The sequence below is a fragment of the Myodes glareolus genome, chromosome 2 (genome assembly GCF_982192425.1).
Source record: "Myodes glareolus chromosome 2, mMyoGla1.1, whole genome shotgun sequence".
In the NCBI taxonomy this organism is placed as follows: domain Eukaryota; kingdom Metazoa; phylum Chordata; class Mammalia; order Rodentia; family Cricetidae; genus Myodes; species Myodes glareolus.
Window position 1 is genome coordinate 11,703,731 of NC_142027.1, and position 72,089 is coordinate 11,775,819.

A 72,089-nucleotide genomic window follows, 5' to 3' on the forward strand; every position below is an offset into this window, starting at 1 on the left:
GTGAAATCAAATAGAAGACATGGATTTTAATCCACACACCTATGAACACCTGATTTTTGACAAATGAGCTAAAATTACACAATGAAAAAAAGAAAGCATCTTCAACAAAATCTTATACAATAAAGGAACTTCTGGAGGCATTACCATCCCTGACTTCAAACTCTATTATAGAGCAACAGTATTGAAAACAGCTTGGTATTGGCATAAGAACAGAGAAGTCGACCTATGGAATCGAATAGAAGACCTGGATACTAAACCACAAATCTATGAACACCTGATTTTCAACAAAGGAGCTAAAACTATACAATGGAAGAAACAAATGATGCTGGCATAGCTGGATGTCAACCTATAGTATAGAACAATATCTATCTCCATGCATGAAACTCAAGTCCAAATAGATTAAAGATCTCAATATAAATCTGACCACACTGAACCTGATAGAAGAGAAAGTGGGAAGTAGTCTTCAATGCATGAGCTCAGGAGACCACTTCTTAAATATAACCCCAGTAGCACAGACACTGAAAGCAACAATAAATCATGGAAACTGAGAAGCTTCTGTAGAGCAAAGGACACAGTCAATATGACAAAAAGGCAGCCTACTGAATGAGAAAAGATCTTCACCAACCGCATATCAGACAAAGGATTAATCTCCATAATATATAAAGATCTCAAGAAATCAGACATTAAAATTCTAAATAATCCAATTAAAAAATGGGGCACTGAACTAAGCAGAGAATTCTCAACAGAAGAATCTCAAATAGCCAAAAGATACTTAAGGAAATGTTTAATATCCTTAGCCATCAGGGAAATGCAAATCAATACAACTCTCAGATACCATCTTACACCTGTCAGAATGCTAAAATCAAAAACACCAATGATAGTTTATACTGGAGAGAATGTGGAGTAAGGGGGAATACTCCTCCATTGTTGGTGGGAATGCATACTTGTACAACCACTATGGAAAATAGTATGGTGGTTTCTCAGAAAATTGGAAATGAACCTACTGAAGGATCCAACAATACCACTCTTAGGCATATATCCAAATGATGCTCAATCATGCTACAAATGCAGGGATGATCTTTAAATTAAGGAAAATCATTCATGCTTCTTGAAGGGACCATATGTTAGTGAAGACATCTGTCATTAAAGCATCTGTCTGGTGAACTCAGTTTGAGTGGCTATGGCTGTAGTGTTACTACTATGATGGCTATCCTCCTAATTCTCACTGATATTGGTTTTATTGATATTACCTATGAGTTCTGAGTTCTTGTATCCTTGTAGAGATGCTTCCTATAATATTCTAGTAGTCTTCATTGTTTATAAACAAAATGAATTATCAAAGGTGGACACTTTAGTTTATAGATTATCTTATAACACAATGTAGAGACTCAAGATTAAGCAAAATGTCTCAATATTTTTATTATTCATGTGAAATTGTATTATTCTTTTAAGTCTGAAGTTTCAAATTAAAGTTATTTGTATGGGTGTCTTTGGTATAATTCCGTTGGTAGACATGGAGGGTAGCCTGTGGATTGATTTGTATATTCAGTAAGACTGGTTATTGGTTATTTATTGGAGACAGCTTTGGGTTAGGACTAGGGGTTTGTTTCCACTTCCCCTATTGGTGCTTGGACATCATCTGACTCAGACACATGCTAGAACTGTACATGCTGCCACAGTCTTCATGACTTTTTATGTATGTCCATCCTGCTTTGTTTAAAAACCCTTGTTTTTTTCCTTGGTTTTCTCCATCCCCTCATATAATCTTCTGAAAGGTTCTGAGCATTGCAAAAGAGGAACTGATGGAGACATTCTATTCAGGACTGAGTGTTTCAAAGTCTCTCACTCTGGCTGTTGGTCTCTGTATATATTCCCATGTACTGCTAGCGGAGGCTTCTCTGATGATGGCTTGGCAAGATACTGATCTCTGAGTACAGCAGAATGTCCTTGGAATCATTTTATTCTTATATTCCTTTAAAAGTATAGTAGGTTTTGGGTTTCCCATAGTTTCCTGGCCTATCTAGTCTCAGGTTCTTAGTCACCGAAGCAGTGTTGGAAATGGGTTCCATTACTTGGAATGGGCCTCAAATCCAATCAGATGTTGGTTGATTATTCTCACACACTATGCAACACTACTGCACACTAGCACATCTTACAGGCAGTTCACTATTGTAGAATGAAGCATTTGTAGTTGTGTTAGTATTTGTTTCCCCTTTGGTAAAGTGCAGAGTACCTTCCAGTATCATGAACACTCGTCAGCAGGGGTGAAGGCTCTAAGCAGGCACCAGCTAGACCTCACCATGTCCAATGAGTTGTGTAGCTGTTGTCTTCAGTAATTATGGACTTACCTTCAGTTTTTAAAGAAGAACCAATAGATTGGTTGGTCTCTTAATTTCTACAATGGAACACACACTTTTCTTGAGTAAGAGTCTGAAAAATTGCTCTAATTAACGAGACAGATTAACACAAACACATATTAATCTTGTCACTTTCCGTGGCTCTCCAGCTTTAACATGATCATCAAGTTATTCTCATTCATGCTTCAACACACAATTTTTTGTGGTTATGTAACTAATTCCAGATAAATATGGAAAACATGCCATTGGAAACATAGTTATTACTAGAGGTCATTTTATTGCTTGCTTTAAATTTTGATGAGATTAAAGCTTGGGATTTACTCAATATTTTTAACTAGTAAAAAAAGTCTTGGCTAGATTCTTGGACATACAGTGTAAGCAGTTATCTTAAAAAGATAAAATATTCACTAACTGTCTATTTCATATCCTTCTTAAGGTCTGGGGTAGTTGACCTTGAATTAATGGATGCATGTTTTTTAGGACAAAAGTGCCCTTAACCTGAGGAGTCAAGCCTTTCTTATCAGGTTAGCCAGGATGCTCTGATATATTCTGTAATGCTGGAAGTAAGTTGTCATGATCTGCTGTCCTAAAACAATGAGTTTTAAAAGCAAAAATTTTATGTAAATTCCTGTGTTTTGGTTCTTGCCTTGAACACAGCTAATTAAGAATCTCAAGTTCCATACAGAAACAGAGTAAGTTGATTGCAATGAGTTCCAGTCTTTTGATCACTCTGCGAAGTGATTTCTCAGGGTAAATTGACAAACTAGTCTCTGATTATTATTTCATTTTCCATATCAAAAGAGATGATACACTGACAAAGTAGACTGAATATTTCCATTTTCCCACTGAAGTAATTTGTCTGTGCAAATTGATACAATAATCTAATTATAATTTAAATTATCCTGGAAGTTAAACATAGTAATAGTTCATGAATCATGCAAATACAAGTGATGTTACCCCTACACCAATGATTTTTATATATCAGCATATTGGTACTGTGTTTTATGGATGAACAACTATTACAAAAATACGTATTTCTAAAGTTACCTTCAGTTTTTTATTTAAACATTAAAAAGTTGAAATGAAAAGACAAATATGTATTCAAGCCCCTTCCATACATTGATATAATTCGCAAATAAAACTCTATAAAAAAGTCATATAATCAGGCACCATATTTTAATAACCTGTTATTTTTAGCAATTGTTTTACTGCACTAATTCATATCATTATATATTGATAGCTCATGTAATGAACTGCTTCTCGTAAAAAGTTGCTGATATTTAAAAATGTGTATAAATTCTTATTGTAATATTGATTGTGATCTTTGAGTAAAATCATGAAGAATTAGTATCATTTTATATTTTATTATCTTTTTCAATAAAATAGGATGTCATTGTTCATTAAATTATTCAAAATTTTATTGTTTGTCATTCACATCTGTTATATCTAGTTCGATCTGATAAGAGTTTGAAATTGAAATAAACAACTATTCACTTAGACTTCTAAAGTACTGTTGACATTACAGGAATAAAGCATTTAGCCAGGGACTGTTCACTTCACACCTGTCTGTATATTTATAAACATTTTTTATACTTTCAGGCAGGGAAACTTATATTTTTGTGATTTCTATTGTTGTTTAATTCAATTTCATCTTGTATACATTTTTTTCTCTTCTTTCTTATCTGACAAGCTCTCACTGCGTAGACTGACCTTAAACTCCTAATTCTGCAGGCTCAGCCACCTTATTGCTGAGGTTGTGCCGGCTGTCCGCTGAAGTTCAGCCTACAATTCCCACTATTTAAACTACCAATCTTCTGTCATTTCTATGTGCAGTGAAGATTATCAGTTGCAGTCAATTGTCAAGACTTTTGCCTTGTTTCAATGTTCATTGATAAAGCATACACATGATTTATACATTCATGAAAAGACCTGTTAAAGAAATAATATAAATGCTTAAAAGGTTTCTTAAGTTAAAATCATTATCTTGGATAACATAGAAATAATGACCTGCTTTCCCCACAACAATAGACCTGTAAAGTTATTAATTAGTATAAAGCTATTTTATAGTTTATTAATATTATCAATGAAAGTATGCAAAAATTTATCTATATATTTAATAGAAGATAGTTTCATAGTCTCCATCCATAGAAAATTAATGTTTCTTGCTTTTAATGTTTGCATTTTATTAATACTCAAACCCATTGTTAGTTATGAGAGTTCTTACCTGATGCAACAGAATCAGAAAAGATTAAAAAGAAACAAAATATATTTTGTTAATGAAATTATCGTTGAAATTGGATGTTCTGTTGGTCATGGAGAAACAGAATGTGATACTGTAAAAAGCACTTTTTGGACTGTTTTGTCCCATGGAATCTCTATAACAATGCAACAATGTTTATTATTTGCATACGCATCCAGTATTTGATGTGTCATTGACTATTTACCTTGTACTTTTGGTATGTTCCATGTTCACCACAGAATTAGATGAATTTCTTTTTCAGGCCCATTCCGTGAACATAGACTATTTTGAACATCTAGCTAGAAAGTCAGTTAATCAATGCTTGAAGAGCAATTATCTAATACAAGATCAGTATATTTTACATGTTAGTATATTGATATAAATCAGTATGTTTTTCTTATACACATTGAATATATACATTATATTAGACCAAATAGAACTGTGCAGTATTGAACATAAACAGTAATTGTGTACATAGGTCTTAATATTGCAATAAACCCTCAACTACTGCTTATTAGAAGCTATAACCTATGTGCTTTACATATTTAGATGTGTTGGACTGTTAGTTTAAGGCAAGCTTAAGTAATATGAAACTAATATTAAATTAATGTAATGTTCTGTGTGCTATTCATACTCTTGAAGTTTGATTATGAACATATAACACAGCAGTACATATAGTTGAAGTGTTGCTAAAGGCATAAGACATAGCTAAAAGAATTTTAGAAGTACTTATAAGAAGGGGTCACAATTAATAGATGGAGAGACTGTCCTCCAATGGACAATGGACAATGTATGTATGAGATGTTTTCATATACATTAGTGGATGAAATGGAAGGCTTGTAGGTTGCCACACAACTGGGGAGGGTGTGCAGAAAGCCCCATGGAAGCAAAGGAGCTCATATTCACATCAAACACTTTGGTCTCAAACAAGTCCTTAATCTTGACACCTTGAGCTATTACCATGGAAACTACTTTCAGCTAATTTCCCTGTTGCTCATTCTTCACCTTTCTACCAATCTGCGGCACCTGTGATAGATCTTCAGATTTGAACATGCCAGAGCTGACTTCAGAAAAAACCACCTGCTCTTGCAATTTCAAGTTGAGAGGATTTATAGTTTGTGAAGCCATTTTCCTTTGGGATACATATTTCAAACTGCTCATGTGGTAAGTGTGACGCCCCTTTGGATTTAACTTAATTCGCTTGACTTAATTATCTTTTACAGTCTCGTAGGCTTTTCCCATATGCAGGCATTGTGTGAATGCATGCCTTTGCCTGCAGTGTGTCTGAGGGCTTTGTGCAACTCTTCTGAGGATGATCTTCTTTCTCCAAACCTGGGAGACCATGAGGGGAGGAACGACGAGGAGCAATTCGTTTCACACTAAGCTAGGATTTCATTGATGCAGCTGCAGCAACTCTTGCCCGTTTCAGATCATCACAAGGGAACCATTATGCCCGGGTGCTGCACCATTTCCCACTGTATACTCAAGCTCTGCTGTACCTTGCCATTTCTAAGTAGGAAACCACACTTCTGTGTTGTTGGGAGTCTTGTTCTTAACGGATATCTTCCTCCGTGACTGCCCTTTTCACCTCACATAAATGGTCATTGAAGGAGCAGAGGCTGACTTCAGAAAATCTGCCGTTTCCAGATGACAGAGTTCTACTTCAGCATTTAGGAAGGCAGCTAGCTCCCAGCGTCCACACACACAGTGGTTGCTCATAGTTAAGCCCGTTTTAAAAATGCCTAAAAGTCTTTCTGTTCCTATGACTGTTTTAATCTCAATGATCATGCTAACTATGTTTATTTGACTCAGTTTATGAGTCGTTTAGAGAGCACAGTACCTTGGCTTTGGTATAGATGTGTTTGGCTGTTATTTCTTTTCTAAACCCCCAAATGACTGTGTTATTCATCATTTCACTACTATTTGTACCTGTTTGTATAATCTTTACATTCTTTTTATTTTACTCGACGTTTATTCATAATTGCTTGCCTCACTGATAAATTTTGCATACATGAAGGTTTATAGAACTCTATTGTAGTCCCTGAGGACTTGATTTTCTGGTTGTTTGAAGCAGTGTTCTTATAATCCTCTTAAGATGTATGATGACTTTAAAAAGACAATTCCATTCAGATTTTCATCCAATTAGGCTAGCATTTGACCCACTACATATTAATTCATGACAGTGCTATCCTGAATATTGAATTCTGTAAGAAAAATCAACCAATACAGAAACCTGCAGAATCTGTACAAATAGGAGTCCTTGAAAGAAAGCATGCTTACTTTCCACCAAGAGAATAGGATTTTCATGACAAAATAAGAAAAATTTCTATGGCAATACTGAAAACATTAGTAATATGTACCGACAATTACTGACCAACAAAATGTTAAAGGAAAAATCAATAAGTTATTGGTTATGAGATAAAGAGAAATTATACTGTATAAATTAAAGAAATCAATATCAAGATATTTTATAAACTTACAAAATAAATATATATATATTGGTTCACAATGCACAAAAGTAAGCATTGCTAGAAAATTTGACTTGGGCCGTGATTTAAGATGTCTATCCTCACTGTGTCTATAAGAGGATGAGTTTGCTCAGCTTTGCTTTTTTTCCACAGGGTGCTTCCTGCTGCATCCCTTGAATCATTCAGTCCTACATTTATTCATTCATCCACACAGCAATTGTGTGTCAGCACATGGTGTCCAACCTGTAATAAGTACCAGAAGTAGCAAACAAAACTCAGTTTCTTGGAATCTTGATGAGCCTACAAACAAGATATGAACTCTGATAAGTAAGGTGCATACATCGGGCACAAGGCTATCCTACTGGAGGGAGATCTAATTACTCTTAATGAGATCAGTGGAACCTGGTGACAAAGAGAAAGTAAATATGGATCAGGGCTGCTTTGTGGTGTTAGCTCAAGTGGTCTAGGCATCCCATTCACCCTCATGTAAAACCAGATGCACATTTATCAGCTGGATATGTAGTTACATCTTCCGAGATATATTAGGAACCTGGAGACTGGGAAGTTCAGTGGGATGATTGAGAAACATCCTCCAACATCCTAGGTTATAATAATCCTCAAACTAATGGTAACTGATATAAAGGGATTATTGGAAGCGAGGGGATAACATTAAAGGGAGAGAATCTTGAGAAATCAGGACCCCATTTGTGACTTCTAAATAGAAAAATATTAAATTTACAGATATAATTGTGTACAGAAATAAACTTTTTGGTGATTGTTGAAATACATTGTTGACTAGGTTAGAGGCGACGCTCTGCCATAGCCTGGCAGCTTTTTCTGAGCTTCGCAATATGGAAATCCCTCCCTCCCCAGCAAGGCTTCCTGTTCTCTATCTAACTTTATCAGGAGGATGTCCCTAGGCCTGAAGGACTGACCTTATCTTACCTTAGCTGTCTCTAAACTAGATGCCCGATTCATCGTTGACTTGACCTTTGGCACGGATTGATGTTAGAAGACTCGTGCTAGGGGCTCTGCTATGGGAACCTACTGCCACATAGCAAGCCTTGTGATAGGAGTGCACTACTTAACCCAAAATAGGTTTTGTCTCTAGGTTCCCCAGTATTATATATTCCTTTTACTCTGGAATAAAGTTGAGATGATTCACTCTTTCCCCTCTAAAACTGATGTTCTGCAGGCCAAAAAGGAAAAGTGAACACCCTTAGATGATTTTATGTTTTAATTGGAAATATATTACAAGAGTTTTTTTTAGTAAATTTTTCTAATGCACAACATTTTACTTATTAAAATAATTCACATAATCTTACAACTTTCAAAATATCTATATGTACACCGGGCTTAGAATTATACAGTCAGTTTTAATTTTGATTTTCAAAATGAGGTTAGACTTAATGGTCCCCCAATGTCACATTGAAACAGTCAGAAACAGATGAATTCACTGCACTAATCAGGTCTGGATAGAGAAAGAACATTGTTGAGATAAGAACAACATGTCCCTTTGAGTTTGACAAGCAAGGTAAGGCATGGTATCAGAGTAGTGTCAAACCCACATCAATGCTAGATTCACAAAGCCATCTTTAGCACTTCAACTTCTTTTAAGTTTTATCTTTGAGATGGAAGCACAGCCTGAGTTCTGTACTAACACTAATACTGGTTTTCAGCTCCCCTGAGACCCTCTAAATTGTAATTGTGTGGAAAATTTGCCTGATGTTTAGTTGTCTCACTGGTGGTTTACTTGTAGTATTTTGAGTGGAAGTATGAGAACATTAAATTTTTCTATTTGTTCTCTATTATTATATAAAAGAGACACCACATTTATCAATGCAAAATAGCAACCACCTCTTAGCTCACACAAGTGTGAGACCCATACAAGTATAGGTCTGTGGTTCTGATCAGGGTACTCTGCAATTGAAAGGATGGTTTCAGACAGGCTGAGGTCATGTCTTCAGGCTCTGGGAAGAATCTACTACAAACTACATTTTGGTGGTTGGCAGAATTAAACACTTGTGGTTGCAAACCAAATCTTCTTCTTACAGTGGGTGTCAGGTGGGAGCCAGTCTCATCAACTAGGGTCTACTATCATTCACTGCTGTACAACCAGAGACCCATTCAATCCTGCAGACATATTGCAAATCCTCCTCATACCCCAATCTGTGATTTCTCCTGCTACTAGCTAGAGATGTCTCTTAATGGGATCATATAACTAGTTCAGACCCATCCCAATAGTCCCTCTTTCTTTTTCAAAAATTCTTATTGTATATTCACGTACAGTTAAAGATTTCTGTGATGGCTATTTTTAGTTGTCAATTTGACCAGCTCTGGCATTAACTAAGAAGCTTCTCTCTTTATCTCATTGCTTTCCTGTCTCCTTGGATAGTTAATTATACTGTTTGTGATTCAGTTATTCTACTCACAGACTCATTTACCCTTTTTGTCAATTCATCTTTGCCATTGTAGCCTCTTTGGCTGCTACATTTCTTCATAGATAGTAGAGCCCAAGTTCTTCTGGCTTCCAAATTGGAATAAAGACCAACAGCTCTCTAAGAATCATCTAGCCTTTCAGCAACCGACTTGGACCACTGAAGCACGCAAGTGTCGCAGGGAGCCTCATGGTCATTTCCAGCCACTTAGCCCTGAAATAATCACACATGAACTGTATTAATTAAATCACTGTTTGACCCATTAGCTCTAGCTTCTTATTGGCTAACTCTTATATTAATTTAACCCATTTCTATTAATCTGTGTATCGCCACATGGCAGTGGCTTACAGGGTAAAATTCCCAGCATCTGTCTCTGGTGGATCCATGACATCTGTCCCCATGCCTTCCTTCTCACAGCATTCAGTTCCATCTACCCCTCTTACCTAAGTTCTGCCCTATCAACTGGCCAAGGCAGTTTCTTTATTCATTAATGGTAATTACAGCACACTGAGGGGACTCACACATCACATAGGCCCAGAGACTGGTTAGCTACTAAGTTCTGAACTTCTTCAATATGAAGGAGCCACTGATGAACTCCCCATGGCATATTGCATATACCTCTGTAATAAATCTCTGTCTCTCTGTGTGTCTACCTGACACTCCTTGTAAATATCTCTCTTTGTATTTATCTCTTGCTCCCTGCCTTCCTGTCTACTGTAGGTTCCACATATGAGAAAAACTTATTTGTCTTTCTGAGTCTCACTTACGTGTCTTAGTATGATGATCTTCATACCTCTCATCCATTTTCCTGCATGGGAGAACAAAACTTCACTCTACATATTTACCATATTTTCTTTACCCATTCACCTGCTAAAATTAAAATGCTTCTTTACAATAAAGGAAACAATTGATAGTGTGAGAAAACTGTACAGAATGGTGATGTGGGATTCCCTTCTGTATGCTGTGAATGCCATTGGTTAATAAAGAATCTGCTTTGGGCCTATGGAAAAGCAGAATAGGGCAAGATGAAAATTCCAAGCAGAGATAGAGGAGAAAGTAGGTAGAGTCAAAGTGATGCCATTTAGTCGCACCAAAGGAGATAGACGCCTGGGAACTTTACCTGTAAGCCACGAGCCTTGTGCTAAAATGTAAAATAATAGAAATGGGTTAATTTAAGATATAAGAGCTAACTAGCAATATGGATAAGTGTAGACCCATATTTCTACATGGTATGTCAGCCAGGCTATCAAGCCATAGGGCCTACCTGAGATGGTCACGTGACCTTTCAGACAGGCTTTCACTACCTAACAAATGGTCAGGATGTTGTTTTGCACCCTTTTTTGTAATTTGGAGGATGCCTAATAGAGAAGTTAATTCAGCCTATGTGACAGGTAGCATACAGAGCACACAGGTGGTTGTGGACTTTACTAAAAGCCATTCACCTGGTTACCTAGGAGACAGTACGCTAATGTGTTTACCCCTCAGTTTATGTTTTGGTATAAAAGCTGTTTGGAGAATAAAGCGAGAGGAATTCTTCAGGATGTGAACCCAGGATTACCAGAGGGATCTCTGAGAATCTACCTCCTGATAAAGCCTGTGGGTTGTGTCTGTATTCCCATACCTTCACATAGGGCAAGAAAAATAGTTTATGTTGGGGTCTGGTCAAGAGAAATAATTTATGGTCTGGCTAGCACTGGGCCCCGACAGGTAAGTGATTGACCAAGCAGTGTTTTAATTAATACAGTTCCTGTGTGGTTATTTTGAGTCTGTGTGGCTGAGCACAAATCAGCAGTCTTAAACAACAGAATGGGAGAAACCTCCCCCTTTAAGTCACCTCTGCCTTATGACATTACTTAGTCATGAAAAAGGTGTTACCATCTCTACAGTACAAGTGAAAACCAGAGTGTGTTCACTAACAAGTTTCAGAATCTTGGGAAAATCACTCAAAATTTCTTGGGACTTTCTATATAACAGATGAGGTGAATTTTGCTAAGGCCACCAAAGAATTTTTCCCCTTGATACATAGTCAACTCATACCTTGGCGCTGATACTGCTCTATATACTGTGAATTTGTGTGCACAATGCAACTGACGGTATAGGATTTCCCTACAGAATACATGATTTTATGTCTGATGTCTTCCCTCTATCTCCCCCTAGTTAATTTCATGATAGTTATGTAGCGAGTTGACTATTGCCCTTTAGCTCTTTCCTCAATGTGGCATTCTCTTATGTAAGAAAGCTATCAATTTATAGGTTCCTGTAAGTCCATACTCAAAGCCGCACTTGTAAGATACCTTCCTATCACAGTTCATCATCCATCTCAATAACTTCCATGGACTATTGCATATTTTTCTTCTATAATCTCTTTATTATCTTAAAACTTATCACTATTCAAAATATTTTGGTTGGTTACATCATCCACTTCTTCACATTAGAATATGCTCTTTGGAAGTCTGGGGTATTTTCCTTACTTCTTTTCTACCTTGAGTTAGTTTTCTCAATATTCAGAGGATGTCTTGGACCTTATTAGCCATTCAATGAATGTTTGGTTGAGAGGATAAATGAAGTCTATATTTTTTATGATCTGTCTCACGCACTAAAATGTTAGTTCTAGAATCTTGGGGAATTGGTTTTTCTTTTCACTACTTTATCTCCAAGTAAAGAAGATAAATATCATCTATTATTTATTGAATTTGTAGGTCAGAATTAACTTGATTAAGGCAAATGAAGAAAAGACTGACAGATGAGTTCATAGGTTCTCTCTTGAACAATGTGAGTATGCATTACACACACAAAAATACAATAAAATGTAATGTTTAAATCATGGAAAAGTTAAGACATGGGCAAGACTTAGCATAGCACTCAGGCAATGTGAGGCCAGGAAGTAACTGTGGGAGAAATATTTGTTAATGGACAAGCCAAAACTGAAGCAATACATTTGTATTGTGTTTAGTTTGTATGGTTTTGGGACATTTAATATTTTTAGATACATAGAGTAGACATAGTACAATTTGTTGACATATCTCACTTTTTTATCATTCTGATATTAAGTGTGAAGTACATGCATATTTTAGTCATTGATGAAACACAAAAATCCCACTAGTACTAAAAGTGTTGTTGGTTTAGTTGCATAATTTAGTGTTGTGTAGTTAGGAAGGAAATCATGTAATTTAATAGAGTACATTTGGGAAGTTTACCCTGGGTGTCTGTGGTGATTTGACAGATGATTATTCCCCATAGGCTCAGGTATTTGAATACTTTGTCCCCTGTTTGTGGAGTCATTTGTAGTAGCTGTAGAACTCGGAGGAGGTGTTGCCTTGTTGGAGGAAATAAATCCCTGAGGGGTTGGATTTAAGAGTTTGTCACATCTTCCACTTTAAGTTTGTTTTCTTTGCTTCATGGTTGCTAAAGGTGTAATCTCTCAGCTTCCTTCTTCTGCTTCCATGCTTGCCTGTTGCTATGCCTCTTCTAAATGATGGACTTTAGTTACATGAACCATATGCCTAAATAAATGCTCTCTTCCTTAAGTCACTTTTAGTCATGGTGCTTTGTTATAGCAATAGAAAAGTCACTTATCCACTGCCCCTTAGAATAGGACAGGGGAGAATTTTGTTCACTGGTAAAGTCCTAGTACATTCCAATGTCTTGATGCTGTCACAATCACAGAAGATGTTTCTAGAGTGAAAATATATAAACTGACTAGATATGAAACAATCCTAAAGATGTATGTTTTCCCTCTTGATCTCAACTAGCATAATAGCTCATATTGATATTTTGAGAGGAATGTTCAATAAAGACGGCTAAAGACCAAAAACTTTCAAAAATAGAATAAAGACAAAAGAAAAAGTTTCCAAGAGAAACATTCAAAGCATCAAGACATGCATATGATTAAAGGAAGAAATCATTAAAGATAGCAAGCAACAGCAATGGAAAAGCAATGCATGCCCAAGAGAAGGGAAAAGAAAGCACAATGTTCTATAGAAGCCCAATGATAGAGCAACCATGTTAGTCCACAGGTCACTATACCGTGGTTATTTCATGCATTATATTGCAGGTGAGACCACTACCAAAACCTCCAAATGCAGTTCTGATTTATCCTGTTTTCAATGAACTCTTCTTGAATATTTCTTAGTTATGTATTACTCATATGATGTGGGATACTCCTCTGTATTGTGATTACCATTAATGAATAAAGAAAACTGACTTGGCTAGATAGGACAAAACAGAGTTAGGTGGGGAAAACTAAACTGAATGCTGGGAGAAAGAAGGGTGGAGTCAGAGAGAAGCCATGGAGGAACAACCAGAGACAGACACGCTGAAACTTTGCTGGTAGGCCATGATCTCATGGTGACTGATGCACAGATTGGTGGAGATGGGATAAATTAAGATGTAAGAGTTAGCCAATAAGAAGCCAGGACTAATGGGCCAAGCAGTGATTTAATTAATATAGTTTCCGTGTGATTATTTCAAGGTTGAACAGCTGGGAACCAACAGCAGGCTCCTCCAACAAATTAACGTGCCAATGTGGCCAACTAAAATTCACTTAAAAACCTGAGAAAGCTTGAAAAGGAATTCTAGACACAAAAATACAGAGTTAAACATCAGCCTTTTGCTGTTTGCTGGCAGCGTGCTGAAGCTCCATTAAGAGAGGTTCTTCTGACCCAGCGGTAGCAGAAAAAAGCCACTGCATATTGAAATGCTAGCTTTCTGGGCCATGCTGCCAGCACAAACTCTGGCTCTTTTAGGTTTAGGAGGCCAAGCATTTAAGAGGGTTTTTTAAGCAGTGTTTTACAAACTGCTCAATGGCGCAGCATAGACCCACTGCATATCTGGATTACATATATTACTGTGATTTCTTTGAATTTTTTGACTGTGAAGGAGTTAAGTAACCATATATACTTTAAAGGTATCTTGATTTCAAAATATGGATCTAAGGATATGTTGCTTTGGAAAAGAGGTTTTTCTTTTGTTTCCACAGAGGATGAGAACCTGTGGATTCATTCCAGGCTAATGTGGTTTGATGAACCAAGATCCCCTGAAAGATAGCTTTCAACACATTACTTTCAAAAACCTACTTTGCTCAATAAACAGCCAGAAGTAGTTTAGAGATAATGACACCCATATTCTCAAATATCATTTATAAATGTTTCTTTACATTTAAAGTGGGATATGCTATAAAGATTTGAATTAATATGGATCTTGATTCATTGATACAAATTTAAAGTCAATTTTGTTATACTGTGTAAATGTATATTTCTGCCTTGATTAAGATATTGTGTATGTGCAGCTCATTAAAAATGTATAATTAAGAAATGTAGATTAATAGATAATCATCTATAATAGTGAAAGGCTCATAGCCATGTTAGTTAGATTTTCTAGATGTACAGAGATGCATTTCAGATGGATAGGCATTTTTCTAACCTTTTAAAGACTACAGAATATCGCATTTAAAATATTTTAAGAACTTAGGACTTTTTATGACACATCTGTTCCTGGTATCACCAATAACTTCAAGAGGAAGATGGACATGAAAGAGGCTCCTTATGGAGTTTGTTAGCCATTTGGGTATAAACTGCTCTTGCCTGGATGGCTTGATGAACTGGACATGCAGGACATGAAGAGTAATGATTGCTGAACTTGCCTAAAGATGAGATGATCCTTCCGGGTTCCTGCTTCATGACAGAGTCTGCTAGACATTCTGTAGGACACAGAAGAAAGTGACTGACAAATTGACAATATAGGCAGAATGTTCTTTAAAATTTCCTGCTTCATGGAAGTATCTGTTGGATACTATGGGCCAGTAGGCTGAAGATGGATTCCCCAATGGTACAGTAGAACTTTGGGTGACTGTTCAGACAGTGAGATGTCTCTATCAATTCTAGAGTTTTGGAAGTTGTTTACAATGCTCCTCTTGTTAATGTAGGTAATATAATATCCTTCTGGAGTCTTTGATGGAGTTAAAGAATTTATAGTTATAGTTTCCCTTAGTTATGGTAAAATATAAAGTAGATATAAATATTGTAACTGTAATTCTTGCTTGTTACCTGTTTTGTCATATGTAATTTTACTATGTTAAAGTTAAAACCTTCTTTTTCATTTAAATAGAAAAGAGGAAGTGATATGAGATTTCCCTCTGTATGCTGTGATTACTATTAATGAATAAAAAACCTGTCTTTGGTATGTGCAGGGATTAGAGGTAGGTGGGAAAAACTAAACTGAATGCTGGGAGAAAGGAAGCAGAGTCAGGGAGAAGCCATGTAGCCCTGCCAGAGACAGATGCCAAAACTTCACCCAGTAAGCCACAGCTTCGTGACAATACACAGATTAATAAAAATGGGTTAAATTAACTTGTAATATTTAGCCAATAAGAAGCTACAGCCAATAGACCAAGCAGTGTTTTAAATATTATAGTTTCTGTGAGGTTATTTTGGGTCTGAGTGGATGGGAAATGAACAAGCAACCTCCTCCAACATCATAATGTAGCTTTCATCAAACTCATTGACTAGTTTTTTAATCAATTGATTTATGACATATAGAAGCAATCAGCAAACATCTGGTGAATAATAAATGAATTGATTCTACACTGGATATTCTAGGCATTGTCTGTGGATGAATAGCTCACATGAATTTTTATAAGTAACACCTAATAAATTCATCAATACTTATAATGAGTTACTTAAAAAAAGACAGGTTTAATTTGGAGGGCATTTCTTTGCTTAATTAAAATTACCGATACAATTACACAACCAAGGTCAAGAACAGTTAAAACTCTGTCTAATTTCATGTTTAGGTAATTATATATTTTCTTAAATATTTTGTGCTGATCAAGAGAATTGAAAATAATCATTTTAAAGGAGTTATCCCCACAGAGCAAATCATACAGATTTTCTTTTCATGGGCAAGCTAGAGGAAGGTTCATGGAAGCAAAAGCAGCATTGGGTTGCTGGAAATTGTGGTTAGGAAAAGGAAAAGGGAAGAGGGAGAAGATCTGATAAAGAGTAGTTGAGCTGTTACTAGGGTCACAGTACAGTGTATGCTTGGGTGGAGTGTAACAACGAAGCCGTATGTGTACATTAACAATGATGATAAATGTTGCAACACATACCCAGGTGCAAGTGTGTATTCTTCTGTGAAGTCCTCCTCATCATCAAGAGAAATCTACTTATAGGCTTCCTGATATTGAAGCAGTGTTATCCAAGTTCTGGGACATAAAAAACTACTTAAAGTCTCATCTTTGCTACTAGTTAGTTCGGGGACTTTGACCAAACAATTAAGAAGAATAGTGATCATACAAAAAGGGATTGTTGAGAGTTTGAGTTTAATACCCCAAATGGTGGCAAAGAATGCAAGCTCCCCAGAGAGATGTTGCTTTCATTTACTTATAACATCAAGTTGTGTCATTCTATGCAACACTCTGGCAGTTGGTACATACCTTCTATGTATCCTGCCACCAGAGACACATCTCCTGATGACTTTTCTGTCCATTTCTAATTTCCAGAGTGTTTAACATTGACGTACCCATCCCAGTTATTTGAAATCTAGTAATTAAGTCAGTAAAGTATACCTACTTTTCCTTTATCAGAATGAATGACTCCCAGCCTATTTACCTAAAAGATACTGCGAGTGAATTGGATCTTTTCTGCTCAAATTTTTAACTTATTACTAAGGCATGTTATTTTCATTTTTGTGGATATACACTGCTCATATGTACAATGATTAAATAAGGTTAATTAGCATTTTTATCTTCTTAATCATTAATCAGTTTACATTTTATGAACTTTTGTGTTCTTATTTTTAACTCATTCCATATATCTATCTCTCTATTCAGGGTCCTTCATCTGTTTTTTTTTTTTCATCTTCTCCTCACCTCGCCCTTTCCCATTGATGATGATTTCTGTCTCACCCTAGTCTTCTGTGAGATAACTTTCTGGTTGAGTGAGAAATGTGATATTTGTCTTTATGTATCTAACTTATTGCATTTAACATGGGGACCTTCAATTTTATCCAAGTTGGGACTTCAAAAATATCTTTGGAAAATGATTTCATGTCCTTCAAATTACCATCAGTTTATCACTAGATCATATAGTAGTTTAGGTTTTCATCTTTAAAGAAATATGTATACTACTTCCCCTAACACCTCCACCAACATTGTATATAGGTTCCCTCTCTGTACTTCATTGACAGCATGTATTATTTTATTGACTTTCAGATAATAGCCACCCTCCAAAATTGTTTTGTCACCACAGAGTAACTCTGACTTTTTAGAAAATATTTTTAAAGGTGAACTAATTGAATAGAAAACAATTAGAGAAATTTAAGATATTGGTCAAATAGAACTTCTATTTCTAAAAACTTGCAATGTAAATACACTGGTACCTCAGAAGATAAAAGAGTCTATGAAATTCCTTTTGAAACCTGAATGAGTCCTGCTATGACTAAGGCTGTGTGTCCTGCTCTGGTGAGGAAGCTGTGAAGGGAGGAGGCCTATGGAACATGTGCAGGCTAAGCTTAGAGCTGACAGAAAGCTGAGGAAGACATTCTTAGGCTAGTTCTTGGAAGACTCTTAATTACTGAAATATAATAGTTCCCTCTCAGGAAATATTTACTTGAATCATGACAAATATTAAACATGAGTTCTTTTCATCTTACATTAGGCTTAGCCAAAATTATTCTAATAGAAGTATAGGAAAAACAAAATAATTCACACCAAAGACTAAGTCTATTAAATTTGCAGACTGCAGAGGACCACTATTATAGACACGCATGTTCAAATAATTGCACTTTGATCTCAATTTCTTGTCACTAAAGCACATTTTTTTTTTGTAATCTTTGTGGAATTCAACTGTTCTAGCTACAACATAGACTTACCTGAGCATTCCTATCAATACATTTAATGACAAGTATGTTCTTATTATGTGATTATTAAAAATAGGCAGATTAATAAAATGGGAGAAAAATAGCTTAGATTCAAATTTAACTTTTGAATTATGTTCAAGAGATGAAACACTTAAATATATCTGACCTGCCTAGAAAGATGACAGCATGATTCTGCATTTTCCTGAATCACAACTTCTCCTTGATTTACACACAAATGAAGAGAGAGATAAACAGACACAGAAAGACAGAGACAGAGATAGATAGATGATAGATAGAGAACAGAACAATAAATCGTCTTAAATTTCCTTAAGTGTATGGCTGTAGAATTTTATGAATGCTTGAAATTTACAACCTAAATGAAAGCATCTATTTATAAACTTGGAGGTACCTATTTAAATGCAAATAGCAGGGTTTTCTCTGTTTAGTCATGTCTATCAAGCAGACTATATGGGAGACATGACACTTCAGAAGTCCCATTGACTTTCATCTATAATTATTTAGAAAACTTAGATATGATCATTGCACTACTCAATGTGATTCTCAGCTGACTGTAGAATGCATGGCATTAAGATACACATCATAGTTTATTGTCATCTTTTAATGGCAGCTAGCATTTCAACAGTTATGATTTAGTGCATGTGGATATTTGCCAAAAGAGTGATGGCACATCTACTTGGCTTAGGAAAAAAAATTCTTCAACAGTAGAATGTCAAAAAAAAAAAAAAAAGATGAAGTTGGAGTGTAAAGGCAACTTCATGAGATACCATTTCAATATTTGAAGCCAAGGAGTTTATTGTAGAGCTTGAAATTCAGCAACTCATGCATACACAGGGACGATAAATAGCACATTTTTTTTTTTAAAAAATTAGAGACAAAACATCTTTCTAGCCATCCAAAGAAAGCAGAACATCAAACATGTTGCATAGTATTTAAATCACCACTCATGCAAACAAGGGGTTGAGTCCTAAGAAACAACATTGTTCACATAGTTTTCAATTTTAATGAATAGTTTTAACGAATTGCATTTAGAGGTGTGGTTTCTCCAAGTATATATAAATGGCCTTGTGCAGCTGAACTGACAACATTGTTCTGCAGCTGCAAACCAAACCTACCACTCCAGACATTATGAGCTACTACAGCGGCTACTACGGAGGCCTGGGCTACGGCTATGGTGGCTTTGGGGGCCTGGGCTACGGCTATGGAGGCTATGGCTGTGGATGTAATGGCATCCGCAGACTGGGCTATGGCTGTGGTTGTGGAGGCTATGGGTATGGCTCTGGCTACGGTGGCTACGGGTACGGCTCTGGCTTTGGAGGCTATGGATATGGCTGCTGCCGCCCTTCATACTATGGAGGGTATGGATTTTCCAGCTTCTATTGAATAAATATTTGAATCTATAACCCATGGGTTACTGTTCTGTGATGCCTTATTTTTTTCTAAGCGTCTTTACTCTGTGACCTGCATTCTTTGCTTTTTCTCTATCCAGAACTTTACTTCCTTTTGTATTACTTTGTTTCTGTAAATAATGCAGAGCATAGTAGATGAAGCCTGAATCTTTGAGTGTTGATCTTCAGGGATCTATTTCTATATTACCTGGAAAGTTATTGTTTTCTCACAACTTTAATAAGAAACTTTTTCCTGACACAATTCATTTGCCTTAACCTCAGTTGTTTTTTAAATTTTTTCTTTATTTTTAATTTCATTTTGCATTCTAACCTCAGTTTTCCCTCCCACCCCTCCTCATACTCCACCACTTCCAACCCAGCCCACCTCCCATAGACTCCGACCAACAGGTAAAGACTCAAATGGGGGGTCAACAGTGTCTGACACGTTAAGTCAGGGCAGGACCAAGACCCTACCCCTGCATTAAAGCTGAGCTTGGCATTCCAACGTAGGGAATGGGCTCCCACAATCTAGCACATGCTAGGTGGGTGGTGGTCCCACTGCCAAGTGCCCTCAGAAGTCCAAGTTTTACCACTGTCCCTCACCAAAACATCAGTTCTGCAACAAAAATAATTTTGTTGGATTTGTGTGGCTATGTGTGTTTTTTCTTATCAGTAAGAAATTCAGCAAATGTTGATTTATTAACCCCATCCTCTACCTGTTTTTTTCTTTCCCATCTCTGTTTCCACTGACCCATCTTTCCTTGCTCCCTGTGGCTTAGCAGTTGTCTTTGTCCTCTTTATCACCCTTATACACAAATTCCTGTACTTCTAGTTCCTTCAAAATATAATAATTCTATGTCCAAGGATTCAAGAAGCATTTACCGAAATAGATCAATATAGTATTAAATTTTAAGTAGATTATAAGTTGGTAAGCTAGAAGATGAATGTATAAAGCTGTTTTCATGTATTCTTTTTACACATGCTTAAAATATTTTAGAGATAAAAAGCAAACATTTTAAAGAAATTTTTTTCTAAAATAAAAGTGGATACCATTCTATTCCAGCTTTAAATATGTATGATTCTATTCAGTGAAGTTTATTACATGATTGAAAAGTAAGTATTTTGAATAATTTACATCTCATATAGATATTGAGTCTACCACTAGAATTCTTCTAAAATATAATTTTAATTTAAAATTATTTCACTGGTCAATTCCAACAGTTTGGAGTTCTTGTTTTTTTCTTTTGACAACAAATAAGACATGGAATGCTCCATATATTTTAAGTTGAAAATGCCTTAATAAAATATGACAATATGTTGTTTTTGACTAAATCTCAATTGTTTGTCTTTATCAATGAAGAATCGGGAACCAAATGATGGAGTGAAGCCCAATTAGCTCAGAGAGGCAAAAAAAGCACCTAGCACCTTTGTCTTCCACCTCCACCTTCTGAATAAGCCTGCCTTCAACTGAAGGTTCCTCCTTTCTACTTCCTGTGCGCCTCTCTATGTGGACTTCCCCCCCTCTCTCTTTCTTTGTCGATTTTCCTCCCTCACTTCCTGTCAACCAGTTGGTTGCTCCACCTATGACCTGTGGTAGACTTTATTCTTCTTTACAATTAGCGGAAAACTCTTGGATTAAAGGTGTGTGGTAGGGCAGAGCCACACCACATCTAGAAACAGATTTTTTTTCAGTAAATAATGCAATCTTAAGGTTCAGAGTGTGACCAAATATCCTGTAATATTCCCCTTTTTGTCTAAAGAGAAATAAAAGGTTTTAGAGAGTCAAAGAAAAATCAAAACGTCATGAAATTAGTGGCAATAGAATAGTCACTTTTTTTTTTTTTTTTTTTTTTTTTTTGGTTTTCCTCTGTTCCATACCAGGTGACTCTTCTGGTCTGAGACAGAGATATTTTTTTTTGAGGTTTCTTTTAGCAAGCACATGCAGGTTTAGAGGAAAGAGTCATGCTTCTACTCCCAAACCAGCTTTAGTATTTTATTAAATTGGGGCCACATAAAGACCACTTGCCACTTAAGTCTGTAGAGGGCAGCAGAAACAAGTATTTGGGAATCTCCCATGGGAAGGACAGCCATGCCTCCTGTTCACACTGGGTGGTTGTCTGGCAGGTAGGGACAACCACTTAGGCAAGATGGTGGCATGGGTGCTGGTGCTAATCTGGGGTTTAGAGTCGGTCAGCTGGAGGGGCAATACCACTTGGCCAGCTTACTCTATTTGTTGGGTTATTTTCTCCAGATGATCTATCATTTTTCTTCAGATGTTTCACTTATCCAGTGGTCTCTGGATTTCTTGACTGGATCTTTTTATTCTCCTGGAAAGACAAGAGCAAAACACTGCCCCAAACCTAAACCTGGAAGTTTCCTGTTTTGCCAGGTTACATCTTTCCTAGGGTAAAATGCTTCTTTTCTTGGCAACAGAAAAAGCTTTATGTTTCAATTAAAATTATTTTGAAAATTTGAGACTAAATAAACCTCACTATGTGTAGATAAATATACCTATATTACCCTTTCTCTTTATATATAAATTCAAGGTTTAAATATATTTATTTTAAGGTCACAAAGGACATTCACTTTGAATTTCAGCCTGCCTTTTTCAAGCAGGTTTTAAATTTAACTCACTGTAATTCCTATTTCCCTGCCTCTACCTCCCAAACATTGGGATTAAAGGCATGTGCTTCCTAAATGCCCACATTTAATCCCGGCACTTGGGAAGCACAAACCTTTAATCCTTTGGTGAGCTCCCATTAGCTCAGGCACACTGTCTCAGTGGGTGGACCAACCTTTCGTGGTCCTGACTTCCTTGCTCATATTCTCCCTCCTTCTGCTCTTGAACCAGATCTTGGGAGCTCAGTCCAGTGTTCCGATGTGGGTCTCTGTCTCTATCTCCATCCTTTGCCGGATGAAGGTTCTATGGTGATATGCAAGATATTAATCAGTGTGGCTATGGGACATGATCATTCAGGCACCCTCTCCTCCACTGCCCAGGGTCCTAGCTGGGGACATCCCCGTGAACACCTGGAAACCCCTCTAGAGCCAAGGCTCTTGCCAACCCCAAAATGGCTCCCTTAATTAAGATATCTTCTTCCCTGCTCCCATATCCATCCTTCCTCCATCTCAACCTCCCAGTTTGCCAAAATACTTGTTTTCTGGTCTTCCCTGAATTTTTTTTTAATCTACTGAGCAAGGTGGTGGAAGGGAGTAGGGAGGACAGAAGGGAAAGATGAGGGGAGAAGGGAAGGGGGAAGAAAAATTGAGGGAATGGGATAGTTGAGATGGAGGAAAGACAGAGATAGAGAGGAAGGAAAGAGATATTTTGACTGAGGGAGCCATTATGAGGCTAGCAAAACAATCGGGCACTAGAAAAATTCCCAGGAATTCACAAGGATGACTTCAGCTAAAACCCTAAACAATATAGGAGAGGGTACCTCAAAATTGGCCTTGCCCTGTAGTCAGACGAATGAATATATTAAATATTACCATAGAACCTTCATCCAATAACTGATGGAAACAGAGGAAAAGACCTGCATTGCAGCATTGAATTGAACTCCCAAAGTCCAACTGAAGAGAGGGAGGAGTGAGAATATGAGCAAAGAGGACAAGGCCATTATGGGAACCCCCACTGAAGCAGTTTACCTGAGCTAATGGGAGATCACCAACTCCAGCTGGACAGGGAAGGAAACAGCATATGTCCAAACTATTCCTTCTGAATGTGGGTGATAGTTGTATGACTGGAGAAAACTGTGGGACCACTGACAGTGGCACCAGAACTACTGATTATACTGATGATTTTGCAACCTATTCTCTTTGGATGAATGCCTTTCTCAGTCTAGATATAGTAAAAAGGGCCTTGGAAGTTCCCCAAAGCAATGTGCCTTCTTACCCTCTCTGAGGAGTGGATGTGGGGAGGAGTGGCAGGGTTAGGTGGAGAGAATAGAAGAAAGGGAGGGAGTGGGAACTAAGATTATTATGTAAAATAAAAAAATGATAGTTTTTAAAAAAATAATAATAAAAAATACTTGGGAGCCAAATGCTGAACTGAAAATCTGATAGGTGAGAGAGGCTGTTGTAGGAGAGGCTGTTTGTTGGTTCTCAGTCACCTGGCTAGCTTAGATTCAAAATAATCACACAGAAACCATATTATTTAAACCATTGCTTGGCCCATTAGCTCTAACTTCCTATTGGCTAACTCTAACATTTTAATTTAACCCATCTCTATTGATCTGTGTATCACCATGTGGCAGTGGCTTACCGGGTAATATTTACAGCATCTGACTCCAGCCGTTCCAAGGTGTATCTCTGACTCTGTCTTCCTCCTCCCACTCTATACGCCAAGGCTGTTCTTCGTTCATGAACCACTAAAAACAACACACAGACAGAAGGACCTCCTACACCAAGATGCAAAGAAAGCACCTAGCTGACTGACTTTCCTTCTCTGCTGACTTCCCAGATATACCTCTTCTTCCCCACTGTCTCAAACAAGACTGCCTGAAACTTGAATGTCTGTCCCTTCCACTTCCTATGCTTCTCTCTAGCCATCATCCTGACTCCATCTTACTCTCTGTTTTTTATCTTGTTCATTTCCTGTCAAATTTTTGCTTGTTCTACCTCTTGATCTTTGATTGACTTTATTTAATCCTATCTATAATATTCAAGAAGAAGACTCTTGAATTTAAGGTGTGTATTATGGCTGAGTCACACCATAACTGGAAACAGTTTTCTTTCCTCCAGCAAATAATGCAATCTCGAGGTTCATAGTGTGATTAAATATCCTGCAACAACAATATTATCTAGGGAGAAAAGATATTCCTCATTAAGTACAATTCTTAGCATAATATACATTTTTTACTAGTAGTATATTAAAAGGGTAGTAGTTCATATCTGAATTTTATTTGAAGAATTCCAGGATATCTTATCATTTGATAATCTGAAGCATAATTTAATATAAGAGCAAATGAATTATATAAATTAAAATAACATTCCCACATCTGATCTTCAACTTTGAAGTTGTACATTTCATAATTGTGTTAAAATGAATCTAAGTCTGATCATTTCTTGTTCTTTAAAATAAAGTGGATTTCAGCCAGGTGGTAGTGGTGCATGCTTTTAATCACAGCACTAGAAAGGCAGAGGCAGGCAAATCTCTGTCAGTTGGAGGACAGCTCGGTCTATAAGAGCTAGTTCCAGGATAGGTTCCAAAGCTACAGAGAAACTCTGTCTCAAAAAAAATGTGAATTTCATTTTCCTTTTGATATGATTTGTATTTTGTTATCGTTAAACATCAGGTGTTTTCATTTATTATTTTAACAGGTAAGTGTATTGCTTAAACCTATTATGCAAAAATATGGGATAAGCAATTTAAATGTGTATTTAATCTAGCATTTATAATTTTGTATGACAAAACATTCAAATTCTTTTTTTCTAGTATTATACCATATATGGCCAATGTATTATATTTATTGTGCTTACTGCTGTCTAAATTCAGCTTAATGCCCATTGATAAGATTTACCTGTTCTCCTCTCAACTCTACCACCATTCTACCCTTAATTTCAGTTAGATTATTGTTTATATCTCAAATATTAATGAGTGCATCTAATAATAATTGAAAACTAAGTCCAATAGCACAAGACAATGGTCGTCCATGTGTCAATTGTGGGCTTTAATTCCAAGGCAAAGTAATCTTGCAGGTTACTCATCATGTGTGGTTTCTTCTGACATTTTCAGTGTTTCAGGTTTCACATTGCTATTTGTAAGTAGTTTTTGTGTAAAGTGGCAAGGATGGGTCTAATTTCAATGCTCTACTGTGGACATTCATCCAGTTTTTCTAGTATCACATTTTGAATATGCTGCCTTTTCTCCACTGTGTGTTTTCCATACCATTGTCAAGTATTAGACAGCTGTAGATGCACATACTCATGCCTGGTTTAAAATGGTTTAAAAGAGGATGGACAGTCTATGGGGTCACTAGAAGTGGGACCAGGATTTATCCCTACTGCTTGTACTAGATTTTTGGAGCTTGTTCTCTTTGGAGAGATACTTTGCTCAGCCTAGATATACCAGGGAGGGCCTTGACCTTGCCTCAAAGTGATGTGCTAGACTTTGTTGACTCCACATGGGAGACTTTACCCTCTCTGAGGAGTGGAGGGGGTTGGGGTGGGGGAAAGTGGAAAAAGCAGGAGGAGGGATGGGAGGGGTGGTATTGGGAATTGGAATTGGTATGCAAAATGAGAAAATAAAAAAAAGATCTTATTAGGCACTGTATGCAACCTATCCATATTGGTGTAAGACACTGTAAGAAATAAAATTTTTCAAATAAACAAAGAAACAAAAATTAAAAGATGTTTAAGTAGCCAATTACTCATATAAACATGTGAAGTCAATGGCACTAGCGGTCTGAGAAATGTGTGCTTAAGTCTGAGTTAGGGTTAGTACCACAGAGCCATTAAAACATCAAAATACTCAGCACTTGTGACTCTGCAAGACTGTAAATCTGAAGGGACTTTTGCACAGTGTCTCTTAAAATACACAATAATAAAAGCACTTTAGGAAACATGCCATGGCTATTAAAGCTGTGCATTCATATTTCCTGTGACAGTGATTTCACTCCTGGGAATGCATCCAACAAATATGAGTGCATATAATCATGAAAACAAATGTGTAAAGATATTCATAAGACTTTTATTTACAGTCAACCCAAACTTAAAAAAAAACAGATTTCAAGGATAGATATCACATAATTGATAGGTAAATCTTGTGGTATATTTCTCCATAGCTGTCATGAGGAGCTATGTATTACTATGTGGAAGAATAGGAGAAACCATGCCTGTCCTGAACAAATAACTACTGTGTGTTCTTGTGAATAAAAATTTCAAGAAGGAGCAAAAGGATGCATGCTAATCATAGTAACGCTTTAAATTCATCTCATTTATTCTGTCGGTACTCACCTCATTTTCACCCCTCCTTCTCTGAGTAAGCAGGATGACTGGTTCATGAAATTTGTTTCTGTTTTTCTTCTTCCATAAACAGCTTAGTGAGTGGATTTTTTCATCAAACTTCTTAAAGTTACATAGTATACATATTCTAATGTACTGTGTCTTCTTGAGATTTATTTATGTATATGTATGTATGTTTGTGTTTCTGTATAATTATGTTACATAGCCTTGCATACCCATGGAGGCCAGAAAATGGTGTCAGATTCCCCGAGACTGGAGTTCTGGTGGTCCTAAGCGACGTGTTGGAGGGCCTGAGAACTGAATGTGACTCTTTGCAGGAGCAGCAGCTGCTCCTAAGTGCTAAGCCACCTCTCCAGCCCCTTGTATTGTGCTTTAGAAGCAAGCAAACAGCAAGAACAATAATAAACAGAAATCTCAAAAGTGCTTTCTGAAAATTGTTTAATATATTTTCTAAGATATTTGCATATTTATCATTATTAAAAATGCTTAAATTTTGGTAATACTTCATTTTGAAACATACCATATTCAACTATCTTATTTCCTGTGCACATTTGCCTTGTCATTTCCTAATGAACTATATTTTAAATATCCCCAGAGGAAAGTAAATATGAGGATAATGTGATGGTTAATCCTATTGTTTGGTTAGATGGAATTTGGACTTCTGTAGGAGACAAGTCGCTGGCATGTTGTAAGGAATTTCTAGGATGGATTGAGGGAGTGTGTAATAGGCACTGAGACCTACACTAATTGTGGGCAGGACTGATCACTGAGCTGGAGTCATTGATTGAACATAAAGGAATAAGGAAAAACCAAGCTGAGCACTAAGATGCACCAATGACAGCTTTCTAAATGAAGACACAATGTGACCAGCCAACTCGTGTTCTTAACAGCATAACTTTCTGGCCTGGTACCCTCAATCATAAGTAGAAATAAACACAGTCTTCTTTTCTTGAGTGTGTTTTTTTCTGTGAAATACTTTGCTGCAATAGTGAAAAGCAACTGAAATAGGAAATTATCATCTAAGAGTATGGTGCTTACTTAGATAAACCTGGTTTTCTTGAAGTAAATCTCATTTTCTCTTGTGTTATATTTTAGCATAATATTAGATTTTATTTGAAAATCTTTCCTTTAGTACTTTTGTATATGAATTTATAAGTAATCATTTATCTATCTGTGCTATGATTACTGAGTTTAAATAAAAATACCATCTTATTTCAGAAAAAAAAATATTTGAGGGCTTACTGAATTTCAGTGTCCTGGAACAGTTCATGTTTAATAAAGATTATCTCTTTGAAATTATATCAGAAGACCTCTGAGACAAATAAATTGTGTAGTGCACTCACATTCACAAGTAAATTTATATGTGTATGTAGGAGTGTACATTACATCATGTAGCTTGTATGTTATGTGTGTGGGGGGGAGTGTACAGTGCATGATGTGGATTGTGTGTGTGGAAAAGTATACATTTCATCATGTTCCTAGTGAGGTAGAAGGAATATTCTATGCATCATGTACTTATGTGTGTGTCAGAATATAAATTGCTTCATGTAGTGCATGTGTTTGTGTAGAAGAGTGTACATTGCAACATTCAGTGTGTGTTTGTGTGTATAGAGGGGTATACATTGTATCATGTAGCTTATGTATGTGTGTAGAGGAGTATGCGTTGTATCGTGTACTTTGTGTGTGTGTGCAAAGGAGTTTACATTGCATCATGTAGCTTGTGCACATGTGTAGAAGAGTATAAGCTACATCATGTAGTTTGTGCATGTGTGTATGTGTGCAGAGGAGTATACATTGTATCGTGTAGTTTGTGTTTGTATGTAGAGGAGTATATGCTGCAACATGTAGCTTGTGTGTGTGTATTGTGCTGGGGAGTGTGTATTGTATCATGTAGTTTGTGTATGTATGCAATAGAGTATATGTTTCATCGTGTAGCTTTTGTATGTGTGTAGAGGATTGTACATTGCATTATGTAGCTTGTGTATGTGTATAGAGGAGTGTATGCTGCATTATGGAGCCTGCGTGTGTGTATGGTGTGTATGTGTGCAGAGGAGTGTACATTGTATCATGTAGCATATGTCTGTGTGTGTATATAAAAGACTACAAATGGTCTTATGTGTGCTTTTCTCGTTTTTTTCTATTCCTTCTAAAAAGAATTTCAAAATTATTAACTCATCTAGAATGTAAAACCTGTAAGTAAAACATATCAGACTCTGAAATACAAGTGCTGTCTAATCTCACCTTAATGTGGAGCTAAGAGTTTATACTAAAGGACAAAACAGAGAATGACGACTATAGTTGATGGTAATCAGCTTATTGTCTTTAATAGGAGAGAGGATTCCAAGTGCTTTCAAATGCAAAGAATTTAAAAATGCCCAACTTGATAGACCAGTCAATTGTCCTGATCTGTGTTAATATCTAGATTCTAGATTACAAAGATTATCTCAGAGATATTTACATCCCCATGTTTATTCATTATAGCAAAAAACTTAAAGAATTTGGGTCAACCTTGGAATGGATAGTGAAAGTGATATCTATCTAATGTACCTATCATTTATCTACATCTATCTATCTATCTATCTATCTATCTATCTATCTATCTATCTATCTATCTATCGTACCTATCACTTATATACATCTGTCTATCTATAGTACTATTTAGTAATACAATCAAAGAAATTACTGGACAAAGAATGGGCTTAAATATATTAAGCAAGGTCACAAACAAGAAATGTTCCCTTCATATATATAACCTACCCAAAACAAATGTACATGTGGGTAAAGGATTACATTTATAAAATATAATTTTATGTGAGTGTGTGTGTATGTGTGTGTGTGCGTGTGTAATCAAAAATTGTTTTATAAACTATTCTTATTCATACATATAGGATTTATATGATGTTTGATATCAGCTCTGAAAATTTTATGTGATAATTTTATGTATTATTAGATATACAATGTTTTTTCTCTTTAGATTTTTTGTTATTTTTCTGTTTTACAGTTTTTGAGATAAAAAAATTTTGGTAGATTATTAGTAACCCAATGCGCTTTCATTTTATATTTTGTTTCAAAAATGTCCTTGAATATCACTCAAGTTTTCAATATCTGCTTTGTTTATTTGCAGTAATAAAAACTACTTCAAGAAGAACTTCTGCTTCTTTTGCTTATCCTTAACTCCTTACTCCCTCTATGCATTATTGTTACATAATATTGCTTTATTCATTCTTGTTTTAAGGTTAGTCTAGAAGAGAAACACACAGTGACTTCTCATAGCTGCTAGTGGCTGAGGACTTCTTCGGTATCAGCTAAATACAGAGTTGATTAACCTAGCTAGGCTTATGACTGTGAATCTCCCTACACTTCTTTCTAGTGATATTTCATTTGTAATTTAATAAATAAAGCTTTCTTGGAGGGCAATGCAAAGCTTCCACACTAGTCAACCATATAGGCCTAACAGTGTTTGTACGCATCTTTAATCCCAGCAACCGCACTAGTGAGTCATAGAGGCCGGGCAGAGATGCTACAAGCCTTTAATCCCAGTACTAGAGAAGAATATAAATTGGGATGAGACAGGAACTCACTCTCTTTAAGTCTGAAAAGTCTTACCTATCATTGAGGCAAGAGTCTCTAGTATTTTGACTGCTTTGCTTTTTTGATATTCATGTTGAACCCCGATATATGTTTCAGGGTTTTTATTAATTATGATGCATTTGGCACCCAATATGGGGCTCAAACCCATGACCCTGAGATTAAGAGTGTCATGCTCTACTGATTGAGCTAGCCATGTATGGCTGTAGCCCCATGTGCAGCTCTGGTCTGTGTCAGTGGCTAAAAAGCCACAAATGGCCCCAATCTACTTTTAAAAAGCAACTACTGGTTTTAAATGCTTTACATTGGATCGAATTTTTGTATATTGTATATTTATTTTAGTATATTGATTCAAATTTGAGATTAATTTTTTAGAGCATGCTATATATACATTTCTACTTTTCTTCAAAGTATTGTACCTATACAAATCTTTAAAAATGCAATGCAAATTTCTTGTCCTTGAAAATTATTATTACCAACTGTTTAGGATAGTAAGGAATTGCAGGTTAGTATTTTTTATTAATCATGCCACAACTTTATTCATTTTTACTCTTATTCTTTGACTATTAAAATATTTGTTCTATTTTTAATTTGATTGTACATGTGTGTGTGTATGTATGTATATTTGAATATATAAATGTGTGTATAGGTACCAAAGAATCCAGAAGAGGTGATCAGGTCACCTAAAGATGGAACTAAATGTGATTGTGAGCTACGTGATTTGGATACTGGAAATTAAATCCTGGTCTCCTGGAAGAGCAGTGAGTGTTCTAAAGAGCTAAGTCATCTTACCTTTTCATCATCTCGTTTTGAGTTTTGTATTCTTGAAATGTTCTTCAACTCCCTTTGTCTCTTACTCTCTCTGGAATTACCAGCTAACTAAAGAGCTTTTCGACTTGTTTTAATATTATTATTTTGTGTAGATGGAGATTACTTGCATTTGTGGATTTGTGGAAGGAATGGGTTGCTAGACATTTATTTTGACACTCTTTGTAGATTATTTTTGCTTGATCTTTAGGAATTCAGTTTTTATATTCTGATGCAAATTAGTCCTTGTCCTTGCCTTACTCAGCTTTACACAATGCTAGGAACAGAACTCAAGAAAATTCACCACTAGAAACTTGTGGAGGGTTTTGTCTGACATTCTTTTAATTTAAAGTTAGCACCCTCCAGAATAGGATCGTAGAATTTGTGTGGTTCATTGGTTTGTACAACTCCTACTTAAGAACATTCCATTAAGAACAGAAACCAGTTTTCAGAATCATTCTTTGATTCCTCTCTTAGTTGTAAGACTATATAGTACTTTAACTATGCTTAATAAAGTGTAAATCTGTAAGTATATTATCATAAACACATCTTATTGGAATAAAGAGTGAGAAGAGCAGAAAAATGCATTTCCATGGCATACAAAGATCAGAGGTCATAGAATTTATACCTTTTATGAACTTCCATGTATTTTAATTAATCAAGCAGAAATTACTACTTAATCTATTTGAACAATTAATTATAAAACATGATGATAGGAACTGTCTCTACTTCAAATATAATAGATGTTTAATGAGTAAAGTATGAAAAGATTCAAATACCACTCTAAAATCTGATGAGAAAGGAGGATATGACTGTGTCCTGTGTATCCGGTAGCGCTCTATAGGTTGTGCTAAAGAGCCTAGAAGTTCCCAGATACATGATGGAGATATTTTGAGGAAGATAATGCTTTACCTTTGTTTGAAAGCCAGGTGTAGAATAAGATTCTGGTCAGCAGTGTCTGATATACAAAAGATGATTCCACATAAAGTCACAAGTCATATATTTGTGATGTCACAGAAGCTTGATGTCATGCAGTGTCAACAATTGCTTACATTTGAACTAAAGAGATTTATAATGTGGATTACAAATAAAAAGACAGAAGCATTTGACTGTTGAGGAACAAAACTTCTTGTGAATTTAAAGAGTTTAACCATTTTCACAATGACCCATACTTTTTTTTTTTTTTTTTTTTTTTTTTTTTTTTTTTTTTTTTTTACAATGTCAGTCATTTATAGCACAAATCAGAGGAGATGCCTCTCTTGGGGCAGAAAGATCTGGAGGAAGATTGTTCAACAATTTAAAAGTGATAGACAACAAATCATAAATAGCAGGCTTAAGGATGGGAACAATTGAGATTTCACTTAGGTTCACTTCACAAACTGAGTGCATATCAGTGAACAAAACAGTTGAAGCACTAAAATCTTATGGGGGATTTCAAGACCATAAAAAGCAAGTGCTTGATTGGCTGAGAGAGAAAAGATTTGGGAGGAAAGATGATTCTACCACTGCTATAAACAGAAATTAAGCATAGTTCAATGGATCTGAGTGAATAAGTAGCCAGGTAGGTGGTGTTAATATCCGTATACAATGTTTTAAGCTCAAAAATGTAATCATAGCCTCTCAAAAGAATATTAGTTGATATGGAAATGGTATTTGTAAAAGGAGGGTACATTGACAGAGGCAGAAAGGAGATAAGGAAGAGCAATAGAATCTGCTATATCCATGTGTAAAATTGTCAAATAATAGATTTAAAAAATAAGTAATGGTGTTTGATGAAATCCCATTTGACAAAACTATAGTGTGATCAAGAAGGAAAGGTTATACTTTCAAAGCTAATGAACGAATAAGAATTGGGGAAAGAATAAGAGAGGGAGCCTGGGGAGCTAACTGGATATATATTATAGAAATCAAGAGAAAGAAGCTTGGCAAAGAATAGATGGGGTGTTGTCAAAAAAATTCTAACAAGTCAATAAATGGTGTTTCCTTTATATTTGGCAATTTGGCATTCATTAAGGATTTTGTGGTGATGCCATAAGTATCTTGAGGCACAAACGCTGAGCAAAAGGAATGATGGTTGGCTAAAACAATGGAATGCAAATTAAAAAGAAAGGCACTCCAAAGTTGCATAATTACAAGGTTACTGGAAGCTATCAACCAGATTAGAAGATTTTAATTAGAACACTAGCATGGCCTTTGAAGAATGTAAAATCATTTTTCATCTTGGAAGCATTTCCTTTACTGGAATGCAAACTCATTAAAAAATAATGATCACTAACAATTCCTTAATAGAAGTGTGGACCTTTTGTTAAGTAACAAAGAAACTATTTAAATGAATTTATAGACTTGAAATTATTCTGTCGCATGGAGATGGGATCACATGTTCTTGTTTACTATGTTCAACCCAGGGTATAAAAGCATTCAGGAAAGCTAGGCAAATACACACCACACTCAGTTCATCTCCAGTGCAAATCAGTTTATCTCTCCCAAACCATGAGCTACTACAGCGGCTACTACGGAGGCCTGGGCTCTGGCTATGGTGGCTTTGGAGGCCTGGGCTACGGCTATGGAGGCTATGGCTGTGGATGTAATGGCATCCGCAGATTGGGCTATGGCTGTGGTTGTGGAGGTTACGGATATGGCTCTGGCTTTGGAGGCTATGGGTATGGCTCTGGCTTTGGAGGCTATGGATATGGCTCTGGCTTCGGAGGCTACGGCTATGGCTGCTGTCGCCCTTCATGCTGTGGTGGATATCGTTTCTCCAGATTCTACTGAGTGAGCTGCTGATCTTCAGTCTACCTTCCTTATACCGTTTATCTTCAGAAAGGAAAATGCTGTCTTTGTTAGAGAAGACATTTATGGTTTATTGACTTATTGCTCTGAAAGGAACTGGTTATCAATCACTCTGGAAGAATCCAGACTCTCCCCAATTGAATTTATAGATTCATCTATCATATGCAGTCACTAACATTTGTTGTGGCTCTTCATGGTCTATAATTTAAATTCATCATAATAAACATGATTAACTGACCTAACAAGCATGAATCTGTCATTTTTTCAATACATTATAATCCAGAATATGGACTTACAGTCAGGATATCAGTTCTTTGTATCAGTCAATGATTTGCTTCACTAATATTTTATTTAATAATAAATTCAATTCAAATTACACCTACTGTTTGACTTCCTGTGCTGTATATCATCCTAAACATAGAAGATATGAAGGTATGTGATAGGTTAAAACATGATTACCTTCATCTGTCTCTTCTTTTATTTTCAGTAGTTGTTTTAATTTCCTTTTTTTGTTGAAAGTAGATTTTTTTCATATAATATGATTATAGTGACCCTCTACCAACTCTTTCTAGATATTCCCCATTTCATTAACCATAAAAAATCACAGCAATTCTTTCTCCCCTCATTAGAAAACAGACATCTAAAACATAATAATACAAATAATAATGATAATAATAAATAGAATAAAATAAAAATAAAACAGGATAAAAACAAACAAACAAGCAAAAAATAGCCAAAGAAAAAAGTACAGACCAGTTTTATAATCTGATTCTGTTCACAATTTATGTCTAAGATTTGGTCTCATATAATTACTTATTCCAAAGTATTTGTTGGTTAAAAAATAATATTTGCTCTCAAAAAGTAACATTTCCCATGAACATCACAATGAAGTTTCAATCTCATGATATCTTTTACATATAATCAATTCAGTTTTGAATACTGAACAACTTACACCAGCTCTGCTGCTTAAGAAGTAAGGTTCACTTAATTCACTTTTTAGTTTTGTAAAGTGTGAAGCTTCTGCTGTCCTAAAGGTGCTGCTTGTCTAATCTAAGTTCCAGAAATCTCTGAATTAAAAATACCTGGAATGCATTTTCCAGTTTAGTTTTCTGGAGTGTATGGTGAGGCAATGTTTTTGTGAGGTATATAATTAGATCTACAGATTTTATATTATTCAATATCTCTTAGGGGAAAGACAGTCTGTGATTTAACTAATGTCTTAATGTTTTGAATTACAGTCTCTCTTCCTTCTTCTCTCTCCCTTTCTCTTTTATGGATGAGTTCTTGAGTCCAGGATATACCAGAACTTAAGGATGTGCTTGGACTTCTGATCTCTTTGCCACTACCTCCTGCATGCTGGAATATGTGAAAATACTGCCTTACCATGTACATAGAATGCAGAAGAACAAATCCGGGACTTCACGTTAGGCAATGAGTCTGACAAGTGAAAGACATTCCCACCTGAATTATAATTTTCTTAATATCCACTTCTCCTCTCATCCTCTTCTTTAGGAGTGAAATTTGAGTCCCAGTCAGGTAACTTTCACTCTCAACAGAATGCCACCTGAGAAAGCACAAAGGGTTTATAGACCTAAAAGATTTGCAAGAGAATAACATCAATTAACAAAACAATGGACAGCAACATCACTTTCTCTATTATATTATTATAATATATTATATATTGTTGTATTATTATATTTAAGATAATATTTATTTAATAATATTGAATAAATTTTCCTCCCATTTATTTATGCTGTTATGGTTTGTTTCTTGCTTAACTTCTTTTCAAATATGGCAATAATTATTTGATAATTTTTTTAAATGGCTGCTTAGTGTATTTTTTATGTTTATGCATTTATTTTTAATTTTCGGTAGTGTTGTACATTAGCACAATGCATTGTGATTACACTCAACCACAACACTCTCACATCTCCTCATTTCCCTTCAACTTCTGTCATCCCCATTGCTCTTCCTCTTCCTGCTCTCATGACTAGGCTTTTCCCGGCTCCCCTCTCCTTTCCCCCATTCCTTTGCAGGTTACATTCAGGAAGGCACAGCTACTGCATGCTCATAATTACAATGTCCGTGTCGTATTGAGCAGTCACACTCAACGTTATTCTTCCTTGCTCTTCAGTTCCCTCCATTCTTTCCACCCCTCTTCCACAATGCTTTCTCTGCCTTGAAATTGTACCATATATGTCCCATTTGGGGTTATTTTATTTTTAGTTGAAAGATAAATTTTTACATATTTATTAACAATGTGATTTTTGTATCTGACAAAGCATAGAATGACTGAATAAGATGATTAATAAATCCATCACTTATTATACTTAATATTTGGCATTCTTTGATACTTTAAGATTTACAGCTTTGTTGCTAATTTTGATGTTTTAGATAGGCTATTTTTTGGTACATATTATACCACTAATTTATATTATATATAAATGACTTAAAAACTATATTTAGAAATATACAATGTATCTACATATATATATATATATATATATATATATATATATATATATATATATATATACTTATACAACAATTAATGGAAAGGGGCCACGATCTGAAAAAGAGCACGGGGTGGTATATGGGATTATTGTGAGGGAGGAAAGAAGTGGACAAACAAAGTGATTATTTATATTGTTCTAATATTAAATAAAACAAGGGAGTCAGATATTGGGGTAAAATATAATTGATACAAAGAGTTATGAAGGAATGATTACATGAACCTGCCTCTCCACACTTTTCAGATTGAAGAGACTTGTGAATCTTTCTAAACCCTTACCATTTCTTCTTGTGTCTCGCTATCCTAATCTGGGTCAGCAAAAACTATGGTTAATTCTGGTCAGTTGATCTTAGCCATTTGGACAGGTGTAAGATGGTATCTCAGAGTTATTCTGATTTGCATTTCCTTGATGACTAAGGATGTTGAGCAATTTCTTAAATATCTTTCGGTCATTTGAGATTCTTCTGTTGAGAATTCTCTGTTTAGGTCTGAACCCCATTTTTTAATTGAATTATTTGGTATTTTGGTGTCTAGTTTCTTGAGTTCTTTCCATATTCTGGAGATCAGTCCTCTGACAGATGTGTGGTTGGTGAAGATCTTTTCCCATTTTTTAGGCTTCAATTTTGTCTTATTTACAATGTCTTTTTCCTTACAGAAGTTTTCAGTTTCAGGACCCATTTATTGATTATTGCTCTCAGTGTCTGTGCTACTGGTGTTATATTTAGGAAGTGGTCTCCTCTGCCCATGTGTTCAAGGTTACTTCCCACTTTCTCTTCAATGAGGTTTATTGTGGCTGGATTTATGTTGAGGTTTTTGATCCATTTGGACTTAAGTTTTATGCATGGGGATAGATATGGGTCTATTTAAATTCTTCTACATGTTGACATCCAGTTATGTCAGCATCATGTGTTGAAAATGCTTTCTCTTTTTTCTATTGTACAGTTTTGGCTTCTTTGTCAAAAATCAGGTGTTCATAAGTGTGTGGATTAATGTCAGCATCTTCAATTCAATTCCATTGGTCCACATGTCTGTTTTTATGCCAACGCCAAGTTGTTTTTTTATTACTATACCTCTATAGTAGAGCTTGAAGTCAGGCATGTTGAAGCCTCAAGAATTCCCTTATTGTACAGGATTGGTTTAGCTTTCCTTGTTTTTTTGTTTTTCCATATGAAATTGAGTATTGTTCTTTTGAGGTCTGTGAAGAATTGTGTTGAGATTTTGATGGAGATTCCATTGAATTTGTAGATTGCTTTTGATAAGATTGTATTTTAATTATGTTGACCCTACTACCTATCAAAGAACATGGAAGGTAATTTCATTTTCTGATATCTTCTTCAATTTCTTTTAGAGACTTGCTCTTTTCAGATATACCTTTCACTTGTTTGGTTAGAGTTACCCAAAGATATTTTATATTATTTGTGGCTATTGTAAAGGGTGATGTTTTGGAGAGGATGTGGAGTAAAGGAACACTCCTCCACTGCTGGTGAAAGTGCAATCTTATATAGCCACTTTGAAAATCAGTATGACAACTTATCAGAAAATTGGGAATCAATCAATCTCAAGACCCAGCATATACCCAAAGAATACTCAATCATACCACAAGGACACTTGCTCAACTATTTTCATAGCAGCATTATTCATAATATCCAGAACCTAGAAACAATCTAGATGCCTCTCAACTAGAGAATGGATAATGAAAATGTGGTACATTTACACAATGGAGTTTTACTCAGTTGTAAAAATTAATGACATCATGAAAATTTCAGGCAAATGGATAGAACTAGAAAAAAACCATCCAGACTGAGGTAACCGAGACTCAGAAAGACAAACATGGTACACATTCACTCATAAGTAGATACTAGGTGTAAATCAAAGGATAAACAGACTACAATTCATAACTCCAGAGAAGCTAGGTAACAAGGTGAACACTAAGAATGATGCTTGGATTGCTCTGGGAAGGGGAAATAGATGATATTCCCTGGGTAAAATAGGAGGAGAGGTGGCAGAAGGCAGGAGGGGATGGGGAATGGGAGGATGGGATAGTTGAGTTTGGGGGGGATGGAGTGGGAGAAGGGAGAACAATGAAAGAGATATCTTGATAGAGGGAGCCTTTATTGGATTAGGTAGGAACCTGGTGTTAGGGAAATTCCTAGGAATTCACAAGGATAACCAATCTTTGCCAGTAAGACTCCCAGCAATAGTGGAGAGAGTGCCTAAACTGTTTTTCCCCTGTAATCAGATTGGTAACTACCCTAATTGTCATCATAGAACCTTCATCCAGTAACGGATGGAAGCAGATGCAGAGATCAACAGTCAAACACTGGTTGAGCTCCAAGGGTCCTGTTGAAGAGATAGAGGAGGGATTATATGAGAATTGTGGGGCCAAGCCCACAGAGACAGCTGAACCAAGCTATGGAAGCTCATGAGCTCTAGATACACAGCTGGGGAGCCTGCCTGGGATTGAACTAGTCCCTCTGTTATGAGTGGCAGATGTGTGGCTTGGTCTGTTTGTGGGATCCCTTCAGTGGGACCAGGATCTATCCCTGGTGCATGAACTGGCTTTTTGGAGCCCATTCCCTATGGTGGAGTGTCTTTCTTAGCCTTTATGTAGGGAGAAGAGGCTTGGTACTACCTCAACTTAACATTTCAGGCTTTATTGACTCTCCATGTGAGGCCTTGTTCTTTCTGAGGAGTGGATGGGGGATGGGGTGAGGGTGAGGTGGAACTGTGGTTGGTATATAAAATAAAAAAGTAATTTTAAATAAAATTTAAAAAAAATATTCTGGCCTGCTGAATGTTGACTCTGACCTCTGATTCAAGGATGATGTACTTTCCATCTCCAGAGTGTAAGAGTTTGATGAAAACATTCCACAACAGAGGTAAAATGATATAATTTCATTGCACTCTCAAACATGAAAGGAACAATTGAAAACACTTTCATGGGGTGGGGATGTGGCTTGGTGGGTAGGGTGTTTGCCTAGCATCCACAAAACCCTGGGTAGGATCCCCAGGAGCAAATGAACTGGGTGTAGCATTGCAAGTCTGTAATTCCAGCAGCCAGGAGGTTAATATGACTATGTCTGGTCATAGGAATTCTCTTGTCTTGGTCTCCTAAGCAGTGCGATTAAAGGTGTGAACAACTGCATGCTGTTTACTACTTTATTTTTACTTAACACCTTCTTTCTTGAAAAAGCTGGACTGCAAGAAAACTTGTAATCATTTACTTTAAAAATTTTTAATTGTACACAATGAAAAATGGCAAATAAATTTCTCATTCATCAATCAAATCCCATTGCTATTACTGCTGATTATGCCCTACTATGCACAAAAGTAGATAAAGCATGTTGGATAAAATATGCTTTCTATGTCTTTAAGATGCAGGCCAATGCATGCTACTGAGAATAATAACAGGTATGCGTGACAAAATGTTTTGCCACTAAACTAAATGTCTTCCCGTGGAAAATAATTCCATTCTGAAATGAAATTATCTTTGATGGCCTGCTGGTTGAAGAAATACATAATGGATTTATTAGTACCCACAACAGGTTAGCAGAGGAGATGGGTTCTTTCTGTAGCAGATGGCACAGGCCTTGAATTTTAGCGTAAATCACAGATCCTTTAGATTCATGAAGTCCCTGTCACAGTCAAGATGTATTTTCCTGGATGTTGGTTAAGAAAAAAAAATGTGTACTTGATTTTTGTGATGTAAATGTTACTGGCTAGACCTGACTGCATCTTCAATAACAGTGTTCAATTATTAATTGAACAATGGACAGATTATTGTCAAAATCATTTCCAAACCCTTTATGGAGTTCAAGTGTGCTTGAAAGGTCATGTTTACAAGTCTGAAAGTCTATTTTTAATGGATTCTTCAGAAGACATGGATGAAAAAAGAATTAGTGATTCACAGAACATTATTGTTCATACAATCTTAAGAAAACATATCTTTCTGAGTATAGACCATGATTTTACTTCCTGTTGCTATCTATAATTATAGATATAATTATAATTCTACAAATGCAAAGTTGGTTGACAAAATGAAGAATACTGAGTTTCTTAGCAAATAATTAGGAGATTTTTGATAAGACCAGAAAGAGAAATGCATACAAAACATTTTTAAATTATTAATTTCATTGTGAAGAAATTATCGTGATTTATAATTTTGTGTTTACTTACTTGGAAAAAATTTATTTTAAGAGTAGACAGGCAGTGCAATTCAGTGTAGCTTAACACAAATAAATCTATCACTTCCATTCCTGGCAATAGACACTCAAAAACACACACAGTCACCCACACAGGATTTGGGTGGAATATGTCTTTCAAATTAAATTGCTACCATAAAAAGTGACCAGTGTGACCTTTTGTTGGATCTCTATTTCAGGGCACAGAGACTTAATTCAGTCACACACTTATTTGACGTGGGTTAATATGAGAATCCCTGCAGGAAGTAGCAGAATTGGTGGTTTAGACCATGTGATGCTAGAAGCAGAAAGGCCAGTGGCTTGAAGGTTTGTTTATGAATGTTTTAGACAGCTTAAGGCTTGTGAAACTGCCACTTCCACATGCCAAGCCATGAACAATGAACACTTACTGCATTTGTGAGCAAATTAATGCAAAAATCATTTTCGTAGTTAATGGTTTGAATGCAAAAAGAATATCTTTTGACTTTTCAGTAAAATAAATATAACTTAATATTATCTTTTTTAAAAAATAAAAAGTAATATCCACAGATAATTCAAGTCCTTTTATTTTTAATGCTTTTATAAAATCAATTTCAGAGCTAAAATCTCGTTTGCTGACAAGTAGAAGAATGGTATTACCTACCTTTACTGATGCTGAATAATTCTCATTTCACTTAATTAAAATGTACCCATCAGGTCCCAGCAAGCAGAACACAGTATAAATGGAAATATACAGATATTTTTGAAGATAATAGTTTTGTCCTGAAAAAAAATGTTTCATCCCTCTTGTCTGTTGATGATTTGGAAAATCATGAGTCGTGTTTCAAAGAGTAGTTATACAACTTTGTTCAAACACTTTTGGTTATTTTAGGGAAATATACCAGGATAATCAATGTTCAATTTAACGCCAATTATGTGGGAAGAATCTAATTTATGTGTTTTTTGAAAGAGAATATCACATCTTACAAAGGGTAGAATTACAATGAACTGAAAATTTTAAGCAAGTCTAAAGGAGAACATGAATAAAGTAATCTCACATTACTAACTCAGAATTGCATATAGTAAGGGGCTCTTTATTTAAAGGGGGAATTCACAGATCATAGTCCTCTGTGTGAATGGGGAACAGAAATGGAATCCAGCATCCTGGTATGAGAGCAGAGAGAGAGAGAGAGAGAGAGAGAGAGAGAGAGAGAGAGAGAGCAAGTGAGCAGGCATGCACCTTATTGGTACCCAAGGCCATGCCCAACATGGTCAAGTTCCTCAAATGCCATTGGCTAAAGGAGGTTCCCCATCACCTTCAAAAGAGTTCCAAACCCAATGCAAAACTATATACAATAAGAGCAGATATCAAGCATAAAAATTGGAATTACAACCAGTGTAAACAATATCAAGCAAGAAACATGTGATAAATGTTTTAATAATTTTTTTATCCTAAGGAGTCTAAGTCTTATATTAAAAATGGCTTGGCTAATTCATAAGAGGAAAGTGCCTATGACTATCTAGTCTTCAACCCATTGAAGACCTGAGAAGAGAAATAATATTACTTGAGTAGGCAGGAAGTACAATCAAGAAACTTCCAAAATGTGCAGTAAATGACAGAGACAACTGGTTACCTGGGCAATCACCCAAAGTCTCATTTGCAACAATGGAGCAACCAAATTTGACTGAGGCCTAGAGAAACCTAGAGGCTTAGACAGATTGTTTTCGGAGACAGGAAAAGTTCTTAAAACTGTCTTACTCTGTCTTGGCAAGATTTGGCAGTCTTTTTACTTGAATCTTGCTTGTTCAGTCTGGACACTGAATATTCTGTCAGTGGTTGAAGCACGGGCACTTCCTTGCCAAAAGGGCAGTTTTGTCAAGAAGAAAACAAGCTCCAAGTGAAGTGTCTTTGGTGCTCAACTTTCTTTTGGGGATATATCAGTGCTGCCAGGAATAGTCGTGTCTCGTGTTAACAGAACCCTGATTTATTTAAACACCATATTCTACAGTTCTTTGAAGTGATTGAAGATTGCCTATCTAGCAGAATACAATCTCTATGTATTTAAAGAACCTGATTAGTCTTACTATAAGTATGATAAACACGAATGACTATTGGTCTGTAATACTTAATACCTGTATAACTAAGAGTTCATATTAGAACTTGATGAGGGGTAGACATATATAGTACAATATGATAAATATATCCTAAAATTATATCGATAAATAAAATTCTTAAACAGAGGTAGAAACATACATGCATACAATCTGACAAAATAACTTTGTGTCAGTGTACAAATATTGTAAACAGAAATAGGAGCATATTCAATACAACAGAATTTGAATTTGTATCAATACACAAGAATAATAGCACACAAGCATTTATTCTATTACTATTATTATTAGTGTGAACTTACTCACACTAATATATCTATTATCCCATTCAATTTTCTTTTTTTAATTTTAGTGGGATCCCTGAGTCTATAAAATTTCACCCCAACTCCCAACCCTATATACCAATTACAATCAACCCCTAATTGATGTCCCTAATCCTGAAGAAAACTTTGTTGGAAGAAGTGGGAAACCATGTGCAGATGTAATAATATGGGGATTGCAATGTGGAAAAAAACTGGTCAGCTGGAGACACTGTGTTGTCAGGGTTTCTGTCCTGTCCAGTTCCTGCAATCACTAAGTCCCAAAGAAATCACCCATAGGTCTACATTAGTTATAAACTGATTGGCCCATTATCTCAGTTTTCTTATTAACTCTTATAACTTATATTAGCCCATTATTCTTATCTATGTAAGCCACATGGCTCAGTACCTTTTTCAGCGAGGCAGTCATACCTTGCTTCTTCTGTGGATGGATCAGGACTGCAGAGGAATGGGCTTCCTCCTTTCCAGAATTCTCCTGTTCTCATTGACCTGCCTCTACTTCCTGTCTGGTTGTCCCACCTTTAATTCCTGCCTGGCTACTAGCCAAACAGTGTTTATTTAAAATATAATTGACCGAATACAAACCATTCTCCCACACCAACATTGCAGCAGTGTGCTGTGGTTGGGGTGGTCTGGGTGCTGTCTAGAGAGGCAGTGGTTGGAAGCTGGTCTGGTAAATGTGGGCTTGTACCCTCATTGGGGGCACTAAATGAAGGAGAATACAAATAAAGTAATTATACACAAGTTAATTTCAGTAAGAAATAAATTATTTAAAATACCAATGAAGAGCTCGCTTCGGCAGCACATATACTAAAATTGGAACGATACAGAGAAGATTAGCATGGCCCCTGCGCAAGAATGACACGCAAATTCGTGAAGCGTTCCATATTTTTACGAAAACAGGATCCAACATTCTGCTGTTTACAAGAAACACACCTCAACCACAAAGACAGACACCTACTCAGAGTAAAGGGTTGGGAAAAGGTTTTCCAAGCAAATGGACCTAAGAAACAAGCGGGTGTGGCCATTCTAATATCTAACAAAATCGAATTCAAACTAAAATCAATCAGAAGAAATGGAGATGGACATTTCATACTCATAACTGGAACAATTCATCAGGAGGAAGTCTCAATCCTGAATATCTATGCTCCTAATATAAAGGCACCCACATATGTAAAAGAAACTCTTCTAGAACTCAAGGCAGTCATCAAACCACACACACTAATAGTAGGAGACTTCAACACTCCTCTCTCACCAATGGACAGGTCAATCAGACAGAAACCAAACAGAGAATTGAGAGATTTATTGGAGGTATTGAATCAAATGGACTTAACAGACATCTATAGAACACTCCACCCAAATAGGAAAGAAAATACCTTTTTCTCTGCAGCTCATGGAACCTTCTTGAAAATTGACCACATACTCGGTAACAAAGCAAACTTCCACAGATACAAAAAAATATTAGTAACTACCTGTGTCTTGTCAGATCACCATGGATTAAAATTAGAATTCAACAACAATACTTCCCCCAGGAAGCCAACAAACTCATGGAAGCTGAACAGTCAACTACTAAGTCACCCCTGGGTCAAGGAAGAAATAAAAAAAGAAATTAAACTCTTCCTTGAATTTAATGAAAACAAAGACACAACATACTCAAACCTATGGGACACTATGAAAGCAGTGCTAAGAGGAAAGTTTATAGCACTAAGTGCCCAATTAAAGAAAGCGGAGAAAGCACACATTGGAGACTTAACAGCACACTTGAAAGATCTAGAAAAAAAGAAGCTGATTCACCCAGGAGGTCTAGAAGACTGGAAATAATCAAACTGAGGGCTGAAATCAACAAAATAGAAACACAGAAAACAATCCAAAGAATCAATGAATCAAAAAGCTGGTTCTTGGAGAAAATCAACAAGATTGACAAACCCCTATCCAAATTAATCAAACGGCAGAGAGAGAACATGCAAATTAATAGGATCAGAAATGAAAAGGGGGACATAACCACAGACACAGAGGAAATTCAGAGAATCAATAGATCTTACTATGAAAGTTTATATGCCACAAAGTTGGAAAATGTAAAAGAAATGGACATTTTTTTAGATAAGTACCATATACCAAAGTTTAACCAAGAACAGGTGAACAATGTAAATAGTCCTGTTAGTCGCGAAGAATTAGAAGCTGTTATCAAAAATCTCCCTACCAAAAAAAGCCCAGGACCAGATGGTTTCAATGCAGAATTCTACCAGAACTTCCAGGAAGAGCTAATACCTATACTCCTTAATGTATTCCACAATATAGAAACAGAAGAGTCATTGCCTAACTTCTTTTATGAAGCTACAGTTACCCTAATACCAAAACCACACAAAGACACAACCAAGAAAGAGAATTACAGGCCAATCTCACTCATGAACATCGACACGAAAATTCTCAATAAAATACTGGCAAACCGAATCCAAGAACACATTAGAAAAATTATCCATTATGATCAAGTAGGCTTCATTCCAGAGATGCAGGGCTGGTTCAACATATGCAAATCTATCAATGTAATCCATCATATAAATAAACTGAAAGAAAAAAACCATGTGATCATCTCACTAGATGCTGAAAAAGCATTTGACAAAATTCAACACCCATTTATGATAAAGGTGTTGGAGAGACTGGGGATACAAGGATCATACCTAAATATAATAAAAGCAATATACAGCAAGCCGACAGCTAACATCAAACTGAATGGAGAGAAACTCAAAGCCTTTCCACTAAAATCAGGAACGCGACGAGGCTGTCCACTCTCTCCATACCTCTTCAATATAGTGCTTGAAGTTCTAGCAATAGCAATAAGACAACATAAGGAGATCAAGGGGATTCGTAATGGAAAGGATGAAGTTAAACTTTCGTTATTTGCTGACGATATGATAGTTTACATAAGTGACCCCAAAAACTCTACCAAAGAACTCCTACAGCTGATAAACACCTTTAGTAACGTGGCAGGATACAAGATCAACTCCAAAAAATCAGTGGCCCTCCTATACACAAAGGGTAAAGAAGCAGAGAGGGAAATCAGAGAAACATCACCTTTCATGATAGCCACAAATAGCATAAAATATCTTGGGGTTACTCTAACCAAGGAAGTGAAACACCTATTTGACAAAAACTTTAAGTCTTTGAAGAAAGAAATTGAGGAGGATACCAGAAAATGGAAAGACCTCCCCTGCTCTTGGATTGGGAGAATCAACATAGTAAAAATGGCAATTCTTCCAAAAGCAATCTATAGATTCAATGTAATCCCCATCAAAATCCCATCAAACTTCTTCACAGACCTTGAGAGAACAATAATCCAGTTTATATGGCAAAACAAAAAACCTAGGATAGCCAAAACAATCTTATACAATAAAAGAACTTCTGGAGGCATTACCATCCCTGACTTCAAACTCTATTATAGAGCTACAGTATTGAAAACAGCTTGGTATTGGCATAAGAACAGAGAAGTCGACCGATGGAATCGAATAGAAGACCCAGATATTAACCCACAAACTTATGAACACCTAATTTTCAACAAGGGAGCTAAATCTATACAATGGAAGAAGGAAAGCATCTTTAACAAATGGTGCTGGCATAACTGGATGTCAACCTGTAAAAAAATGAAAGTAGATCCATATCTATCACCATGTACAAAAATCAAGTCCAAATGGATTAAAGACATCAACATTAATCCGTCCACTTTGAACCTGATAGAAGAGAAAGTGGGAAGTAGTCTACAAGATATAGGCACAGGAGGCCTCTTCCTAAGTAGGACCCCAGCAGCACAGACAATAAGAGAAACAATGAAAAAATGGGATCTACTGAAACTGAGAAGCTTCTGTAAAGCAAAGGACACTGTCAGTAGGACAAAAAGGCTGCCTTCTGACTGGGAGAAGATCTTCACCAACCCCTCATCAGACAAAGGTCTGATCTCCAAAATATACAAAGAACTCAAGAAACTAGACACTAAAACTCTAATTAACCCAATTAAAAAATGGGGTACTGAACTTAACAGAGAATTCACAATAGATGAACTTCGAATGGCCAGAAGACACTTAAGGTCATGCTCAACCTCCTTAGCGATCAGGGAAATGCAAATCAAAACCACTTTGAGATACCATCTTACACCTGTCAGAATAACTAAAGTCAAAAACACCAATGATAGCCTATGCTGGAGAGGATGTGGGGTGAGGGGAACACTCATCCATTGTTGGTAGGAATGCAAACTCGTGCAGCCACTGTGGAAATCAGTGTGGAGGTTTCTCAGGAAACTGGGAGTCAACTTCCCTCAGGACCCAGCAATTCCGCTCTTGGGAATATACCCTAGAGATTCCCTAACATACTACAAAAGCATTTGTTCTACTATGTTCATAGCAGCACTATTTGTAATAGCCAGAACCTGGAAACAGCCTAGGTGCCCCTCAATAGAAGAATGGTTAAAAAAGGTGTGGAACATAGACACATTAGAGTTTTACTCAGCGGTAAAAAACAATAACATCTTGAATTTTGCATGCAAATGAATGGAAATAGAAAACGCTTTACTGAGTGAGGTAAGTCAGACCCAAAAAGAGGAACATGGTATGTATTCACTCATAAGTGGATTCTAACCATAATTAAAGGTCTTTGAGCCTATTGTTCGTGATCCTAGAGAAGCTAAATAAGAAGATGAACCTGATGAAGATTATTTAGCTATCCGCCAGGAGGTAGGAAATAGACAAGAGTCCCACGTAACCTCGGGTGCATGGGGGTGGGTGGGTGGATTGATGGAAGGGGAGAGGGTTAGAGAGAAGGGAGTAGGGGAGGAATGGGGAAAGCTAGGTGGCCTGGGATGGGGGGAGGGAGGAAGGATGAATATGGGATCAGGGAAGACTATATTTCAACTAAGGGAGTCATTTTAGGGTTTACAGGAGACTTGATTATATATGGGATCCCAGGTCCAAGGAGAGATCCCCCAGACTGTTCTCTGGACAGAGGAGAGGGTGCCTGAATCGGTCGTGGCCCATAACCATACTGATGTATATTTTGCTTATCACCATAGATCCTTCATCTGGCGAAGGACGGCGATACAGACGGAGACCCACATTGGAGCACCGGACTGAGCCCCCCAAGGTCCAAATGAGGAGCAGAAGAAGGAAGAACATGAAAAACGAAATCAGGACTGCGAGGGATGCTATCACCCACCTATACAAGGGAACGGATCTAATGAGAGTTTACCAAGGCCAGTTGGACTGGGACTGAACGAGGACGTGATCTAACCAGATTCTCGGAATTTGGCCGGATTCTCTGAATGTGGCTGGCCCGAAGTCTTTCTGAAAAGCCATTGACTATGATACTGGGACTTGTTTCCTCTGCATATACTGGATTTTGGGGATCCAGTCTGTTTGGATACTCACCTTCCTGGACCTGGAGGGAGGGGGGAGGAACTTGAACTTCCCACAGGGCAGGAAACCCTGACTGCCCTAAGGGACGAAGAGGGAGGAGGAGAGGGAGTGGGGGGAGTGGGAGGGTGTTGGGAAGAGGGGCGGAAATGGAAACTTTTATAATTTAATAAAATTTACTTTAAAAAAATACCAATGAAATAGATAATAAGAGTGTTGTATTTAAGTTATTTTTTAAAAATATCTGTGACCACCACTTTTTAAACTTAATAAGAAATAAGATACAACTTCACATGACAATGACTTAAATAAACAAATAATGTATTCATTGTTTTGAATGGTAATGATAAGATGCCTAGCTATGGGATCTGATAGGCTCTTAACTCATCTGTGCTCTAGGAAGATATCGTAGTCAAAGTCAACATAACCACCGTGTGCTTTAGTGGTATTTGGACAATTATCCTAAGTAGAATCCAGAACCTGAGATTATATCTTCTGTAGTTGAAGACATGAAATGAGGTCCATGGATAATATTTTGTTGCCACACTCATTTTAGAGATATACAAGCCCTTAAGCAGCAGACAACACTCACACTTGAAGACTCTGCTGGTCAGACAAAACTCTTAACTCCTGACGCTGTAGGCTACTGTGAAACCTGCTGTAGCAGCTGGAACTTTGGCAACGGCTCAGTTTCGAGTCGCAATGACCTCAGCAGAAAGATGTTGTGGCCCTGTGTCAGAGACAGAGACCTGCTTCAATGAGAATACCACCTACCAGGGTAGGGACATGGAGATTAGAAAGATAAGTAAAGAGAATGAAGACAAGAGTGAAAATAATAAAACAGAAACATAGGATAGTATCAGGAATTCCAATGAATAGGGAAAGTCACCCGCATTTAACTTTCATTTGTTTATAATACCCCTAACTCCAAAAGGTAGGAGCAAGATTTAAAAAAAAAAAAACTGCATTCACAGGATACGAACAAACAAACCAGTTGAAGGATTATGGAACAGAATCTTAGTTAAACATTCTGCTGCTACTAGAACAAGACAAGTAACACTCACACCCTAGACCAAAACATTCTATAGGCAAACCACTCCCTAGGTGGAATCCATTGTTATCTTCCTAAGGGATAGACTGTGTTTGAGGTAGAAAAAGATCTACTTCTTAATACCTGGAATAACAGGTCTGGATATTAGTCACACCTGTTGGCAATAACCTTGAAGGAAAAGAAGTTCATTCCAACTCTGAGCTTTAGTCAAGGTAGAATGGACCCATACTTACCAGCCCTGTCAGCCCTAACCCTGTCTCCATCTCTGGAGGCTTCTAAAGTGGGCACCCATAACACTACAGAGAAAATGCGTTCATGGGTTCTATTGGAAAGGAGAAAAGTCTAGTTCTCTAAGCCATTATAGTTCTGATATCAGTCTATGATTTTCTTAAAGACTACCAGAAGGTCTGCATAAAGTCTTAGCTCAGTTAGGAGATAGCATTGTATTTGTGACCAGTTTTCAAAAAACTAATATCCTCTGAGTGGCAAAGTCCATACCTTGTAATATGTTAATACATACTAATTTATATGTTACCAATTTGATTGGTTATCTTGCTTTGTAATATATTTTTATAATGTTATGTTATGGTTTTAATCTAGAGCAGAACCTTTTTCAGATATGATCTTTTTATTTATTCTTTCATACAATAATCTAGACTTCAACCTTTCCTCCTTCCACTCTCTCTAGTCCTCCCCCATCTCCCTTCTCCTCCAGATCAACATCCCTTCAGAAAAGAACAGGCCTTCTAGTAATATCAACTGAACACAGCATAACAAGAGACTATAAGACTAGGCATAAACACTCATATCAAGACTGGAGGTCCTCTAAGTATTATCTTTAACTGTTCTTATGTTTTTTTTCAAATGTATGCACCTACTTACAACAAAATCAACCTTGTTTTTTAAGGCTCTTTTTTATTTACATGGAAGAAACAAATTTTATAGACTTAATGAGAAAATTTCTAATCATCAACACTATGTGATAAGAGAACAGAAATAAAAGTTCAGCACAAAGGAAGAACACTGATTTGAAAGAGAGTAGGTAGGCATAATAGTTAAGTGGCTCCTTTTCTATCTTCCTTTAATTCATAATAAAAATAGGTAGCAGAAATATATGAAATGTTTAATTGTTTAAAGAGTTAAATGAAGTGACTTAAAGGATGATTTAATTTCAATGCTCCAAAGACGACATGTGCTTTTTGAATAAGCAGCCCTGATTGGGTGACATGAGCTCCTGGAATTATGCCTTCCACATAGCATGAGCTCAGCAAATATTACTTGGAAGTACGCTGAACCTTTGAGGAAAAAGAAGGTGATTAATTATTATTTTAAACTTCTTTTATTCAATTATATGCAAATACACACACACACAAACACACAACACATACTACATCTACATGTTCATTTGCTTTTTATAGTACGCTGAAACATAGGAATAACTGATTAAACTATGTGGGCTGTCCTTCTGTATATGTGCTGCTCTTATTGGTTAATGAATAAAGCTTATTTGGTCTGTTGCAGGGCAGAATAGAGACAGGCTGGAAGAAATATAAAGAGAGAGTAGGTGAAGTCAAAGAGATGCCATGTAACTGCTGAAGGAGGAAGATGCCTTGTAGCTGCTCAAAAAGCAAGAGGTGACAAACCACAAGCCTTGTGGTGATATACAAAATAATAGAAATGGGTTAATTAAATGTAAGAGTTAGTTAGTAAGAAACCTGCGCTAATAAGTCAAATAGTGTTGTACTTAATACAGTTTCTGTGTGATTATTCAGATCTGGATGCCAGGATTTGAATGAGCAGTCTCTGTCTACATTAAACAAGATATTAAATCCTCAAAAATGTCTAGAGACAGTTGGGATAGCAAGGGTTATACAGAGTTTTAGAAACATATACCAGGATTGCATTCCTTCAATATTTCTCGCTGATACTGTGGTATTACAGTTTTTGCTTATTTGTTTGCTTGTTTCTTTTAATCAGTTAAAACTGGTGATTGTTTTCTTTGCAAGAACTATTATAAAATAGTTCTTCTAACATGTGTGCATATAAATGCAGCTCAAGTGTAAGCCATGGCGTCAAGGAGGCAGGTGACTTTAATCTTCTGCAGCTTAAAGAGTACCACAAACTTCCCTGGCTTACACAAGAGAAATTTATTGATTCAGTACTAGAGGTCAGACATTCAAGATTAAATTATGTTTAAGGGTCACTGCCCATCAACTGCTTGTGTTCAAATTCTTCCCATTTCTTAGTTTTCAGTAACTGGCTGTTGATCTTTGGTTCTGTGTTCTGACACATAGCAATTCAATGTCTGTTCCTCATCTGACTGTATTCTCCTATGCATCTCAACATCTTGACTCCTTGGGTTTCTTTTTTCTACACCCATCTTATACCATCACATAAGAACAAAAATCACATGTTATCTTAAATCAATAAAAAATAAATACGTAATGTTTAAAATCTGTAACTAAGCTATTTCTATGTATGGTCACACACACAACAGGAAAATTACAAGTTCCACATACCATTTTGTAAAAGACACAATTATGAAGAGCATAATAGTGATCTACATGTTTAAATCTATTTTTATGTCATGTGAGATATATACATAATAGAAACAGATCATTCAATATAAACTTTTTATGTCATTAATTTCTTTCTACAATCCCAAATATCTACTTCTGAAGTAAAATGGATTCTAAAGACAATGTAATAACCTAGGTATAGAATAGGGTGTTTTTAACCTCATAGTTTAAGGATCATTTGTTCATGTCATCTACACAACTTTGGTTTTAATTTACATGTTCTCACAAATATGCATGAATAAATACTCTTATGTTGTCTGATGTTTCTGTCCTGCCCAGTTTCCACAGTTAAGTCCCAAAGAAATCACATTAGTTATAAACGAATTGGCCTAGTAGGTAAGACTTCTTATTAACTCTTATAACTTATATTAGGCCATTATTCTAGTATATGTTAGCCACATGGCTCAGTACCTTTTTCAGTGGGGCAGTCACATCTTGCTTCTTCTGTGTCTGCATTGGAACTGCAGAGGAATGGGCTTCCTTCTTCCCAGAATTCTCCTGTTCTCCTTGACCCCCCTCTACTTTCTGTCTGGTTGATCTGCCTATCCTTCCTGCCTGGCTACCGGCCAATCAGAGTTTATTTAAAATATAATTGACAGAACACAGAAAATTGTCCCAAGCCACTCTTATCATCAAAAACAGAGACATTATCATACAGCAACTAATAATTGATATCAAAAAACTGTGATTTTAGTTGTCTATATAAATTGAGTCTTCAACCAAACCTTTCTCCAAATGTTTATTATTTTCAATTTTCTCCATGGTCTTACATATTTTGTGATTTCACTTTTATCTTTTATTTACCTTTTGGACAAATCTGTTTCCTCTAAAAGCATAACCAAAGATTTTTTTCCAAATGTTTACTTGGTGAAAAACAAAACATATAAGATCATTCCTATACTTTGTTTATCTCCAAAAGGATTCAGCAAATTGTCCTTTAATTTTACGTTAGAAAGCAATCAAATGAAAACATATCAAGGATTTCGAGGAAGATATTTTATTAGTCTTTCATACTTAAATGCCACTTTGTAAGATTTATATATTAAAACAGAATATTTTATTATTGTCTCTCATCTCAACTACATCACATCATCCTTCAACAGAATTCAAGGAATTAGAAAACTAAAAGAAACAATCTTCTCCGGATTTGAAAGGCTAAATTTTCTAGCATGATATCTTTATTTTTTCTGCATGCTGGATTAAATTTGTTTTAGCAAATTTATTATTGGATATACTTGGTTGATTGATGAACCGTTGCAAAACCGTGAGCCCTATCTTTTAATTAAACATGAACATAATCTAACTTTTGATGTACAGGGCCATTGTTACTTCTGATTGTCATTACCTCAATACTTTTTTCTCCAGTAAATATAGTTTCTGTCTATGTAGATATATCATTTTTTGTATAAAGCTCTTAAAATGTCCAAATATTTATAAAAATAGACTTTTGCAACATATTCAAAAGTAATTTTCCCTTATTGTTTGTTTGAGAAGTTAAGAGTACAACTGGATAAGTAATTTTCAAACATTTCTATAATTAATGAATGTTGATTCTGTCACATGAATTCTAGCATAGTTTGGGTATGTTCTATTTTGAAAAGTGATTTCTAAATAACTTGGATTATTTCCTTCTTAATACGCTTCATTCATTTGCATAGCTTAAAACTATTAATTTTCCAAATATTTGAAATGATTTGTGAAAGTTTAAGCTTGTATGTTTTAGAAACTGCTAGTGATCCTGAAAGAAATCATTACCTATTTTTATTAAGTTAAGACACACTTCCAAAGTGGTGCCATTTTCATGATAAAACCAGTAATATTTGTTAATAATAAGGAAATGTGATATTGACTGTTCAAGGGATTTAAAGATTATTTTTACCAAGACAATAGCAGGTCAAGTGTCAGTTGTTTTGTGGATCACTACTTAAGAGATTTACTAATTTTTATTATATGTGTGTGAGAGCTTCACACACACACAATACATATATATTGTGTGTGTGAATGCTTGGTGACTGCAGAGGCCAGGGGACGGTACCAGATACACTGGAACTGAAGCTAAATATTTCTATCAACTGTCACATGGGTACTGGGGCACAAACCCTGGTCTTTTGTATGAACCACAATTGTTCATAATCACTGTGTTGTTTCCCCAGCTCCTCAATAGTTTTTAAAAAAAAAAATCAGAAAAATTAAAGTCTAAAAATGTATTCTGAAGTCCGAGGATACGTATTTTAGAAAGAAAATGACTTAAGACAGTCATTTTGTCTTGGATAGAAGATAGAAATCACCATCAAATCAATTAGAAGACTAAATTAAATAATTATGCTAAGTGTTGCTCTATGTATATTTCCTCCAATATTAACTCATCCTTTCCTACCCTTTTGGATGGAGCAGTGAGTCTCATTATAATCAGAAATTTTCTGAAATTCACTAGGCGAAAGAATCTCAGAAAACTGCAAGACTCTGGACATTCTCAAGTTGTAAAGTGGTACCCAGTTGCTCAGAAAAAAGTCTTTGTTGGAGCTCAGTGAAAACAAACAGGGAGTTCCAGGATGTAGCCTTCTTCAAGAGTCACTATGGGAGGGAACCTTTCAGTGATCAAATTGTTCTTGAGTTACCCATGCTTTGTTAAATAAGTCTAATAAGTTAATTGGCTTACTAATCTAGATTCTACGGAATTGTTTCCTTTCTTCCTTTCTTCCTTTCCTTCCTTCCTTCCTTCCTTCCTTCCTTCCTTCCTTCCTTCCTTCCTTCCTTCCTTCCTTCCCTCCCTCCCTCCCTCCCTCCCTCCCTCCCTCCCTCCCTCCCTCCCTCTTCTTTCTTTCTTTCTTTCTTTCTTTCTTTCTTTCTTTCTTTCTTTCTTTCTTTCTTTCTTTGTTACTTATGTCATTTCTTTTCTAAGTTTATTCACTTCTCTCCTCCAAAGGTTTTAACAGCAGAAGGCAGATATGAGTGTTCCCACAATACTCCCTGTTTTTCTTTGAAACAGGTCACGATGACCTCACAGAAAGAGTGGATGATTTGTAGACTCAAACTCTATTTTCTGGAGTTACCAGTAGAAGGGTAACAGCTGGAAATATGATTTAACTTCTCAAAACAAGGCAAAGGTCTGTCCTGGGGACACACTGGGGGAATGTGACCAGGGTGAAAGAGAATGAGGGTAGGTACCATAATGCTACCCAGTTGCACCGTTCTTCTCTTTACTAGCTAAAAGAAAATGCAGAGAAAATGATTGCAAAATCACAGCTCAAGGGAAAATTGTAAATAGCTATCCAGGAGAAAGAAATGGGAGGAATTCAAGGTACTAATCTTCCCCTCTGAACAACAATGAAGGTCTCTGATGAAGGCAGTTCTCTAACATCCTAGCATCAAACCATGCTAAACATCCAAACTTAGCATGTTTGCCACCCATTACTCCCTCTGCTATACTAATATAACATTAGTGCAAGTAACAGTGGAGTGAATTGGGAGAACTGCAAAAGACAGATGCTGAGAGAAACACAAGCTGGGGCATCCTTGGAACGGAGCAATTTGAAGTTAGTTACAATTGGCAATAAGAATCCCCACTCTTGCAATTATAGCAACAGTGAAAGCAGAACACAAGCTAATCCATACACAGATTAGCATAAATCTCCACCAAGTGAGAGGGCATTCATGCCATTTCTAAACAAATCAAGTTTCACTATGATCTTGTTAATTCTATGCAGCAGGTTCAGCTTAAAGAGAACAAAAAAGATACGAGACAGGAATAGCAAAAGGAAATAAAAATTACTGTTAAAGGAAAATGAAGTGTCAGAGTAGGAGAGAACTATAGCACAGAAAATGGGTATGTGAAAGAGGAAACAGACAATACTTAACTCATTAATATATAAAAAGCTATAGTGATAGCAACGGTTAAAATGCACGACCAGACAGAAACAGTATGAAAGATACATGCATATACACACGTGCACACAAACACACATACAGAGGGGGAGAAAGATGGAAAGAGAGAGAAACAGAGAGAGAGAGAGAGAGAGAGAGAGAGAGAGAGAGAGAGAGAGAGAGAGAAATATGTAAGAATTAACTAGAAATGGTAGGCATTAAAAATATTACAAATGTAAAAAATGGTAGCTTTTGATATCCATGTCAGTAATAGCTAAGGAGTTTAAAATTGTCAATGAAGATTTAAAAGTGTAACAAAAATCTATAAACAAAGAAATATAATTAGAACAAAAAGCAACAAAAATTCATAAGAAGGAACATCAATAGATATAAGCAATATATATCATATATATATAGAACTGCATTAAACTTATATTTCTGTATCTATCATCTATCTACGTATGTATATATAAAACATTGAGAACAAGACAAATACAATATTATAAGGAACACTGAATTTTTTTTCTACAGTTAATGAAGGGCTCAACTGTAGTTCTAAGACTAGGTGAAGAGATAAGGAAGTAAATATTTGAAACCATGTTAAACAAAGAAAAATGAACCAAAAATCCCTCCAATCTAAGTGCATCTTAACCCTCTGATCATCAGAGAGATGGAGAGAGGGTTATTTTAATTATGCATTATTTTAATTCTAATTCATTGATAAAATGTATCTTCAAAATAATATTAGTGACTCAATAGATATATATTTTCTAAAATTGAAAAAAGTTTTATATATGACATTTGAAATAGAGAAAAATTAGGAATCTTGTATTTAAATGCTTTTTTATATAAAAACTTATATTTTATTTGAATTTGGAGCCAGAGTATTAAGTTACAAATGATGTGAACTCTATGAAAGAATAGAAATATTTTGAGAAGCACAAATTATAAATCAACATACTAGATAAATAGAGTCATTATAATAACTGCTTAAAACGACAGAATAGAGTAATAAACATGAAAATAAAAAGGGCAACCAATGGAAAATAGCATGATGGTTACAGTGAAATGCACTCCCAAATGGAATGGTCTGATTATATCAATGAATTCAACAAATTAACCACATTTTACGAAATAAAAAGTAAAATGATGGAGGAAAATGAAATGTATACATTGCCCCTAATAAAACATGACTGGCTGTGCTAATTCTCATGTTGGAGGGGGAAAAATTCAGAAGGAAGTCAGGACCGCGAGGGGTGCGATCACCCACTGATACAAAGAGACTGATCTAATGAGAGCTCACCAAGGCCAGCTGGACTGGGACTGAACGAGCATGTAATCAAACCGGATTCTCTGAATGTGGCTGACATGGGGGCTGACTGAGAAGCCATTGACAATGACACTGGGACTTGTTTCGTCTGCATGTACTGGCTTTTTGGGATCCTAGTCTGTTTAGGTGCTCACCTTCCTAGACCTGGGTGGAGTGGGGACGAACTTGAACTTCCCACAGGGCAGGAAACCCTGACTGCTCTTAGGACTGGAGAGGGAGGAGGAGAGGGAGAGGGGAGAGTGGGAGGGTATTGGGAGGAGGGGAGGAAGTGGAAATTTTTATAAATAATAATAATAATAATAATAATAATAATAATAATAATAATAAAGAAAGATGATCAAGGGGAGTTGCAGTGCTCAACACCTCTCTGCTCTCTATGCACTACCATACAGTTCGTGAGCTTCTGGCAAGGAGCTGGAGATTGAAACACACAATGACATACAGACAGAGAGACAGAGACACGGACCTCTAGTCACTGGTAAGAAGCCCTTTATTCAATAGCACCACGGAGGCTTATATACCCAACACAGTCAGGTGGGCCAAGAGGTGAAAACCTTATCTGATCCTCAAGGCAAGACAACACGTGCTCGTGAAGCAGAGCTGGTAAACAACTTTGACACAGCTGTCAGTAACTCAAATCAGAAGGAAAGTAAAGATCTCTAGCAGGGAAGAGTAGCTGGAGACCAGGACTCCAAATGGTGCCAACAGGGAATATTATTGTTAAAGGGGGATACTGGGTATTGTAAAAAGAACTATTCATGCCCCTTATTTGTAAAACATCAGTGCCTCAATTTCTCCTCTTTAATGTATAGATCTAAGACGGGATTCAAAATACATGAGGCACATGCCATTTCATCTAATTTTTTTTACAAATGTAGAGCTCCGAATCCCAGCCCTCTGCCTCAGTTGTTGATAGGTCAACAAAGCAGTCAGATTGCTGCTGAGGATATTTATTGATCAAATTGACCTGTTATACACTGGCAGATTCGGTGAGTTGTGTGTTCAGTTCGTGTTCAGCAGGACAGAGGGTGATGCTGACTAGTAAAAAGTCTTAAGTTTAAAAGAATGTAAATCATATAAAATATGTTCTTAAACTCTACCAGAACCAAGGAATAGAAATAGCTGGAGGACAGCCGGAGAATAAGCATTCAAAACTAAACAACACACTACTAATTAAGTCATAAATGAGAGAAATCTCAAAAGTTAATTAAAAATTAAAAAAACTTCTTTTTAAATAAATCAGCTAAGTTGATAAACATGCTGGCTTGCTACACAAAGAAAAAGAGGGAGAAGACACTTATACTAAAATGAGAGGAATAGAGGCACCTCTAGTGCCCTCACAGTCATTAAAATGGATGAAGTAGAATAAACAGATTTTATGAGGCTTAGGTTACCTTGAAGCCTAAACTGGTCATTGAAAGACAGTTTCTAGCTTATTTGGTAAAAATAATTCCAAAATCCTTCAGTAACTGTCTTAAAATTTCAAACTTCCATCACTAAAATGCTAATATTACTCCATTAAAAAATCAGGAATGCAAAACGATTGGGTTCACGAGTTTATACAGTCCAAACTATTAACCAATGACGATGCCTCAGGGTTTAATAAGCACAGAAGAAAGTTGACAAAAACACAACACATGTTTTGAATGAAGACTTTTGACACATTAAAATCAGAAGACTTCATTCTGATAAAGGTATCAGCAAAGAGCTTGGCCAAGACTACACCCACCAAATGTGGAAATGCTCTTTCCACCTGAAGTTTAAGAGCAAGGAAGGGATTTCAATATAATGTAAGTGAGTGCCCGGGGTAAGGGGCACAGGGGAGGGGCACAGCAGGAGAACTGACTCTGTGCAGGAATCCCTAAAGAGAACAACACAATTCTAGAACGATTATGCAAATTTAACAAAATCTCCCAATTCAACACCGAATCAGAAACAAACTTCTGAAGAAATTGAGGTGTGAAGCCACACTCTACATTAGGGATATACTTCCTGCAGATGTGTAGTGAAGGCAATCCAGTAGCAGGGGCAGAGTCCCTGAGCTTCTTGTTGGTTGGTGGAGCCATTGTTCAGGATGGATGATCACAAAGTACAAAATATAGACGACATGTTGGAAAGACATCACATCCCCTGATCTTCTTTCTGCCACATACCAAAGGAGTCAGCCCAAGGCTTCTGCTTTTCAGGGGAAACTGAAATTAGATTTCAAAATTCTACTTCATGCCAATTTCTCTTGTTCCTTGACCTTAGACTTGATGACCAAGACCCTGAGAGGGATCTGTGGAGCTGGCTCCAGTTAAACCATCTGTGGCAGTCAACAGTGGCTGTCTTTTCTGTACTATTAACCAAAGATATCATATTTTTCTGTGTTCTGAATAAATTTGTATCTCACTAAAGAACTTAGAGACTCTTCCCCATTTTACTTCTTGTCTTCAAAGTCAAGGACATTATTAACCTCATTAGCTGAGTAGTGCGCTAATGTCACACATCACGACAAAAACATTGAGGAGGGAAAAAAGAAAAAAAAATTCAGTAGAATACCAAGGAGGAAGGAGGGGGTCCCTTCAGAGTGACTTCTGTGTAAAATTGTTGCCACCACTTCAATTCATTTGTTTCAGTGGAGTGTCTATTCCTTGACAAAATGTCTGCATAACAAACCTGGTTTCCTTTTGGTTTGTTTATACAAAAGGATTTTGTGATATCACTTCTTACAAAGCCCAAGCCATAATTTTTTGATGCAAGCAGTTTTCTGTCAACAATATAATTATAGTTATTCTTAAAACTTGTTTAAAATTTTGTCTTTGGAGAGTTTAAAATAAAACACTTATATGTTTATACTTGCTGATCTTGTGTGTCAACTTGACACAAGCTAGAGTCAAGAGAGAAAGGGGCCTTAAGTGAGGAAATGCTTCCATGAGATCTTAATTAGTGATAAATGGGGGTGAGCTCACTTCATAGCAGGTGGTACTATCCTTGAGGTGGTGGTCATGGGTTCTATAATAAAGCAGGCTGAGCAATTCAGGAGAAGCAAGTCACTAAATAGCACCCTTCAGTGACTTTTGCATCAGCCCCTGCCTCCAGGTTCCAGCCCTGCTTGAGTTTCTGTTCTGACTTCCTTTGGTAATGAACAGCTAAAGGTGTAAGTTACAAAACAATCCCACACCAGTTTGGAATTATGACTAATAAAAGGGTTATTTATTTAAAGGAAAATCTTACAGATCACCGTCCTAGACAACAGCCCTCTGCATGATCAGGAAAAGGGGTCTAGTAACCAGAAGCAGAGTCTGAAGCAAGAGAGAGAGTTCAAGGCTACTGCTTTTTAAAACCAAAGAGATCATGCCCAAGTGGGTTGGTATCTTAAAGGCTATTAGCTGAAGGAGCTCCCACAGCAAACAGCAATCTGTAAGTGTAAGCAGAATAAACACTTTCCTCCTCATCGTTTTATTGTGTTTTGTTGTAGCAATAGAAACACTGACTAATATGATATGACAGGGGAATAATGCTTTTTATATCATCTGACATTTAAAAAATAAGAAGATATTGATATTCCAAATATCTTCTGAAAGTTGAATGCCCTATTTTTTGGTAAGTAAAATCATCATTGACTATTATAAATCCTCTGTGTAATACACAAAAGATATTTTCTTTTCTGTTATATTTCATTGTTCACTCTCTAAATCTTTTTGCAGAAGCATCCATCCTTGTTTATGCTGGTATGGTATTAACAGTCTCCTTGGGTGCTGAAAGCAGGTTCCCTAAACCCTGCTTATGCTCCCATTTCTTTCTCTTTGAGGTCAACTGAGCCAATTATACTTCAGCAATAGTTAAGTAAAAATGTAGTTCTTCATCAGTCCTTATTGACAAATTTCATTAATACTTTTATTATTATAGACCTCCACATTGTCCTCCTATGTCGATTAGCAATCAAAATCCAAGGGTAAGTAACAATTCTCTGATAGGTTGAAAAGAAATGAAGGTCAAAGTAACTCTCCACAGGCATCCTAATTAAATGTCCCACACTAACCTTGTTGCCAGGATACTTGCGTAAAGAGATCATTCAGGGTACCTTAGTATGTTTCTGTATCATAATTTATCTTCTTTCATTTCATAACATTGTTTGTATTAATAGATGAATAAAATCCCATTGTGTATATGATGATACTCTGGGTATTTAAGTAGAAATGCTATACATAGGTCATATGAAAGTTTGAAGATCTATTTTTAGATTTTTGAGAATCTTCCCCACTGGTTTTCATGTTGATAATGTTGACTGGTATTTTCTTTGTTTAATTTTTTCTTTAGATTGTAATTTAATCACAATTTTTCTCCCTTCCCATTCCTTTCAAATACTCCTCTGCTACCTTCAAATTCACAGTCTCTTATTTTTCCCTAATCATTATTACATGTATATATGTGATGTTCTTTTCAAAGACGAACTAAAGATAATCCTCCAATCTATACATGGTGACCTTTAATCACGGAAAACTCATTTTCATCATCAAAATGGAGCTTCAGCACTTACGAATCACCATGAACACAAACATGCCCAACAGGTCTATTATTTTCTTTATCACGTGTGTACTTCTGGAGGATCTTATAGACTAACAACTGCTTCATTCTATGACAGAGATTTTTAACATTTTTACTAAATAATTTGTTTATATCTTTGTCATTTAAATCTTTATTATTTTAATGTCTTTCTTCATTTGTTCCCTGATGTCTTCAAATATCATACATAAACCTTTTCACTGTTTTTCTGATAACTCCTTTGGGTCCTACTATGTTACAACTGTATAGCCAACCTCAAACTGAAGTAGAATCTGTTTTTCTGATATAGAACTTCATCAATCCATGTGAATTTTTTTTATTATGATCAAGTTGTGGACATTGTGCTAACTTCTTGTTTCCATGGAAACATTACTCTATGCCACCAATAACAATTACCTTAATAGAAATCCAGAAGTGATTTGATTTATTTTGTCCATCTCATAATTCATTCACAAAATACTTAAAGCTGTCTTCCTTATAAGATGTGGTGTTTTCTCTTCTTTGAGAGATACTTTCTTACTGTACTCCAAATATCTCAAAAATTAACAGAGCCCAACTATTTTAGGAAATGGTAAATATTTGTCCTTTCATTTAAATAAATCCAAGTCTCTTTCTACTACCACTTCAACTGACTGTGTACATTTCAGGATCCTCAAACTCTAGAAGAGGGCACTCGTCCATGGCGTTGTTCTCATTGACCTAGTATAATCACTTGTGGGAGCTGAGAGCTGAGCATTAGATGCTTGTGATTCTTTGCTTCTGGAGCTTAGCAGCAGTCAAAATAGACATTCTCTTTGTTTTTCTCACAGGTGAACATTGGTGTTTCATGAAACTCAGAGACACTCAAGACTACATGACATGCAATGGCTATCCCTGAGTATGGACTGAAGGACTGTGGCCTCATAAATTGATATTTCAACTGACAGGTTCTTTCCAACACAAATTCATTGTAAGAAACAAAGAGCAAAATATGATCACAGTGTTAAGAAAAGAAACATCAATAAGAAGAAAAAATTTGACTGATACAAGAAGAGAAGGGATTGCATCTGGTAATTCAACTGTGTTCTGTAAATGCGGTCATAAGCTTGGAAGACTTGATCATAATTATACTTATTGAGAGTCTGCATTGAGATGTGTAGGTGAGCAAATAAACGACTGTCACCATGCATCTGTGGCATTAAAAGTTCTCAAAGCAGAAGTGGAATTCTGCTGTTTTGTATATTATTGAAGAAAATGAGAATGAGCAATGACTACAGATGGGGGCCAAATTTGCCCAGCATGGATATCAGGGTTTTAGAACACAGGTTAATAGCCACTCTCATGAAATTAATTCATGCTTAATATCAAACCCACTCTTAGCCTCTTAAACAATGAATTACAACTGTGTCCTCAACTCTGACTTTGATGGCTCAGGATATGGCTATGGTGCCAGCTAAAGTCTTTGTGAGTATGGCTGTAGATAGTTCAAATTTTCTTTCTTTGAGAGATACTGGCATTAAGATTTTATTGAAAACACAACTTATTCCATAACATCCAATATTTTTATAAGATTTCATGATATTTTTGTTTTCTTATCAATGCCATATATGAGTCTTTTCTGGAGTGCTGAAGAGGGTGTGATCATGAAGATCAATTGCTTCAAACATTGGCTATTGGCTTTCCTTATCATGAACATTATCACTGTCTGTGTGCCTTCGTTTTATTGTGATAGAAGCATGAATGGTTTTTCTTTGTGCACTGGATGATTTTCAGCATGCATTCAAGTTGAAGGATGTGATGCCTTTGGAGACAGTTTCCACTCCCACCCCTAACATACTACTGCATTGGATTGCCATAGTAGAAAGCTACTGTCACTGAGGATGATAAAGAAGTGTTGACACTGGAGCCCGAATCTCACTTTTCTTAAAAATAGTCACCAGCCAATGACAAGGCACAGTTTTACTCACTGTTGCTCAGTGAGCCGCTAGCAAATGCAATCTTTTCTCTGTATCTCCTGTCCACTTGGGCAGGGTTGTTGAGGAAAATATCAGGCTGTCCTGGTTTCATTGTGCCATCTGTAATTTGTTTTCTTCTTTGTGCCATTTCTCTTATTCTTCACTTCTCCAACTATTTAAATGCTCCTTAGAGTACCAACATATGATATTTGAACAAGGTATAATAGATTAAAAAAACAGATTACATGTATTTGATAGATATACTAGTTACCTGTGTGAAATGGGCAAGGAATTTAGACCAGTACCTGTAGCACGATTAATAAAAACCCAGAGACAAAATTTGGGGTTCAACCTGAAGATCTGAACAGCAAAACAGACAGCCACTGGCTCTTACCTCTACCTCAGTCTGAAATGACAATCCTGCCTCCAGGGATCTCACAATGAGACTGTGAGTGAGAGCTATCTCCTCCAGTTTTATATTCCTCTCTAGTGCTGAGATTAACGGTGTGCACCATTATCACCTGGATTCTATGGCAAACTACTGTGGCTACTGGGATTAAAGCTGTGTGTCACCACTGCCTGGTCTGTAAGTCTGATCAGTGTGACTGTTTTACTCTCTGAACTTCAGACCAGCTTTATTCATTGAAATTCACACTAAAAATATCATCTTCCCTCCTTCACTGAAGTTTTCTGATCTATGACCAACCATGGTCTAAAAATACTGATAATTGACCCTATCTGGAGAAAAAGATCACAGTCATGTAACTACTATTAAGATGTACTGTTATAACAACTCTATGTTGCTGTCCACCTCTCTATTTATAAACCCAATGCTATCTAGGCATATATGTACAGTGCAATCAGTAAGGTACAGAGCCATCTCTGGTCTCGAATATCCCTTTGACCATCTCCCCAAATGAAAATGGAGCTACTCTGCTAGGTGGGTGGAATTGTAGACTATGATGACTAAAAGCTAATGACATTTTACTTTTCCAGAAAATAAAATATCTGTAATGAAGATGCCTACCTAGAGTTTCAAAAACATTGGGAAATTGTGCAAGAAGAATGATCTTAGTAAGATAAGAACAGAAAGAAAATGATGGCATCTTGTGCTTGAGAAGATCTGTTCTGTGGAATCTGCTATTGACCAACACAAAAGTAGTTAAAAGTTCATGGCACACAGTTCCAAAAAAAAGCAAGATTTAACATTAACCATATAATCATAAGTAGTTTTGGTGTTCTAAATGATTAGAAATAGCATTTCCATAATCTCTAAAGTTAATTATTACATTATTTTGAAAGAAAGAAAATGGAATGTTTGGAAAAGATCAAAGCTAATTCTAATTTAAAAGAAAAAGCAATCTTTCTGTTGATGATAGACAAAGATCTCGAAAAATATATTAATTTGTACACATGCAGATATATGCTCTCCTGCTCAAATACATCAAATTAAAAGAGGGACTTTGGAGAAGGAAGGTCAACAGTAGGCAGGAGGAAGAAATGAGTTAGTGGTGGAGTGCCGATGAGCTAAATATAATGACATAAATTCATGGAAGTATAATGAACCACATTATTATAGATAACTAAAATATAACAATATAAAAACACAAAACCCTAAGATGGTGACAAAAGAGAGATTGGATGACATATTTTAATGTAGAACTATAATAATAATAAAGATATGGTCATAATTAAAATAAACCTAACTCTAAGTTACAAAGATTAAGTATTAACAAGTTCAAAATAATTTGCTATGCATTTTTTGGTACAATTAGTAATAAAGCATAATGGAATTATTGTTGATTTTTATCAGTAACTTACAAAGAGATAGAAATACCCTTGATGTGGTTTGCCAAGCCTGTACTGTGAAAATATAAAACTCCAGGTATAGAGGGTGACAGTCATTTTCAGGAACCCCACCATCAACATAATTTCTGATCCTCAGTTACTAATAAATGAGCTACTACTATGGCAACTACTATGGCCTTGGATATGGCTATGGTTCCAGCTACGACCTTGGGGGCTATGGTGGTTATGGATATGGCTACTTTTGTCCCCCTTTCTATGGAAGATATCAATCCTCTGGATTTTACTGAGAAAGCTATCATCACATCAGAACTCTGAATATTTTGAATATTTGTGGTCTAATCATATGATTTTCTAAAGAAGGTACCACATGCTGTGTCACTGTTTGAATCAGTGGGAATTCCAGTCCCTGGACAGGGACCAGATTACCAAAACTCTCCATTGTCATCGACTCTTGATCATGATGTGTTGGCTTTTGACTGGTCATTTTCATGATCTTTCTGAGTTATTTTGAAATAAATTTCCCCCTTGAATTGAGAGTACATGGTTTCATCTTTACACACTGAGCACAATAGATTTTTATGCTTTACATAGCTTCACAATAACTTTATCCCCATGTAATTATTTGCTTAGCAATTCTGTATCAGTAGAAATACAAGGGAGTAGTGAGGTTAGAGATTGTGTTTTCTGTGGGACTGATGCTCTTTTCTGATAAGATTTTTCCACAGAAATAATAAGTAGATTCCAACTTTCTGATACATATGAGAGTAAAATTCTTTATATTATTAAAGTTTACTTGTAATAACATCCCTTATAATATCTGAAGTTTTAAGGCACATCTCCCCTGCATTTAACATTCCCATGAATTATTAAGAACCCATAGGCCATCCATATGGAAGATATCTTTTATCACACTCCAGGTGGCTGCACATGCCTTCGTCTATCCATACTGAGTGAGCAAGCTGTCACTCATTGCTTTGAAAGTCTTAGTGTCAGATGCCTTTTATACCATCAAGGGTGCAGGTAGCTGATTTACTCCCATAATCTTTGACCCTGCAAATAAAGAAAAGCATATATGGTTGGATGGTGTTCTCTAAACATTTAGGAATATTTTAAAATTTTAAAAATATAAGCTTGTTAGAAAGCCCACACCTTGCAGCTAACATTCATTAAAATAATTCCAAAGAGAGATGTGTCTTTTAAGTGATCACTGAGGAATTCCAATGTCTTAGTGGATGCCAAGCTGTGGAGCATACTGAGCTCTCTGTAGAGTGTAGGCTCTTCTGTATACACAATAACAGCTATAACCACATTTCATTTAAAATTAAATACAACCGGTTATCAATAATAGTAAGGATAGAACACTTACAGGTTTGTTTTTAATATAATGCCACATGGATGTGAGATCTGTTTGCCAGAATGCTATTATGTTGCACTGCATTTTCATACCTTGCTAAAACGTGGGACTAACACTACAGAAAGCGGTGCTGAAGAAGGAGAACAGAGGAAAAGTGTTACAAGGGGGAGAGATAAAGAGACAGGCTCATGGAGGTGGGGAAGATCTCTGAGCCCACAGGGAGAACTCCAGGTGATCATGAGAACAGACAATAGAGTGATATATCTCAGTCTAAGAAAATCTGAGCTTCTGGTTATTCCAGAATAAAGAAAAGAACTGGTTCTTGTAAACAGTTATTCAAAAGAAAATAGTTACCTGAAAAATCCCAATTCCAGACTTCTACATCTCAGACTAGTCATAAGATGAATTTCTTTGCTTTGCAGCCATATTTTCTGTGAATCTTTGGTTCAGCTGACCTCAGAAATTTGATAGGCCACATGAAATTTCTCTGTCTTGACTAGATTCCTGGATATTTCAGAACCATAGCACACATGAGACAGCCTTTGGCACAGGACCCGTTTAATGTTTTCTTCATTTAAGAAATTGGAAGTTGATTATGGATTAACTCTTCTATTTACCTTTACTTTTCTGGTTAAATGTTAAAAGACGCTACTGTTTCCTTTTCTACTTCCATGGAAATCTGCTTAAGAGAATTATCGTTGAGTTGTGCCTGACCCTGGTATGGTATTCATTGGCTCCTGACTATAATCTAGTCCTCTATCCCTGACAGTGTTGAGTATGTATATAAATTATATAATAATATATACTAAGATAGAAGTATAAAACTATTTTTTCACTTACAAGTATAACCAAATGGAGATAGCTTCTGACTTAGGGATGGGGACAGTATTTTCACCTCAGTACTGGGAAAGAAAAAACAGAAGGACCCCAAAGGCTCACTGGTTAGTTGAACCTAATTGATGAGCTTCAGAACAGTGGGATATCTCTATGACAAAGGTAATGGATGGTATTTCTGTGCGAAACACCATGGATTGCCCTCTGGCCTACACATGAACATGAACCCACCTGTCCATGAACCTATAGAAACATGTACACACGTGTTCACATAAATATACTTGTACATGTCATCCCTGCTGTCACTCAACAAACTGCATGCATTTCATCTTTTGTGGATACCAAGTCACTTTCATTGTTATGTTTCAACCATGAATTTCATCACCAGAGATGAAAAGGCTTCTGTGGCATATTCTTCTTATGATATAACTTAAATTAAAATTTTAAGAATAGATAAATAGAATCAATTGAATCAGCCTCATCAACCAAGAACTGTTTTAGTCCAGCATAAAATAACTCTAAGAACAAAACAGCAATAAACCCTTATATTTTCATCAATGATAAAAATAAAGTTATAGCATTTTAAATGTATTTATTAAAAAATTCTTTATTTGTGCATCTGTTTGTGTATACATGTACACATGTAGATGTGCAAGTGTTCATACCACAGTATGCATGTGGACGTTCAGAGGCCAACTTATAGGAGGCATGTCACATTGTCAGGTTTGTCATCTAGTCCCTTTACACACTGAACCATCTAACCATTCTTAAAGTTGATTTTAATGTGTTACTATCATGCATTTTTTCTCATTTGAAATTACATTAAAAACTGAGGCTTGATAGAAATTTTATCATGCATATAATGAAGATACCACTTGAGTGGTAGAAGATAACCCTCTGGTGGTAGTTCTTTTCAGTTTTCTATGACTTTCTATTTTTGCTGCATTTGAGTACAACTTTGAAAAACCTACTACATGGTGGTTTCCTTGTTTTGAGAATTTTCCTTAGGGTTAATATTTATTAAATTCCAAGTTTTCTTGAAGTCTTCACTTATGGATGTCTTAATGAGATGCTATGGTGTGATGTGGTCTACACTGAGTGTAACTTCATAGATTTAGCCACAGCAGTTATTCTTAAATTCTGTGTCAGGACTGTACCAAACATTAGTTAAACCCATGGTGTACTTCAGGGGACCCTCTCTTTCATCATTTTACTCATCATAGTGCATTTGCACATATACCCTTGTGTTGACAGAAGTTTATACCCTCACCCCGTCCCACAGCTATTCAGTCCCAAAGAAATACACAGGATCTATATTAATTATAAACTGGTTGGCCTATTAGCTCAGGCTTCTTATTAACTCTTACATCCTACATGAACCCATAATTCTTATTTATGTTAGCCTCATGTCTTGTTACCTTTTATCAGTGAGACATTCTCATTTTTCTTCCTCTGCATCTGGGTCAGGACTGCAGACTGACCCTTTCCTCTTCCAAGATTTGCTCTGGTTGCCCCACCTATACTTCCTGCCTAGTTACCAGCCTATTATTAAAGCAGTACAACTGACAAATCTTTACAGGGTACAAGACCATTGTCCCATAGCATCTTTCCTTTGTGGCTATATTCAAGCACCATCAAAACTGTCTACTCTAACTTCTAAAACCCATACAACTACCCTTATTTTACATTTATCATCTGTCAAAAGGAGCTTAAACAGAAATACATGTACACATTTTTTATAAAGTGTCATAATGGGTTCAATTTACTCAAGTGTTAGTAATTAATATTATTTACCTTGGAACATTTCCCAGTATGAATTCACATCATAATTCTTTTCTATAATCATAATTCAATACAGGATTTGTTCTGTGGCTCGAATGTCCAATTTTCATCATCTTCTGTCCTTTGAACTTGAAATCTGGCACTCCCTCAGGTAACTAAATTATCTTCTGTATAACAACAGTGTAGGTTTGACATGTTTAGAAAAACAGAGGCTCAACAGCATTAACAGGCACACACTTTGATTAGTTATATCAGGTTATATTCCAATCTCAAGGACTATAAAGATCAAACATTCAAACTCAACAAATTTGTAAGTAATAGTTTAGAGACTGGAAAACTTAATTTTTACAGTGGTAATCAGTAAAGATATGGAGAAGACCAGAAGATGAAGGAGTGGAACAAACTTATAAGGTAGAGAGCAGTGGGATTAGCTCAATATGAATGTAATGTTTTGAGTTGAAAGTTTAAAGTGACAAAACCAATTGATATTTTATGAGGCAAATTGGAAGAACTTTCTAGGGAAAGTGGTATTTCATGCAAGGTATTATTTGGAATATAAAGTTTAGGTTTGTATTGTTTTCATAGGACTTTTAATTCTAAAAATGGAGTCTCTTAGACGATTACTAAATAACCCATAGACAAGAACAATGGTAAAGGTTCCCCATTTTAAAAATATTTTACATTTACTTAATTTATTATCTTGTGTGTATGAATGTTTTGCCTTTGTCTGTGTACCATGTCTGTGTGGTGTAAATGGAGGTCAGATGACAGTTTCATATCCCCTGAGATTGGAGTTACAAGCAATCGTGAGCCACCATGAGGGCTCTAGGAATTGAAACAAATCCTCTGGAAGAACAAGTGTTCTTAATTGCTAAGTCAAATTTCTCAGTTTTATATCATGAGGATATATTCTTATACTTTCAAATTAAGAATATGATACACATTTCCCCATTATAATTGTATTCATTTATTGAATACAGAGATAAAGAGATTACACTCAATCAAAACCCAGTTTATCACAAAACGAATGAGATATAATTTGAAAATATGTCAACTACTTAGCTAGGATATTAAAATATACATATAAAATAGTCAATTCTTGAATTAAACATAGAAATAGCAATTTGTTCTAAATTTGGGTCCTGAGAAGTTAATATTGAAATAGAAGAAAATTTAATCATGGATGTCTGAAGCTCTCATTAATTAGAAAGATGTGGGTAACAAACATTGCTTTTCTGATAAAATGGATTTTCAGAGAGGCTTATTGTGTCCTGCAGAATGCCTGGCAGACTTTTATGAAGCATTAACCCTGAAGGACCATCTGACATTTTGGCAAGTTAGCAGTCAATTTTGTGGGTCCTGCATGCCTAGTTTCTACAGCATAACATTAAGCATTCTAGGCAAGAGGAGTTTTTGCCCAAAAGACTGACCAACTCTATACGGAGACTGTTTGATACCCATTATCCTCTTGAAGTAAATTGATGCTGCCAGGAACAGATTAGTCTCATTGTCATGAAAAGTCCTAAATTTTTAAACATTTTAAATGCCATATTTTGTTAGTCTTTGAAAGGTTTGAAGAATAACTATCCATTTGAAATATATTTTTGTACATGTAGAAAACCTAACTAACATGACTACAGCTTTACTATGATAGATGACTATATATTAAATTGTATTTGTTAATTGTGCATCATATTTTTAAATGAGCTGCACAAATGCCTCAATCAAGAACAGAAATATACATATAATAAAATTGACCTTAAATCTGTATTAATAAACCAAGTTCCAAACCAATGTAAATTATTTATTTTCATAGCACATTCCCCTTTAAATGTACACAAAAATTTATAAAAGATATTTGGGAATTTGGACATAGTTTTCTCCAAACAGCTTTTTGCTTTTTGTTGGATGAAGTAATTTTGGGGTTCATGGAGACCTTTTTAGGAGGTCTTGGTCCATTAAACGACATCAGTCTGAAATGAATCTACAGGTTCTCATTCTCTGTGAGAATAAAAGCAGAAGCTCTTTTTAAAAGCAACCTACCTTTAGACTCAAATTTTGAAGTCCAGATACCCTTAAAATATATATACTGGTTTAGCTTAGCAGCCCCCAGAATTAAATGTCTCTCTCTGTAGTCAAAAAAAATTAAAAAAAAACACAATAATATGTATAATTTAGACTCTCTGTATAGATTTTGTCATTACATGTCTTATTTTTTCTAACCTTGGCCAACAGTTGATGGTCCTTTTGTAGCTTGCTAAATCTACAAGGAAAAACATAAAAAACCTAAGTACCAAAGGCAGCCATCATTTCAAGAATTTCACCTTCAGCATCAATCCCATCCTCAATCCCTGACACAACAGAATATTAAGGCAGTAATTACAATGATGTCTTGGCTATCACCTTGGTGACTTCAGTGAGCTTGGTTGGACTATGACTACAACCTTGGGGACTAAAGTGGTTATGGTTTTGGCTTCCCTAGTCCCTTTATCTACAAATAATACTGGTCTCCTGAATTTCAGTGAAAGGGGAAAATCATTACTTTGAAGGTCAAAATAGTTATTGAATTTTGTTCACTTAATACTTTAC

The 72,089-nt window shown here is 36.0% G+C and overlaps 2 protein-coding genes, 1 long non-coding RNA gene and 1 other non-coding gene across 4 annotated transcripts; 3 read left to right on the forward strand and 1 right to left on the reverse strand.

The window, feature by feature from the left end:
* The first annotated feature begins 19,489 nt into the window (after window positions 1-19,489).
* On the forward strand, window positions 19,490-19,772 carry LOC125392564 (keratin-associated protein 19-3-like). Its single transcript, XM_048422374.2, has one exon. It carries the CDS (start codon window positions 19,505-19,507, stop codon window positions 19,757-19,759), a length of 255 nt encoding a protein of 84 aa, XP_048278331.1. The 5' UTR covers window positions 19,490-19,504; the 3' UTR covers window positions 19,760-19,772.
* A 2,763-nt stretch (window positions 19,773-22,535) lies between these two features.
* Window positions 22,536-32,438, reverse strand: LOC125392869 (uncharacterized). Its single transcript, XR_007229630.3, has 3 exons — window positions 32,038-32,438; window positions 24,029-24,134; window positions 22,536-22,687 (listed from the first exon to the last, which is right to left on the reverse strand). It is a non-coding gene; the product is annotated as an uncharacterized LOC125392869 (long non-coding RNA).
* A 1,163-nt stretch (window positions 32,439-33,601) lies between these two features.
* On the forward strand, window positions 33,602-34,175 carry LOC125392556 (keratin-associated protein 19-1-like). The gene has a single exon (XM_048422355.2). It carries the CDS (start codon window positions 33,616-33,618, stop codon window positions 33,895-33,897), a length of 282 nt encoding a protein of 93 aa, XP_048278312.2. The 5' UTR covers window positions 33,602-33,615; the 3' UTR covers window positions 33,898-34,175.
* Window positions 34,176-43,805: 9,630 nt separating this feature from the next.
* Window positions 43,806-43,912, forward strand: LOC125393005 (U6 spliceosomal RNA). The gene has a single exon (XR_007229671.1). It is a non-coding gene; the product is annotated as a U6 spliceosomal RNA (small nuclear RNA).
* Window positions 43,913-72,089: the final 28,177 nt, after the last annotated feature.

Bases quoted from the DNA above. Each gene is read 5' to 3' on its own strand.
- LOC125392564 (XM_048422374.2), top strand. From the start codon at position 19,505: ATGAGCTACTACAGCGGCTACTACGGAGGCCTGGGCTACGGCTATGGT.
- LOC125392556 (XM_048422355.2), top strand. From the start codon at position 33,616: ATGAGCTACTACAGCGGCTACTACGGAGGCCTGGGCTCTGGCTATGGT.